This window comes from Erythranthe guttata, chromosome 5, assembly GCF_056151865.1.
Source record: "Erythranthe guttata isolate IM_541 chromosome 5, IM_541, whole genome shotgun sequence".
Taxonomy (NCBI): Eukaryota; Viridiplantae; Streptophyta; class Magnoliopsida; order Lamiales; family Phrymaceae; genus Erythranthe; species Erythranthe guttata.
The window spans coordinates 5,919,369-5,991,065 of record NC_142537.1 but is presented as its reverse complement, the minus strand read 5'-3'; the positions used below and the strand labels follow the sequence as shown (position 1 = coordinate 5,991,065).

At 35.7% G+C, this 71,697-nt stretch overlaps 2 protein-coding genes and 1 pseudogene across 2 annotated transcripts; all 3 read left to right on the top strand.

Annotated features, from left to right (window-relative positions):
* The first annotated feature begins 33,032 nt into the window (after nt 1–33,032).
* LOC105953717 (uncharacterized) lies at nt 33,033–34,422 on the top strand. Its single transcript, XM_088818731.1, has 4 exons — nt 33,033–33,261; nt 33,424–33,516; nt 33,591–33,749; nt 34,000–34,422. Exons 3-4 carry the CDS (start codon nt 33,645–33,647, stop codon nt 34,333–34,335), a joined length of 441 nt encoding a protein of 146 aa, XP_088674857.1. The 5' UTR covers nt 33,033–33,261; nt 33,424–33,516; nt 33,591–33,644; the 3' UTR covers nt 34,336–34,422.
* Nucleotides 34,423–50,534: 16,112 nt separating this feature from the next.
* On the top strand, nt 50,535–60,671 carry LOC105976599 (Clathrin adaptor complexes medium subunit family protein). Its single transcript, XM_013001844.2, has 13 exons — nt 50,535–50,854; nt 53,242–53,419; nt 53,835–53,925; nt 54,468–54,562; nt 54,708–54,797; nt 54,879–54,927; nt 55,054–55,192; nt 56,554–56,670; nt 57,176–57,266; nt 57,344–57,486; nt 59,207–59,321; nt 59,982–60,026; nt 60,114–60,671. The coding sequence occupies exons 1-13, from the start codon at nt 50,772–50,774 to the stop codon at nt 60,192–60,194; spliced, it is 1,317 nt and encodes a 438-aa protein (XP_012857298.1). The 5' UTR covers nt 50,535–50,771; the 3' UTR covers nt 60,195–60,671.
* Nucleotides 60,672–69,942: 9,271 nt separating this feature from the next.
* Nucleotides 69,943–71,697, top strand: part of LOC105966483 (uncharacterized) — a 1,809-nt pseudogene continuing 54 nt past the window's right edge.

Below are 71,697 nucleotides of genomic sequence, written 5' to 3'. Positions count from 1 at the left end.
CAAACTAGATCGCGTGTCATGAACGAAGGTGATCAAAGCGATCCCAACCAACCCCCTTAAGGTCGCAACGAAGTCTTAGAATTGCCTCGAAGGAAAAGAGCTACGAGAGCGACCAACAGAGATGGCGAGGGCGAACTCAACCAGCTGCCTCAAGGTAGCGACGGAGTCCTGAAGTCGCCTCGAAGGATAAGAACTACGGAGCGGCTAACGTAGAGGGTCAAGGCGATCCCAACCAACCACTTCAAGGTAGCGGTGGAGTCTCAGAGCCGCCTCGAAGGAAAAGAACTATGAGAGCGGCCCACGAAGGTGGTCAAGGCAATTTCTGTTAGAGTAGGTGACCAACAAGCCAACTTGTGGCTGTGGTCTTTCTCTTTTTTCTTGTAATAAAACAATCGTTTTTCGTTCGTAATAATAAAATATTTCATTTGGCATTCTATATCTCTTATCCCATGCAAGTAGCATAGATATAGTCCTAACAATTTACTCTATTACTGTGAGTTGATCTAGTAGAATCATGAGATAACTCATCAATGTAATGTAACTGTTAAACCTTGTTCCTAGTCGATGGGTTACGCCAATAATGAGGATACCGGCCTTTCCCTTTTGAGACTAGCACTTAGTGTATGTGTACTGCGTCTCATCAGTCCTCGGTGTTGTGACATCGGCATACTTGAGTGGGTGCTCATACTAGATGAGTTCACTGAACTCCCTCGCCCTAGAAATCTATAAGTGGTTCTCATTCATCGAGTAATAGGTTTCTAAGATATAGTTGTACACCATTAGTCCTTAAGACCCAGACATCACCGTGACTTCACTAGAGGACCGATTGTATCGTGACCTGTCCCTGAGTCCCACAGCGGACCACTCCAAGGGCCAACGTTCGTGCAATCCGAAATCTAGTGTGAATTTTGTGCATTGTAGTAGGGGATTCGAGCGCTTGCGTAGTCATGGATGTCCTGTGTGTTCTAACGGTTTATAATCCAAGGAATCTCTGGCCTGAGTTGATAGTGGGGTGATTAGGGAAATGTGTTTCCCTAAGTCACACATGAACGGATTTATAATACCTAGAACGTTCGCACAGTTATTGAACTTTATAAGAGGTCTCGGTGAACCAATGCCCCTAATTCAATCGGGACATGTGCTGCGAAGGGATCGTACTGTACGCTAACTATATCATAAGGTTCTTGCAGGCACTTCACTTGTATCTAGGGAATCATGATGCGTAGTTGCTAGACGCCAATCTTGATTCGTTGGGCACCGATTTGATCGGCGATTAAGTAAAATGAGTTTTACTCTAATCGGGACTCTTGGGAGGAGTTCGTATAAGAACAATGTGTTGTTCGAATCACAAAGAGTTATGAGCCCACGGCTAGCATACACCTGAACCATTGAGGGTCACACTTCTCGTGTAATACGGATCCTTGATAACAATGAGCATAGGTTAATACGTTAATCTTTGCAAAGTTGGAGGTCAATATGATTGAGTCCAAGATTCGTGAATAAACGTAGAGAAAGAGACATGCGGAATTTAGTGAACTTTCTAAATTGGGAAGTTTCCTGATTTAACAGGTCCACTGAAGTGGAAGTTTCCACTTTTGGAAATTGGAAATTTCGAAGAGGCACTCGTATCGACGAGGAATTTAAGCTCGTCACAAATATAATTTTGTTATAATTTTGTGAACGATCGTTTGCTAGAAACGAGGCCGACGAGGGAATGGGCTTAATGGATCAGTGGGTCAAGCCCAAAGACTTAAGCCCACAAGGGTTGAGAACCCTAGTATAAATAGACCTCAAACAAGAGTTTGAGTTCAGATTTTTTACTCCCACAACCCTAGCCGTCCAGCCCTAGCTGCCCAAGCCTCTCGGCCACCGCTGCCCCGCCGCACCGGCGCCGTTCGCCACCGAAAACCGCCGGTTTTCTCTTCTCTTTTCTCTCGTCTTTTCCTTGTTATTTAACCCCTTTGTATCTAGTGCTACAGTAGGGGGAGATCGGTTTATTCGAGGTGAAACCTGATTGGAGAGGACCTGCAGCCCCGTAGACATCGCTGCACCGCCGCTGCACCGCCCCACGCGCCGCTGCATCGCTCACGCACCGCCGCCGCTGATTCGCACGCGCCGCCGTCGCCTCACCGTCGGACCAGCTGCTGTTTGGTGGTATTCCTGCAGCCTCTAGGAGTGGTATAACGCAGCTTGTACGGGTTTGAGTTCGGTTTTCGATTCGTCGAAATCTCACGCTACAAGAGGTAATTAAATCGGAACTTTCGTAAATTTGATTCGAACATGTTTGTGTGAATTTTAATTTACGAGCATGAGTAATATGTGATTACGTGTTTCGATTTTTGCAATATGATGAACAAGCATGTTTTATGTTTTTTCGGTTTTACATGTTTTAATAAAATCGAAAATTACCATGTGTATGGCGGAAGCGTTAAGATACGTTGACTATGTGATTAGTTCATGCATGTAATCGAAACTAGTTCGATCTTAAAAATTTAAATTCCGCTGCGTATACATGCACGATCCCCAACAGTGGTATCAGAGCCACGGGATAATCATTTATTTGTCAACGTGTTTATCGCTTTCGAAAGCATGCTTCGATTTGTTGAATTGTTGAATTTTTTGTGTTATCAAATTGGGTTGTTTAATATTAATTGAATATTTTGAATATTTTCAGAAGATATAAATTTTTTTAGTTTGAAAAATTCGGATTTTTCCTGCATTTTTAATGCTGATTTTTTCTGCTGGTTTTATCGGCCTTCAGCTGACCGAACCGGTCTGGTCGGACCGGTCTGACCGGTCCAGTCAGCACACAAAAAAAAAAATTATTGATTTTCTGATATTAATATTAAAATTAATTGATTTTTAATTTTTGAAATTATTTATCAATTAAACCCAATTAGATAATTGATCCATTAATTTAATTTGAATTCAAAGAATAGTGTTGGATTAATTATTTAATTTAATCGTTAAATTAGTTTAATTAATGGAACACAAATTAAATGGCAAATAATTAATGGACTTCATTCTTATTTGATTGATTTATGAATGAAGGGAGTCCGTTAATTATATTTGCAATTAATCGTATTAATTAATTAATTCATGAGATGAATGATTGTAATTAAGTACGATGATGATCGTATGTCTCTCTTAGGATCAATATGTGTTTCCACATACCTAGAGAACATAGTTGTAGGAATCACAAACGATCATAACCTAATACTTCCGATGAGCTAATAAGATTTAATAAATAAAATCCCTCATTCTTAATCAAGAATAATTATCAAGCTATAAAGAAAAACCAAATTGTTGAATTTTTCTTTCCTTCTACCAACAATTAAATTATGTGTAGCCTCTCATAATAGTGCAGTAAGCCGTGTTAGCGGGGAGTGCTATTATGGGATAAACTGTAATTTAATTGACATTAGATGGAGATACGGTCATAGATAAAATTCTATTGGATTAATGTGGTCGGCTAGATTAACTAGGGATTGCATTAGTTTGATATAGTTGGATCTATGACATCTCATATTGGTAGGCTAGACTTGACACACAAAGATTTTGATATTCGCTAGATTAACTTAGGTCATTATCAAGTGTGAGGTAAATCAAACTTTAGGGTCACATAGTGATATGATTGATAGTACTCTATCTTTAGTCTTATGTAATCGGGATAGATTAACTACGGGTTACATTAGCGCTATTGGACCTAAAGCCCATTAAAGAAAAATAAGTTTTCTCAATTGTCTGCTAGAGGGTGGTGGAATTCGATAAAATTAGTGGGAGAACAATTAAAATATAAAAGTCCAAAATTTTAATTGTAACGATTATTACGAAATAAACTCTAATTATTGTCTTCTTAAAATTTTCTCAGCAACAATGACCAAACATCCCCTTTCCTCTATCCTCGACCAAAACAAACTCACCGGTCCAAACTATCTGGATTGGCTTCGCAATCTGAAACTTGTGCTCCAAGTCGAGGAGCGTCTCTATGTGCTCAATGAACGCCCCCCCCCGCTATTCTCCCTGCGACTGCTACTGCTGACGAGACTGCCACTTTCGAGGCATGGAAGAAGGACGACCTCCATGCGAGGTGCTACATGCTAGCATCCATGGTGCCAGAGCTCGCGAGGAAGTATGAGTCTCACGTGCATGCTTATGATATCAAGCATCATCTTGAAAGCATGTACAGTGAGAATACTAGGGCATCGAGGTACTCAGCTACCAAGGAGTTGATCACCATGAGGCTGCGTGAAGGGGCTTCGGTCCACGAGCACGGTCTCAAGATGATCACTCTCCTTGAGAAGTTGGTGAGCCTTGATGTCACCCTCCCGGCCGAGCTCTCGGTGGATTTGATCCTACTGTCCCTTCCTAGTTCTTATGAATCGTTCATAGTGAACTTCAACATGAACAAGCTCAATCCACCATTGGATGAGTTGTTGAACATGTTGGTCAGCTATGAGTCCACGATCAAGAAGGAGAAATCTGTTCTCCTAGTTGCTCCTTCTACGAAGAAAGGTTCTTTCCAGAAGAAAATGAAGGAAAGGAGTTTCGGCCCGAGCAAGAAACTTGAGAAGGGCGAGTCGAGCGAAGTGAAGAAGGACAAGGTCACCAAGCAAGTTGATGAGGCTTGCCATCATTGTGGAAAGAAGGGCCATTGGCGACGCAACTGCAAGGCTTACCTCGATCAGAAACGTTCTGAAAAGGGTACGTATTTAATTGAAGTTAATTTGTCCGTTAAATCTTCTTTTTGGGTATTGGATACTGGTTGTGGCTCACATCTTTGTAATGATTTGCAGCTCATGACAAGAAGTAGGAGGCTTAATGTGGGTGAAACCTACCTAAGAATGTGCAACAGAGCAAGGGTTGATGCTGAAGCCATTGGGACGATTTATCTTTCTGTTTTGGATTCTAGTTTTTCCATTGTTTTGAACAATTGTTTATTTGTTCCGTCACTTATTCGAAACCTTATTTCTATTCCTGTTTTGGATAATGAAGGTTTTACTTTTGTTTTTGGAAATTCGATTTGCATTATACAAAAGGATCAAAATATGATTTGTAAGGGACAACTTATAAACAACTTATATGAACTAAAACCAAGTGAAATACCAATTAACGTTATATCAGCAAAACGAAAAGATATAAGTGTTAACCCCGCACAACTTTGGCACGCTCGACTGGGTCATATTTCCTTGAGAAGGATGAACGAATTTGTAAGTGAAGGATTGTTCTCTTTGGAGGACGTGAAATCACTTCAAACTTGTGTATCCTGTCTTAAAGGAAACATGACCAAAACTCCCTTCAAAAGGAAGATGGAACGAGCCGAGGGTCTTTTGGATTTGATCCATTCAAACGTGTGTGGTCCACTAAGCGTTAGTGCTAGGGGTGGTTTTAACTACTTCGTTACATTTACCGACGATTATTCTAGGTATGGTTTCGTGTACTTAATGAAGTATAAGTCTGAAACTTTTGAAAAGTTTAAAGATTTTAGACACCAAGTAGAAAACCAACTCGGTAGACGTATTAAGAAACTACGATCCGATCGTGGTGGCGAATACTTAAATACTGAGTTTATAGACTATCTTAAAGAGAATGGGATTCTGTCTCAATGGACTCCTCCTGGAACTCCTCAACTTAATGGAGTTTGCGAACGTCGGAATCGAACACTGTTAGACATGGTTTGATCTATGATGGGGTTCACCGAGCTACCGGCATACCTGTGGGGTCATGCACTCCTAACTGCCGTGTATTTGCTGAATAGGGTTAACACCAAAGCAGTTAACTCCACACCTTATGAACTTTGGCACTCCAGGAAACCCACGTTTAAACATATTAGGATATGGGGTTGTCCCGCTTACGTGAAGCGGCTAGTGGGAGATAAGTTGGATAGAAAATCCGACTTATGCTATTTTGTGGGGTATCCCGAGGATTCCATGGGATACGAATTCTACTATGTTTCCGAGGCAAAGGTGTTCGTCTCGAGAAATGTCGTGTTCCTTGAGAAGGAATTTCTATCGGATAGAAAGGGCAGTGTAGTTGATCTCGAAGTAGTTCGAGAACCACAATCCGAAGTTCAAGCACAACAATCAGATAATGAACCAATTCAACAAACCACTAATATACCTCCTAAACCGTCGCTGCGTAGATCCGAAAGAGTTCGGAGAGCGCCCGATAAGTTATTCCTCGTTGATGAAGTTGACCAAGGATGTGATCCTAGAACTTTCAACGAAGCTGTATCGGATACAGACAAGGGACATTGGCTTAATGCCATGAAATCCGAAATGGACTCTATGTACTCCAACAAGGTATGGACCTTGGTAGATCCACCCGAGGGAATCGTTCCCATAGGCTGCAAGTGGATCTATAAGAATAAAATTGGAGTAGATGGAAAGGTATCGACCTACAAGGCTAGATTGGTAGCGAAGAGTTATACTCAAAAGCAAGGAGTTGACTATGAGGAAACCTTCTCTCCAGTTGCTATGCTTAAGTCAATTAGGATTTTGCTGGCCATCTCTGCAAATGGATGTGAAGACCGCTTTCCTTAATGGAGACATTGAGGAAGAAATTTACATGGCGCAGTCGGAAGGCTTCATATCTTCTGGAGATGAGCAAAAGGTTTGCAAACTCCAGCGATCCATTTATGGATTGAAACAAGCATCCCGTAGTTGGAACACAAGGTTCGACACAACTATCAAAGAGTTTGAATTTGTGAAAAACCCGAAGGAACCTTGTGTCTACAAGAAGGTTAGCGGGAGTGCAGTGACTTTCCTTGTACTTTATGTTGATGACATACTACTCATTGGGAATGATGTAGGGATGTTACAGTTAACTAAAGTATGGTTATCCACACGTTTCTCGATGAAGGATTTGGGAGAAGCATCCTACGTATTGGGAATACGGATCTATAGAGATAGAACGAGGAGATTACTTGGCTTGTCCCAATCCATGTACATAGACACCGTTCTTAAAGGGTTTAGTATGGAAGAATCCAAGAAGGGATTCTTGCCAATGTCCCATGGGGTTCGTCTCTCGAAATCCATGCGTCCTCAAACGCAAAAGGAAATCGAGGAGATGAAAAGGACACCTTATGCATCCGCTATAGGAAGCATAATGTATGGCATGCTATGTACACGACCAGATATTGCGTATGCTGTGAGCGTCACAAGCAGATATCAGTCCGACCCCGGCCCAGCCCATTAGAAGGCTGTGAAGGACATTCTCAAGTACTTGCGAAGAACTCGAGATTTGTTTTTGGTATATGGGGATACCGAGTTGAAATTAGAAGGCTTCACGGATTCTAGTTTTCAATCGGACGTGGATGACTCGAAGTCAAACTCGGGGTATATATTCAAAGTCAACGGGGGTGCCGTGTGTTGGAAGAGTTCCAAACAAGGCACGACGGCTGATTCCACCACCGAGGCTGAATATATTGCAGCATCAGATGCTTCAAAGGAAGGGTCATGGATTAGGAAATTCATCCAAGATTTGGGTGTATTTCCGAACGCTAGCGATCCAGTACAACTGTACTGCGATAACAACGGAGTCGTAGCGCAAGCTAAGGAACCAAGAGCTCATCATAAGTCGAAGCACGTGTTGAGAAAATACAATGTGATCCGAGAGATCATAGAGAGAGGTGAAGTCAAGCTAGACAGAGTCACCTCGGAGGACAATATTGCAGATCCCTTCACCAAGCCATTGTCAGGATCAGTCCACGAGAAACATCGAGAGTCGATGGGACTTAGATTTATGAGTAGTTGGCTTTAGGTCAAGTGGGAGATTGTTAGAGTAGGTGACCAACAAGCCAACTTGTGGCTGTGGTCTTTCTCTTTTTTCTTGTAATAAAACAATCGTTTTTCGTTCGTAATAATAAAATATTTCATTTGGCATTCTATATCTCTTATCCCATGCAAGTAGCATAAATATAGTCCTAACGAGTTACTCTATTACTGTGAGTTGATCTAGTAGAATCATGAGATAACTCAGCAATGTAATGTAACTGTTAAATCTTGTTCCTAGTCGATGGGTTACGCCAATAATGAGGATACCGGCCTTTCCCTTTTGAGACTAGCACTTAGTGTATGTGTATTGCGTCTCATCAGTCCTCGGTGTTGTGACATCGGCATACTTGAGTGGGTGCTCATACTAGATGAGTTCACGGAACTCCCTCGCCCTAGAAATCTATAAGTGGTTCTCATTCATCGAGTAATAGGTTTCTAAGATATAGTTGTACACCATTAGTCCTTAAGACCCAGACATCACCGTGACTTCACTAGAGGACCGATTGTATCGTGACCTGTCCCTGAGTCCCACAGCGGACCACTCCAAGGGCCAACGTTCGTGCAATCCGAAATCTAGTGTGAATTTTGTGCATTGTAGTAGGGGATTCGAGCGCTTGCGTAGTCATGGATGTCCTGTGTGTTCTAACGTTTTATAATCCAAGGAATCTCTGGCCAGAGTTGATAGTGGGGTGATTAGGGAAATGTGTTTCCCTAAGTCACACATGAACGGATTTATAATACCTAGAACGTTCGCACAGTTATTGAACTTTATAAGAGGTCTCGGTGAACCAATGCCCCTAATTCAATCGGGACATGTGCTGCGAAGGGATCGTACCGTACGCTAACTATATCATAACATTCTTGCAGGCACTTCATTTGTATCTAGGGAATCATGATGCGTAGTTGCTAGACGCCAATCTTGATTCGTTGGGCACCGATTTGATCGGCGATTAAGTAAAATGAGTTTTACTCTAATCGGGACTCTTGGGAGGAGTTCGTATAAGAACAATGTGTTGTTCGAATCACAAAGAGTTGTGAGCCCACGGCTAGCATACACCTGAACCATTGAGGGTCACACTTCTCGTGTAATACGGATCCTTGATAACAATGAGCATAGGTTAATACGTTAATCTTTGCAAAGTTGGAGGTCAATATGATTGAGTCCAAGATTCGTGATTGTGGATTACGAGTCGGAATAAACGTAGAGAAAGAGACATGCGTAATTTAGTGAACTTTCTAAATTGGGAAGTTTCCCGATTTAACAGGTCCACTGAAGTGGAAGTTTCCACTTTTGGAAATTGGAAATTTCGAAGAGGCACTCGTATCGACGAGGACTTTAAGCTCGTCACAAATATAATTTTGTTATAATTTTTTGAACGATCGTTTGCTAGAAACGAGGCCGACGAGGGAATGGGCTTAATGGATCAGTGGGTCAAGCCCAATGACTTGAGCCCACAAGGGTTGAGAACCGTAGTATAAATAGACCTCAAACAAGAGTTTGAGTTCAGATTTTTTACTCCCACAACCCTAGCCGTCCAGCCCTAGCTGCCCAAGTCTCTCGGCCGCCGCTGCCCCGCCGCACCGGCGCCGTTCGCCGCCGAAAACCGCCGGTTTTCTCTTCTCTTTTCTCTCGTCTTTCCCTTGTTATCTAAACCCTTTGTATCTAGTGCTACAGTAGGGGGAGATCGGTTTATTCGAGGTGAAACCTGATTGGAGAGGAGCTGCAGCCCCGAAGACATCGCTGCACCGCCGCTGCACCGCCCCACGCGCCGCTGCATCGCCCACGCGCCGCCGCCGCTGATTCGCACGCGCCACCGTCGCCTCACCGTCGGACCAGCTGTTGTTTGGTGGTATTCCTGCAGCCCCTAGGAGTGGTATAACGCAGCTTGTACTGGTTTGAGTTCGGATTTCGATTCGTCGAAATCTCACGCTACAAGAGGTAATTAAATCGGAACTTTCGTAAATTTGATTCGAACATGTTTGTGTGAATTTTAATTTACAAGCATGAGTAATATGTGATTACGTGTTTCGATTTTTGCAATATGATGAACAAGCATGTTTTATATTTTTTTGATTTTACATGTTTTAATAAAATCGAAAATTACCATGTGTATGGCGGAAGCGTTAAGGTACGTTGACTATGTGATTAGTTCATGCATGTAATCGAAACTAGTTCGATCTAAAAAATTTAAATTCCGCTGCGTATACATGCACGATCCCCAACAATTTCAACCAGCCGCCTCGAGATAGCAGCAGAGTCTTCGAGCCACCTCGAAAGAAAATAACTACGGGAGAGGCTAACGAAGGTGGTTAAGGCGATCTCAGCCAACCGCTTCAAGGTAGCGCTGGAGTCATAGAGCTGCCTCGGAGGAAGAGAACGACAACGGCCAACCTTGCGGGATCTTCAACGCCGGTCATCTAGATGACTGCAGAGGAATTACAAGCCTTAATGGAGAAGACGGTGGCCCTTAGTAGCTTGGGCAGCGACGGACGTTGTAGGCCAGTATATCAATTCTCAAAGCACAACTGACTTTGAAGAAACTATTCATATGGGAAGCGATCCTACGGATTTCGTGCATGTCCGTACCACTCCGCCAATCATGGAGCTCCGTGTCTCAGAGGAAAGAGTATCACTCAACGGCCAAAGTTATTCCTCCGGACGGGTTTCTCGAAGATACGCTCACCACCACCCGCCTCAGCGTAGCACATCCTCAGACCGAGCGCCTTGAAGATACACTCACCACCACTCGCCTCACCGTAGCACATCCTTAGACTGAGCGCCTTGAAGATACGCTCACCACCACTCGCCTCAGCGTAGCACATCCTTAGACTGAGCGCCTGGAAGATACGCTCACCACCACTCGCCTCAGCGTAGCACATCCTCAGACGGCGCGCCTCGAAGAAACGCTCACCGCCACTCGCCTCTGCGTAACACATCCTCAGACCCCGCGCCTCGAAGGAAAACTCGTCGTCAATCACAACGTTCACTAAGGAAAAGAGCATGAGTCCCTTCAAGGGAGAGAACGACGCAAAGCCGTCGGACGAGAAGCGGTTATTCCCGGTCGTATGACTATCGTCAAAGGCCTCGAGGCGGGGGACACCGCGAACATGCGCACCACCGTGAAAACTCCCCTCGAAACCAACTCGAAACTAGAGCTTCCCGACACCAGGAAACAAGAAGGCATCGAGCAGGCTCCGACGACTGCAACTCAACGAGTCCTCGATGAGAAGTCTCGAGGTCAACGGCCGCTCACTTTGGGGCATTGTCCACCCAAATTACCCATTTGTTCCTGCTATTATGGAAGAAGTGTTGCCTCTCGGATTCAGGATCCCAATCTCTCCCAATTCGACAAAATCGGGATCCCCAAGATCACTTAAATAATTTTTACACCAAGATTGACCTCTACGGTCTTAGTAACACAGCTCACTTTTGGACCACGCTAGCTGATCAGGTACAAATTTGGTTCAACGGCTTGCCCGGATCGTCCATAGACAATCTGGACCAACTAGTTTTCCGTCACCAATACTCTATAAGCAAGAAATACGCCAAAACTGGTAGTATCTCCTCAAGGTCATACAGCGGGACGGAGAGTCACTCATGAATTACCTGCAACGATTTTTCAAAGCAGTACATGAAGTGCCCCACCTTAATCACAAAATGTTAACCGACATACTGCAACACAATTTGAAGCATGTTCGTTTTCAAGAGTACATCGCAGGCCGACCCCCTATGACCCTGGAGGAGCTTCTGAATCGCACTGAGAAGTACATTCGGATTGAGGAGACTGCAGAGATGAGGGTACCCCTTAAGCGAAAGCACGATGAGGCCACAACTATAATAGAAATGAAGAGAGGCGTCGCGCCAAAAATCGCACCTTCGAGAAGTTCTCAGCTCTCAAGGATAAGCTTGTTGACATAATAATCATCGTAGAGCAGAATTGAATTCTACAACCACCGACATGGATGAAGGAGAATCCAGAACGACAAAATTTGGATGATTACTGTGAATACCACAAAGATCGATGTCATACTACTGAGGAGTGTTTTCAGCTTATGCGAGCGCTCGGAAGACTTATCCACAACGGGCACTTGAGAGAATTCCTAGAACAATCGCAATCCTGAAGAAATACTTGACTTAGTATTTACTATTGCCCCACGCGGGCCCCACGTAATTTTTTTCAGCAATAAGTCGGTGGCATACCGCCCCCACAATATTTTCAAGGCATACCGCCAGCATAATTCTTAATAAACTATTTTAGTCGGTGGGTCGGTGGGATACCGCCACCGTAATTTCTACATCAACCATTTGTCTTCTCTACGCGTTTTCGTTCGAGGCATCTACAATCGATTTAACAAAAAATCAATTGACTCAAAAAATAGCTAAAGGGGAAGATATCAAGAATCACAAAGGGTCTGGCCAACCGAACATTGGTTTCTCGCTCCACAAAGCTCCAAAAAATAGAGCAACTAAAGCTCAGGGGAGTCTTACCCGCCACAAAAAACTTAGGTAAACGGGCAGACTTCCTGCATAAAAAACTTGAGGGTCTGATCAACCACCAAGTGCAAAAATACGGACTTCCCACTAGGCGTTAAAGCCAAGAGAGTCGAGCCTCCCACTAGGCGATATAGCCACGGGATACCGTCTCAGCGAAAAAGATGAAGCATAACTCATTCTTTACAAAAATACGGACTTCCCACTAGGCGTTAAAGCAAGGGATACCTTCTTACCTAAATAGATAAAGTAAAAACTTATTCTTTACGAGAGCCGAGCCTCCCACTAGGCGATATAGCCAAGGGATACCGTCTCACCGAAAAAGATGAAGCATAACTCATTCTTTACGAAATGCGTGCTTCCCACTAGGCAATAAAGCCAAGGGATTTTGCCCCGGTAAAAACATAAAGTAAAGCTCATTCTTTACGAGAGACGGACCCCCCATTAGGTGATATAGCCATGGGATACCGTCTCGCCGGATAAGTTGAAACATAACTCATTCTTTAGGAAATGCGCGATTCTCACTAGGCAACAAAGCCAAGGGAGATCACAACTTCCTCCAATAATTTTGGCGACTGATCGCTGCCGTACAACAAATGGGACTCCCTTAAAAAAATATCATCGCCTAACTGCAGCGCCCGCCTCTACAAGATCCCTGTAGCCGACTTCGAAATTTCCTACCACCTTGAAACTCAAGAAAAACAAGAAAATTATTTCGTCTTCGAGCGACTATTCCTAATTACTTCCAGGCACACCCACGGGCCTGTGGCTTAACCTGGGAGTGGGGGCTTAATGATGTGCCTAATTGGGCTTTAACCTAAAAATACCATGAGGCTCATTCAAAGGAAAAACCCAACACAAGGGCCCTTAATTAAGAACTTCATAAGAAGCTTATGGGAAGAAATCTAATGTTTTTTGTTCCACATTGGTTTTCTACTAGAAAACCATACCAAACTCCACCTATAAATATGTGTTATCAATCACATAACAACGTAAGCACTATTTAGGCAATTAATTAATATTATTTGCTTATATTGTGATAGTTTTCTGACTTGAGCGTCGGAGGACAATCGCCGGGCCACCCCCGGCGTGTCACCTAGTGTTTTCAAATGTTTTGTAGGTTAACGAATGGAGCGGTCCCTTTGACTACCTCGGACGCGTGGCAATGACTCTTGGCATTTCTGATATTGGGCTTGCAGATTCTCGGACTTAGGAGACCTGTGGGCTTCAAGACCATTGGGCTGACCCAACATTTTGGAGCAGCATCAGATACCTAAATTCTTCAAGTTGCTCAATAAATGGCTCGATTAAGGGTGAAAGTCGGATGGATCAGATTGGATTAAAAAAATAAACCACATCATAATATCTAATAAAACTTCTAACAATAATTCAATATGTCAAAATTCTAAAACAAAACTTAAATCAAATTACTATTTCGAAAAAAAAAACTTAGGGTCCATTTGGATGGAGGGATTTGGGGAGGGATTTGATTTGGGGAATGGATTTGAAATGACTCCAATTTTGGAGTCATTTGAAATCCATCACTATTGCTCCAAAATCGACTTAAAAGGAGGGGTGGGGATTTGAAATCCATCTCCAAATCCTTCAATCCAAACAAGTCCGAGGGATTTGTTATTATGGATTTGAAATCCCTCCCCAAAATCCCTCCATCCAAATGCACCCTTAAAGTAGTATTATATATATATATATATATATATATATATATATATATATATATATATATATATATATATATATATATATATATATATATATATATATTATTTATAGGTGTATTTTTCATAAAAATATCGAAATTTTTTCGGGATAAATTTTGGAAAATAAATCGGATCGGAAATCAGAAATTCCAATTCCAGTACCAAAAATTCAGAAAACTTCGGAAATCGGAATTTCGGAAGTCGGAATGATTTTGATTCTCCCGAAATCGAAACTTTTCGAATCGGAACCGGTGAAAATTTGGGATTTTCGTTCCAACTTGCACCTCTAGGGTCGATAGATATTAAACATTCATTTTATAATCATTGACTTCAATTTTGTGAGCAAATATCAACATAGAGTCCTCATAGCCTGCTTGGAAATCATTTAGTTTAATTGTAATTGTATATTATTGTATCTAGCTTTGGATGCTTAAAAATTGAAGATATTATGATTATGATGGAACAAGAAATACATTTACTTGAAGAGGTTTGTCAACTGTTGTCTGTCCCATAATAGAATTGTTATCAATGTAGCATCAAGTGGTATATTTTCGCTATTATTTTTTGGTGGCCGCGCTATTCACTCTAGATTTGGACTCCCAATAATTGTACAATAGAACTCTATTTGCAATATTAAACAACAAATTCTCCAAGTGCAGTTATTTTTTAAAGTAAATGTGTTGTATTTTTGAATATCGCATATTTCACATCACAATGTTTTTTTTTTTTATAACAATTGAAAGAATTTATGGTCCCGAATTCGTTTAATACAGAGGTGTTATCTTAAGTGTTATGACACTTGAACAAACATGCAGCGGAAATATAAAGATAAATGAACAGTACTCAGAATTAAAAATGTTCACAAGTAAAGACTTGTGAACTTGCCCTTTACAGGACGAAAAATATATTGAAATCAGTATTCCAAGAATACAAACAGAAGAGGTGCGAAAACTTCTTCCTTATGAATGAATCTTATTCAAGATCATTCTTACAATCAAATCTAGATACTAAAAGAAAAATATTAAAAATTCTAGATTTCAAAGATGTACTCGTGAGGAGTACGTAAAGAACTTATGAATGAATCACTATCTTGATCATTCTTACAACCAAGTCTAGAAACATATATACTAAACAATCTAGACTACAAAGAATGTACTTATGAGAAGTACGTAAAGAATGTACTCATAAGGAGTACGTAAAGAATGTACTCATGAGGAGTACAAACGACCGATTCTAAAACCACTCTAAAACACTCGTGAATATTCTTCAGCCCTCGGTTTTTATCTCGTCGAATCGATGATCTTCCTTGAGTATTGAAGTCGGTATTTATAGGCATTCCAAGCATCCACTCCTCAGCCCATGATCTGCAAGAAAACCAACTACAAGAGCACTCAAGAACATGGGTTAGTGGGTTAGTTGGGTAGTTAAAATAATATTCACAATTTAACCCACTAAGCACTACTTAGCCCACTAAGCCATATACTGAACCCACTAAGCACTATACTTAACCCACTAAGCACTACTTATTCCATAACTAAAATTTAGTTTAAAAAAAATAAGAAAGTTAAAAACACAATGTGGAGATAATCCACGCTCACGTGTTTCAAACTCCCCCTTTTTAACTTTCTGATCAAAACTAAATTTTAGCTTAACTCCCCCTGAGTCATTGCTTGAACTCCCCCTGAATATGATAACCAATATAGCAAATAACAATAATAGTGCAATCCTAGCATAAAAGATCAGAGGGAACATAACAAACTGAACAAAAACAAATATTGTTCATAAAAATAACTTTAGAGCAGAATATCCAAAGTGTCCTCAGTATCAGCTGCTGCTGCTCCATCATTAGCGCTGGATCCACTGCTTTCCTCTGCTCCTTGAACTTCACCCTCATTCCTTGCTCCCTCTTTATTGACTCCTTGCTCCCTGCCTCTGGCATCCAAAGGATGAGAAGTCCCTGCTTCAATCTTCATAACTAGCTTTTTCTCCCCCTTTTTGATCAGAAAGATCTCTCTGAAGTATTTCCACCATGCACTCATGATAGGTGATCTGAACTAGGGAGTGAGTAAGCTGTTTTAACAAAATAAATCTCGAGAAACAGAAATAAGGATGTCAGGAGTGTTGTCAACATGAGGAGCAACACCTTCAGTACCAAGATTATTTTGACCTGATTCAGTTGAGAGGGAATTATCTCCATTCCAGGGAAGATCTTAAAATTTTGAGAAATCAGAATGGAGTGGATGAGAGAGGGATTTAAAACGATTGCCAGAAAGAGTCTTACAAACTTCAGTAAAATCACCATAATTATCATCATCAATCACAGTAGAAGTTTGTAAATGAGAGTTGATAATTTTGAAAAAAATAGAATTTCACACAAAAACTTTTTTTCAAAGTTTGGAGAATTTTTCTTTAAAAAAGAAGTTTTTAAATTGGCATAAAAATTCCTTCACAACAGAAAGATCATAAGGACAGGCAACCTCAACTTTGATCAAGAAAAACAGTGATCCTATGCCTATCAAACTCATCATTTGAAAATTTTCTTTTCCTCAATTTGAATCAGATTCAAAATAAAATATATAACTGAAAGCATTGTTTTACCTCAAAAGGAGTTGACAGTTCCTTCCCATCCAAGTCTAGCTCTTCTTCTTCTGAAGATTCCTCTTCTTCTGAGTCTTCAAGTTCATCTGGTATGCATGCTGGCTCAGGTGATGCAACAGGTGGAGCAGCATCTTCTTCTTCTTCACTTTTCTCTTCTTCTTCAGTCTGGGAAGGTGGTGCATCCACTTGAACAGCTGCCTTTGCTAGAATTTCCAGAAGATCTTCATGAGGAGCTGAGGGTGTTTCTTCAGTAGTGGTAAAGTCCTGAGCATTAACAGTGGGAATGTCAACATGCTCTGCAGATGACATCCCAGAAAAGTCAGGTATTTCCTCATCGTGGTAGGAAGCAGCATCCTCAGCAGCACTCTGAGGAACATTGTCTGAGGCAGTAGGTGCAGCAACATTTTCAGGAACATGTGCAGCAACATCTTCAGAAACAGGATGTTGAGAAGAGTTATGCTGAAGTGCCTCCCCCTGAGTTGATACTCGTGAAGTCGAGTCTTTGGAGGATGACTCAGTAAAGCTTGAGGAGAGAGCTAGGGCTTCCGGTTCTGCAAAGGTTGGATCTCCTTCTTCATCATCGGTTTCTTCAACAACCAAGTGAAGGCCTCTTGGTGGGTTTGGCCTAACTGGAGTGCGACCGACTGTGCTGCCTCTTCTTCTACCTCTGCCGCCTCTGCTTAGAGAATGTCTTCCCCTTCGGCGTTGTGATCCAGTAGCATTCAGATCTGGGAAGAGATTCATACGCTTGGACCGACGAGTTGGAATCCTTCCTGCATTGGAAGAGGGACCCACGTTCTGGAAGTTGTCTGGGTCAATCGGATTCATCTCGTCTCCGGGCTCAATAAAGCTGATCGGCATAGCTTCAAGGTTGACAGGATGAACGATGATGACCAGATTTGGGTCTGCTGGTTCAGGTGCTGCAGCATCGTTGTGGACATCACCAGCTGCGGCTGGAAGAGGATTTATAGGAGGAGATGCCATGATACAGTAGATAAAAAATTGCTCCTTGTGCTTTTGATTTTTGAGTGTGAATTTTCGAAAAAGAAGCACGAAATTTAGAAGCCCTAATTTGCAGAAAAAAATTGAAGTGGAGAAGGTGAATAAGTGTTGTGCGTTTTTCTTGGAGAAAGTGTGATTAAGGAGAATAAAAGTTTATTTGGCAGTTTAAAGCAAAACGTGACACATGGCACAATAAGGAGTGGACTTAGTGGAAGATAAAAGACTAACCCATGTACCCCATGACCCATATAAATAGTGATAATTCAATAATAAATAAAATAATAATAAAAATAGTAGCACTCACGAAATTTTCACAAAAATAAGAAACACATTTATTAATGATTAATAGTGTGAAAAAAAATAAATTGGCTGACAAGCATAGATTTTATTATATATATATATATATATATATATATATATATATATATCTAATAATTTTTTTTATTTTTTTTTTTTTTTTTTTTTTTTTTTTTTTTTTTTTTTTTTTATAAACTCTTATTTTCAAGTCAAACAATTCACATGGAACATGATCAAGTGTTCAGTTTGAAGGTTCCTCAGTTACTAAGATATGACTATCAAAATAGAGGAGTTTGACTTATGTGAGTGGAATTATTTCCTAAATGTTTACATGAAGCATGATCACGTTTCAAGGTGAAAGACTTCCAGTTACTTATTTAGAAAAATAATTCATCACAGTGAAGTCATTATTTAAAGAAGCTAAGCTTCAATAAATTGTGTTGCAGCTTAAGATATTGGATGAGGTGCTGCAACATATTTTAGGACATGTTTATTGAGTACACATCCCGAGAGATTTTCTGAGTTTAGAAAACCTCTCATAATCTAATGCCTTTGTAAAGATGTCAGCCAGCTGATCTTCTGTAGGAATGTACTTTAAGCACAATATATTTTTCTCAACTATATCACGAATAAAATGATGTTTAATATCTATGTGTTTAGTACGTGAGTGTTGAACATGATTTTTTGAAATATCAATAGCACTTGAATTATCACAATATATGGCCAGGGTGCCACTGGTTAACCCATAATCCCCCAACATTTGTTTCATCCAAATTAGTTGACCACAACATCCTCCAGCAGCTACATATTCTGATTCAGCTGTTGAAAATGATACACAATTTTGTTTTCTACTAAACCAAGAAACCAAATTATTCCCCAAAAAGAAACATGCACCTGATGTGCTTTTTCTGTCACTAATATCCCCAGCCCAATCAGAATCACTAAAACCTATCAAATTTGTATTAGTGTTTTTGAAAAACTGAATCCCTAAGTCTACTGTACCTGCAACATACCTAATAATCCTCTTCACAGCTTTAAGATGGGTGACCTTGGGATTTGCTTGATATCTGGCACACACACAAACACTAAACATAATGTCAGGCCTGCTTGCTGTTAGATACAGAAGGCTTCCAATCATGCTTCTGTAGAGAGTGCTGTCGACATCTTCTGCAACATCATCCTTAGACAGTTTTTGGCTGGAACCCATTGGAGTTTTCATGTGCTTGGCAGATTCCAACTCAAACCTTTTGACCAGGTTGAGAGCATACTTCTTCTGATTCACAAACATTCCTTCACCTGTCTGTTTGATTTGGAGTCCTAAGAAGTAATTCAACTCCCCTACCATACTCATTTCAAAAGTGTGAGACATTGAATCTTTTTCATCAGTTTTGTTTTTGAAGATCCACTTAGTCCCTATCACATTTACATGGCTTGGTCTGGGAACTAAGTACCACACATCATTTCTGATGAATTGATTCAACTCTTCATGCATTGCATTTACCCAGAATTCATCCTTCAGAGCTTCTGCAATATTTCTTGGTTCCACTGAAGACACAAAACAAGTGGTTCCAGTTAGTGCACATTCAGAAGATAAATTAGCAAATCTTACCATATCTCTGTAGTTCACTCTCTCTTTTCTTCTGGTTCTTATTCCACCAAAGATATCACCCACTACTTGAGTTGATGGGTGATTTTTCTGGATTCTGCTTGATGGTTCCTTTCTGCAGACATCTAGGGTTGGTTGCAACTCAGTCTCTGTAGGATGTGTTGAGTCAGATGTGGTGACACTTGGCTCAGCACCTTCTTCTCTTAAGATTGGACTGTTTGTGTCTGGGCTTCTGTGGCAGAAGTGTCTTCTTCTGTTGTTTCCCTTTCAGCAATCAAGTCATCAACTTCATCTTCAGCTGTTTTACTGCGGAGATCAGCAAAGTCATCAAATACCACATTTACAGATTCAATAATGGTTCGAGTTCTTAGATTGTATACTCTATAAGCATGACTGTTATTAGAGTATCCCATAAATAAGCTCAAATCACTTTTTGAATCAAATTTAGCTAGATGATCTCTATCATTTAGAACATAGCAGACACATCCAAACACATGCATGTATTCTAGATTAGGTTTCTTACCATAAAGAATTTCATATGAAGTCATCATAGATCCTAATCTTAGATACACACGGTCTGAGATGTGACAGGCTGTGTTGACAGCCTCAGCCCAAAACCTTTTAGACAAAATTTTTTGCACTCATCATCACCCTAGCCATTTCCTGAATAGTTCTGTTTTTCCTTTCAGCAATGCCATTTTGCTGAGGAGTTTTTGGAGCAGAAAATTCATGCTTTATTCCCTTTTTATTACAAAAAGCAAAAAATAAAGCATTCTCAAATTCTTTTCCATGATCAGATCTTATCCTACGAACAGAAACTTGAAATTGAGTTCTAACAAACCTGTACAAATTTTTGAATACTTCAAAGGTGTCTGATTTTTCTCTCAAAAAATACACCCAAGTATATCTTGAAAAATCATCAACACATACAAAGACATATTTTTTACCACCTAGACTTTCTACCTCTATAGGACCCATAAGATCCATATGTACAAGTTCAAAACAAATAGTGGTACCAACGTGTTGCAACACTTTGTGTGGTACTCTGGTTTGCTTTCCCTTCTAGCACATTCCACATATAGGAATATCCTTGATCTTGAGATCTGGTACTCCTCTTATGGCATTGTACTTGTTGAGCAGCTTCAGATTCTTGAAGTTTGTATGTCCTAGTTTCTGGTGCCACAACTCTACTTCACTTACTCTTGAACTCTTGCATGAGATGGTGTCACCTGTTTGATAGCAATTATCCATTGATCTGGAACCTGTAAGTACACAATGATTTTGATTATCAAACACAGAACAACAGTATTTATCAAATTCTACACGTAGATCATCATCACACAATTGACTGATACTAATGAGATTTGACCCCAATCCTTCAACATGTAGGACATTTGAAAGTTTTGGAAGTCCCTCAATGCTGAGATTTCCACGTCCAACCACTTTGCCTTTAGCTCCTCCTCCATAGGTTACACGTCCTCCACTAAGTGTGTGGTAGTTTGATAGAAATTCCTTTGTTCCAGTCATGTGTCTAGAACATCCACTATCAAAGTACCAAGAACCTGAAATGTTAGCATTCAAAGAGGTATATACTGCTTTGCACAAAAGTTTACCTTTGGGAGTCCATATTTTACACTCCTTTTTGGTAAATTCTACCTTTTTCTTTGAGGTGTTCCTTGGAGTGATGTGACTTATTTTATACAACATTTTGTCATTACTGAGTTTCTCACAAAATGGACGAATGTGTCCTGGTGAGAAACAGTAATGGCAAACATAACCTCTTATTCTGGAGTCTGAAGGGGTGGCTGTGGACTTCCTACATTCCTTTCTGGTTGCACCCTTTTCTTTTACAAAGACAATTTTTTTCTTCTCGACTGGCTTCATTTGTTTTTTGAACCCTAGCCCTTCATGTTTGTAGTGCTTATCCATTGACACAATCTCTTCGAGTTTAGTTGTGCCAGTGTTCATCCTCTTGATTGCTAGAGTTGCCTTCTTAAGTTCATCCTTCACCTTTGCCAGTTCAAGATCCTTCCTGCTGAGTCCAACCTCCAAATGTGTGATTGTTTCTTTGAGGGAGGAATTTTCCTTGTTGGCTGCATCCAGAGCTTGAGTCTTCTTCTCCAGGTCAAGAGCCAGTTTCCTACATATTTCTCCCTCATCACTAGCTGCTTCAATGCTGGATTCTGCTGCATTTACAGAAATAGAGTTTAAACATGTATAATGATCAGTATTTAACTCAGATATTTCAGTTACTGAAAGTGTTTCAGAAAGTGTTGCAGCATCTAGAGAAACTCTTTGTGATTCTGTTTCAGAATCATTTCCAGTGATATATCTGACAGATAGAGCTTGTTTAGTGGATTGCTGTTCCTCTGTCTGTTCAGGTTGTTCTTCCTCCTCATCACTGACTGCACAAATCAAACTCATTCCTCTTCTTCTCAAGGTATTTGCACATTCATTAGCATAATGTCCAAATCCAGAACAAGCCCTGCATTTAATGTGATCCAAGTTAGGTGGTTCAGAATTTGAACGAACAAATGAAGAATTTTTAGAAGTGTTCTGAGAGGGTGTTTGAGGAAATGTTCTCTGTGAAGTAGGTCTGCTCCGGGGCTGAGTTTGTCGGTTTTGTGAAGAGCCATCTGGAAATAGTTGTCTGGGCTTGATTCCACCTCGCCTGTATGCCCTATTGAATTTCTGAATTTGGAATGCAACATTGTTGAGGCATTCCTCTGCATCATCATCAAACTCCTGAGCAACATCTTCTTTCTCCAATTCCGCCTGAAGTGCATTTGAGATAGCCTTTCCTTTCTCCTTTCTTTGATCTTCAAAGTTCATTTCTCTAGACTTTAGACTTCCAATTAAGTCGTCCAGCCGTAGAGATGATGTGTCTTTGGCCTCCTCAATAGCAGTAACCGTCATGCTGAATCTTTCTGGGAGAGTTCTTAACACCTTATTCACCAGTGTCTCATTGCTTAAAGGACCACCTAGGGATTGAAATTCATTGGCTAGATCAATCAATTTCTCATTGTACTGAGAAATAGTTTCAGTTTCTTCCATTCTCAGTCTCTCAAATTTGGAAGAGAGTAATCTGAGCTTGGTTCTTCTGACACTATCTGATCCTTCACAATGTAGCTGTAGAACCTCCCATGCATCCTTTGCAGAAGTGCATACTGAGATCAATTTAAACATTGTTAAATCTACTGAGTTGAAGATTGCATTCAATGCCTTTGAGTTTTGATTGGCATTTGATAGATCATCTGCTGTCCATCGTAGCTCTGGTGTTGGAAATACATCCCCATCTGCATCTGTGATTGTTGGTGCCTTCCATCCAGTGAGAATGGATCTCCAGGCTCTCTCATCAATGGCTTTGATGTATGCCCTCATCTTGACTTTCCAGTAGGTGTAGTTTGTGCCGTCGAGTACAGGAGGTCGCATAGAAGCAGTCATCTGAGTATCTATCACGAATTCGTTTCTGAAAAAATAGGAACAAACACTTAGTATACGTCAAGTGTTGGCTCTGATACCAATTGAAAGAATTTATGGTCCCGAATTCGTTTAATACAGAGGTGTTATCTTAAGTGTTATGACACTTGAACAAACATGCAGCGGAAATATAAAGATAAATGAACAGTACTCAGAATTAAAAATGTTCACAAGTAAAGACTTGTGAACTTGCCCTTTACAGGACGAAAAATATATTGAAATCAGTATTCCAAGAATACAAACAGAAGAGGTGCGAAAACTTCTTCCTTATGAATGAATCTTATTCAAGATCATTCTTACAATCAAATCTAGATACTAAAAGAAAAATATTAAAAATTCTAGATTTCAAAGATGTACTCGTGAGGAGTACGTAAAGAACTTATGAATGAATCACTATCTTGATCATTCTTACAACCAAGTCTAGAAACATATATACTAAACAATCTAGACTACAAAGAATGTACTTATGAGAAGTACGTAAAGAATGTACTCATAAGGAGTACGTAAAGAATGTACTCATGAGGAGTACAAACGACCGATTCTAAAACCACTCTAAAACACTCGTGAATATTCTTCAGCCCTCGGTTTTTATCTCGTCGAATCGATGATCTTCCTTGAGTATTGAAATCGGTATTTATAGGCATTCCAAGCATCCACTCCTCAGCCCATGATCTGCAAGAAAACCAACTACAAGAGCACTCAAGAACATGGGTTAGTGGGTTAGTTGGGTAGTTAAAATAATATTCACAATTTAACCCACTAAGCACTACTTAGCCCACTAAGCCATATACTGAACCCACTAAGCACTATACTTAACCCACTAAGCACTACTTATTCCATAACTAAAATTTAGTTTAAAAAAAATAAGAAAGTTAAAAACACAATGTGGAGATAATCCACGCTCACGTGTTTCAACAATAATTGACTTTCAAACGTTACAACATTGTAAACAAAAAATCTAAGGTTATTTGAGTTAGATATCTTTTTATTTATATCACTAGAACATGGTAAAGTTTATTTTATCCAGGCAATTGTATAATACTATATTTTAATTTTCAAAATGTATCCCGTGCATCGATCGGGCAAAAATCTAGTTATTATAATTTTGGTCCCACCTAGTTGGAAGACACCATAAATCACTGTTGTTCATCGATGAATGTACTTTTTCCTTGACGAATCTTATTCTTATGTTTCTTTTTCTTTATTGCGCTTAAATTGCCGAGAAAAACACCGTACTATAAATCATGTTGTACTACATTCACAGCCGTGCACGACATTCTATTCTACATTGTGATCAAAGTACCATCCAAGATAATCGTTAGACGATCTATTAAATCGGTGGAAATAAGATGAACATAGGAGTTGCCAGAAATTATGCATGCCTTCAAGCATTGAGACTCCTAAATGCTCCGCGCTTCATCTGAAGAGACGCCATTGGTTAACAATCGGTTTATCACCCATCTTGAGTTCGGAGGGACTGTCAGTAGGGCTGGGCATTGGTGGGTTTTATCGGCCACCTGACCATCCGACACATTTTTCGATAATAGATAATTAACAGATCCATATAGTCGGACAGATAATTTTAACCGACCCATGTATAAATGGATCAGTCGGTGATTTTCAGTTTACTCTTAAGTCAGTTGGCCGATAATTACCCAACCAACTACCTTTGAAAAAAATTGAAATTTTAATTATAAATCTTATTTTAAAATTTTAAAATAACATATAAAATAAACCAAAACTCAAAAAATTAAAAGACAAATTGATAGGCCTCTACGTGCTATTTTTATTTTATAATTTTTATTTCCTATTCTTCTATATATATTTATTGGGATAGTTAGCATTTAGCAAGAACCCTCTTATCTAGGAAAATGAGTTAAGGAAACACCCCCTTCCAAAAATAATTAGAGAAAACCCCCTTAGCTAATATTTCACCCATGTGATATTTTCATAAAATTACCCTTAATTGTTTATTATACACTTTCAAAACCCTAATCTTATTTTTATTTTTTCATCCGCCGTTTTCATGCTCCAGCGTTTCTCTTCTTCTCTCTTTTCTCTTTTTCTCTGTTTTCTCTTCTTCTTTGTTTTTTTTTCCTCTGTTTTCTCCAGCAATCTTCTCCGCCACTGTCGCCGCCGCCGCCGGGAGATGGAGAAAGATAGAAGAGGAAGCACCCATCAAACATTATAAATGATTTTGATAGCGATTCTGAATTCGAATGCCAGGATTGCTATATCGGAGACGAATAGGGATAAGATTGTCGATTTGTCGCCGGAATCGGATTTTGATGGGTGGTGGTTCTGCTTTGGTTGGTGGTACGATTTGTGATTTTATTTATTTGTAATAAAAAACCGTCATAATGTCGAAGTCAGGTGGTGATGGTGTGTTGTGGCGGCGGTGTGGTAACGATGGGGAGACAAATTTAGGGTTTTTTGGGGGATCAGGCGGAGGACGGTGCCTGTAGAGAATCTCGCGCAGGCTGAAACCTTAATCGACTATTTACATGTTCATAGTCGATTAAGCTAATCGACTATGCTCTGGCAGTCGGTTAAGGTTGATCGACTCCAATTTTTTTATTTGTTATTTTGATTTTTTTGTTTATTGATTCCAATTGTATAAATCATTTATAATAATTGAATATTTTTTTGTTTTTGTAATATATAGTTGATTTTGTATTTTTTTCGCAGTTGTGATTTGTTATTTTTAGTAACAGATTCTTAATCGACTGTGCTTCACATCATAGTCGATTAATATGCTTCATTAACTCCAATTTTTACTTTTATTTTGGATTTTTTGTTTATTGATTCCAATTGTATAACTCAATTATAATGTTTGTATATTGTTTGTTTTTGTAAAATATAGTTGAGTTTGCATTTTTGTAGTTGTGATTTGTTATTTTAGTAGTCGGTTTCTTAATCGACTATAGTTCATCATAGTCGATTTAATATACTTCATAGTCGATTAAACAAAAAAAAAATTAAAAAAATTAAAAAAAAAATTAAAAAAAAATAATAATTATAAATTAATTAATTAATAATAAAATAATAATAATATATTAAAAGAGAGAGAGAGAGAGAGAGAGAGAGAGAGAGAGAGAGAGAGAGAGAGAGAGAGAGAGAGAGAAAGGCACGGTCATGACTCATGGGACTAGTGGGTTGATGGGTCATGGAGATAGTGGGTTAATGGGTCATGGGATGTAAGGTGGAGGGACATAAATGGAAAAATGAGTGGTTGAAATTTGGAGTGAGTTTTTCTCAGACGGTGCAAAATAGTTTGAGCCTTCCTCTATTAAAAGAAGTATTAATGGGTTATATCAAAGAGCCCCATATTTATTTTGTTGCAGACATTTAGTAAATAGAACTCTTAATTTTAAGGTTAGAAGTTTTAAAACATAAGTTTTTTCAAAATTTTAAATATTTTTTGAAAAAAAACTTGATAGAAATTAAACATATTATTATAGTAAAAAAACCTTAAAAAAATAAATAAATAGAAGGCCGATAATACCAACCTATGAGAGATATTAATATTTAATGATACATTTTACTAACAGTTTAAGCTTTTGGTTGAGATAATAATTCATCAGGTCAAATGAAAGGTCCTGAGTTCGAATCCCACCGCCACCAATTTCAAATATTTCAAGTGCAATGCTTCAAATGTAATCCCCTGCAGCACTTGAGGGGGCGTATTTAAAATGGTCATTGAACTCAGTTGCCAACCATTATATTATCCGACCCGATCGAGCCAATAATATGGTTTTTAATTTCTTCCAAAATTGGTTGGTTGGATCGTATAAATAATTGGCCGATATTTCCCCGACCCGACATGTGCCCAGCCTTGTAAGTATAATTATGATTCTGTTCTTTATAAGATATTTTTAAAGAGGAGTACGTAGTAGGTAGACGGTAAGATATATATGGTGATGGGGTTCCTTCGACCCTACACCCGGTGAAAAACACCGGGTGAGTCTTCTGCTGCCACGTGTTCTTTTTTTTTATTTTTTTAAAGCTCCTAAAGGTAAACCCTAGCGGGGAATTTATTATAAAATACAAAAAAGAGACACGTGGCAGCAGAAGACCCACCCAGTGTTTTTCACCGGGTGTAGGGTCGAACAAATCACGGTGATGGTGCAGTAGATTGCGTCGGAGCAAAGTGCTCTCCCAACTGGCGTACTTAAAAAATATGGGACCATTTACAGCACTATATATAAGTGGAGGTTAGTCTTTTGCTCATCTCAATCCGTTTTACATAACTTTTTTATTTCTACTTGAACACTAAAAACAAACAAACAAACAAACAAACAAAAACTTGTGTTCATGATTGAAATTTCAGTGTGGGATTTTGACTGTTTTGCGAAGTTGATCTCCAGTTCAGACCAAACTTGTATATATATATATATGATGGATATATGATCTAAGATCTTTATATATAGTAGGGCTAACTATTATTATTTTATATATATATATATATATATATATATATATATATATATATATATATATATATATATATATATATATATATATATATATAGTAGGGTTGAAAAAAAAGAATATTATGGGTATCACTTTCTAACAAGTCATGAAATCAAGAAAGTGATGGAAGGGAAGAAGAGAAGTTCTGTTTGGACATTGCAATTTGAATTTCTGTACTACATGCGTACAAATATATATTGTCCCTAGGAAGACACAACACAACACCGCCTACGGTGATTTTTATTTATTTATTTATTATTATTGATGTGACCGATATATGGCCGGTATGAAGAGAGAGGGTTTTTTTTATGAACCGCGAATAGCAAAAACGCAACCGCGAATAGCATTTCCGTAAGAAAGGGATAATATAATAGATCATATAAAGAGTTCTAAGGGCATCTTCGACCGGACGCCATAACACATTTTTTCATTTAATTTAGGTGTTTTTAGTCTCTCACTCGAAATTCCTATATCATTATTACACTTAAAATTATAGAGATTTGGTTTTAGCCCACCACCGTGGTCAACCCCATATCACCAAATACTCAAATCCTATTTTTCCACCAAATTTTTTGGTGAAGGAATTTTCATCTCCCACCGGTCAACTATTTTCCTATTTTTTCCATCAAATCCTATTTTTCGTACCAAATAGATAAGTGAAAATAGGATTTGCCGTAATTAACACCATTTTATTAAGTACCATATAAAATAACGATTTTAACTAATTGCACCCGATTACCAACTTATTAGCATATTTATCGTACATACATTGGTATTAATTATTAAATTAGTTTTTAAAATTTAAATACATTTGTTATTATTAACAAAACATTAATTCTAATAATATAAATATGCTTATTTTTAATTAATTTTTATATTTTGTTGGTATCAATGTTTATTAGTTCATTTTTTTACTTAACTAATACGTTAATTGCTATTAATAAAATATAATAAGTAACAATTGAATAATTAACGAAACATACTTTAATTGATGAAATACAGGACGAGACATTTAAATTGAAAACATAATTTTTAAAATTGATAACATAATTGTTAAATTATATAGTTAAAAAAATTTATTACTTAACATTGGATCTTTAATTAATATTTATGAAATAAAATATAATAAAATTACGATTAACATTAGATTTATAATTTTGGGGCTATACGGTGAGCTGCCATGGGAGACCAAACCAAATCCCATTTCCTATAAGTGGTGAAATGGTGAAATATTATTATTTTAATATTTGGTCTAAATTCTGGTGAAACCCATTGGAGACCAAAAACACTATTTTTCCACCAAAAATGGTGGAAGGGTAAAATGGTGTGCTACCGGTGGGAGATGAACCCATTTTTTCACCACAAAAAATGGGATTTGGTGAGAAAATGGTGAAACCGGTCGGAGATGCTCTAAGAAGAAGCCGAAATGCAAGTCCAAGAGCCGGAGCTCAAGTGACCTACAAAAAAGAAGTACTGAAGATAGTTTCCTGACGTTAGCACTCCGACGATCAAATTAGTCGGAATCGAAATTGGAAAAATAAGTGTATTTTCACCAACTGCATTTAGCATATTGGACCTGCATTTAGTATCTTTTGTACTGTATATATCATGTCTTTTTTAATATTTTTTTATTCATGTATATATGTTGTACTATTTGTTCATTACTATTATATTTTTTTATAAATTTTTTTTTTTTATATTTTGATTTTTTTAATTTGTTTAATTTTTTTTTAATTTTTAATTTTTAATTTTTAATTTTTTTTAATAATTTGAATTTTGGTAAAGTTATTGTACTGAAAGTATACTACACATACAAGTTCAATAGCCATGTATAATTAGTTATATGTAGTAATGTACTGTCTTTTTACCCCAAAATTCATCTACACCAACAACAAAGTTCACAATTTGAATCTTCATATTATAAATCAACCACCAAACAAAAATTAAAAAAACACAATTACATGCATATCAAACATGAACAAGCATTACTGTACATTAAAAAACCTATACATGTGACTTATAGTTATATATAGTCACATAAAGTCTAGACTACTGTAGCATGAATCTAACTTCACAAGGCTCTTCACCGCATCTTATTATCTGCATCTCATAAAATTATAATAAAAGCAAATTCTGCTACAACAAAATACGAGTTAAAGAGAAAAATGGAACATGCGAGTTAGATTACATGAAAAATACAAAAAAAAATGATTTTTTGTTTTTTCTTTTAATAAATTTATTGTACTTAAATAGACTACAAATGACTATAGTATACTATAAATTCTATAGCCATGTATAGTTTTATGTAGCCATGACTATATATGCATGTATATGACTACATATAGCTGTATATTTACCTGATTCAAATTACCCATCTAAGTAACCGCTACTGATTAAGTTTCTACTATAGACAAACATAGCTCTCACACTTGAGGAATTTCAGATCATCTTCAAATAAATAAATAAATAAATAACATATGATTTATAACAAAAATAAACAATATAAGAGAGCAACTTTGAAAACCTTACATAGAAAAAAACATCTACTACATTATCAAAAACACATGGACATTTTATAAGAGAGCAAAATTCACCAAGACATGCAAAAAAAAAAAGAGTTAAACAAACAACGAATTTTGCTTCAAATTTGAATATGCACACACACACTATCACCTACTAATATGCATACACATCACCAACATATACTCCTCACATAACTCATACATGACTACATGGTACTACATAAGTTATATATAACTATATATTACGACATAGTACTACATAGATTATATATAACTATATATTACTACATATTACTATGCGTGACTATATATGATTATAAAAAAAATCATATCATAATAGAGCTTCAGGAATTAATATCAAGGATAATAAATAATTTTGGAGTTGTTATAAACCTTCGTTCAAAAGCAGCAAACTCGACTGAAATAATGTTCAGTCAACTAACCAACAACCTGTAATTTGAGACATCATTAAATCATTCATTACCCAAGAGAAACTACAATTTTGTGCCAGCATGAGATACATAAAATAAAATAAAAGGTGAAGAAAAAAAACCTTTCTAGTTGATAGATTAACAACATGAACAGAACCATCAATTAATTAATTAAAATTAATTAATTAATTCTTCAAATCCTTAAACAATTGCAGCACCGAATAGAGAAAGGGAAAGCTGAAAATCCGGCTTCAAAAAGCAGCACACAAAATCGATAAAATCAAATCATTCAATCAGCACTCATAAGATATTCTCCTCTGCAAATTCGCATTAATTTTGTAGTAAATTTGCTCGTTGATTAATTACCTCGATGGAACCGACTTACTATAGGGCATTCTTAGCGACAAAGATGCCTTCGGAGCCGATGCCATCGCCAGGGAGAGGGTGTAGCTTTTCGACGGCGATGCGGCGGCACAGCGGATGGTGGAGAGTTTGGGTTGCACTTCTTCTTCCTCTTCTTTGTCGGTGCGAGATCTGGCGAGAGAAGGAAAGAGGGAGAGATGAAGAGAGAGGGATAAGCCAGATCTGACGAAAGAGGAAGAGAACGGCGGTGTGGGAACATGTGAGTGATGAGAGATAAGATTAGGAGATTAGGGAATATATTGAATTAAAACTAAAAGGGTAAAACAAGTACTTTAAGTTGTCCAGGGGGATCTCACTAATTAGGATCCGAATTTGGGTTTTTGAATAGGGCGGAAAAATTTATTAGGCCTCCTCATATATATTTGTAGACATATAAAAAAAAAATTAAATGATGACATGTATATGTATAATGTGTCAAGATGTATTGATTTAATCTTAAGGAGTTAATTAACTCCTAATTAAATTTATATTTCTATGTTTTATTTCTTTTGGTAACCAAAATCATATCTAGGTTATTATAGAAGGAAATAAATATATATTTTGTATTAATAACCATATCTTTATTGATGGAATTAATACTAATCAAATCATGAAGGGTCAATCATAATTTGCCACCTCGTCAAGTAATTATGGAAAAGTCTTCACCCTACAAGTATAAATAGGGGTCATTTGTAGAAGCTTATGAGACGAATCACTAGGAGTTCAAGAATTACAAGAGAGAATATACAAATGATCTCTACGAATTCATAAAAGTTCTACGATGTTCTAGGCAACATTCAAGGCGTTTGTCGTGGAAATATACGAATCATAACGCTTAATTCGGGATTACGGTATAAAACCCTCGAATTAACGTTATTGAAATCCGAAAGTACACATTCGGAGGATCAAGTATTAAAATCCACCGGAGCACACTAAGGAGTTTGTTACACGTTCTTCAATAAATACACTTTTAATTCGAGATTATACGCAAAATTCTTGAATTAACGTTATTGAAGTACAAACCCCTGACGGAAGAAATCGAAATCATTAATTCCATCAAATCTTACAAAGGTGTTCGTTGCACGTTGTTTAAAGCTTTAACATTTGATTCGAGGATAAGTTACGAAACCCTCAAATTAACGTTATTAATTTACTAATTAATATTTGGAGGATATCAAACGGCGATTACACCTTGGATATTAAAAATTTCCAAGATTACCACTCTCGAGGAGAAGAATTAGGGGACTTTAAATAGAGATTGTAACCCAATTTTTTAGTTAAATCAATAAAACTCTATTTTGTACCTTATTTCCGGTTTATTTATTTATAAGCTCGAAATACGTGTTTACAAATTGGCATGCCCAGTGGGACATCTCTACCTCTCATCTCTTTCTCCCGCGTCAAGTTGAATTTACGTTTTATCCGATGGCTCCAAAGAGGAATCAAAATCATTTGCTTCAAAAGATTACTGACATTGAGGTCAATGTTAATCAATCATCTGCCGGAGGCAAAATCTTGGGTTCTTCGTCCGATGGGTCTAATTCATCAAGTCCGACAGAGATTGATTCCAAGTCTCATGCCTTTACCACTCTACCTGCTATGGTGGTCGATGCGACTACAATGGATGGACAATTGGCTCAAATGTCCCAAACAGTAGCTAATCTTCAAAATAGTTGAGGACAAGGACTTGCATATTGCTCAATTAATGGACAAGTTAGAGCAAACGAATGTTGGGGAATATAGCCCTCATAATGAGTCTTTTTCCCGTCACATTGAAAAGGAAAAAGAAACAGAAGCCGTCCACGATCTCATGAAAAAAACCTCTCACTCCGCAACGTCTGTTGCTACACTCTTTGTCCAACAATTGCAAGAAATGATTGCTAACACAATATGGCGGAACATCTCAAGGTTCGCTCATGTATTCAAAGCCATACACCAAGAGGGTTGATGCATTGAGAATACCGATGGGATATCAACCCCCAAAACTCCATCAGTTCGACGGGAAGGGCAATCCGAAGAAACATATTGCCCATTTCATAGAAACCTGCAACAATGCAGGAACATACGGGGATCTCTTGGTGAAGCAATTCGTGAGATCACTTAAAGGCAATGCTTTTGATTGGTACGTTGACTTAGAGCCTGAATCCATTGATAGTTGGGATCAGATGGAATATTTATTTTATTTAAGTTATTTAATTTTTTGTTTCATTTCAATTGAATATTTTTTATATTTTATTTAGGGAACTTGGAAACTTCCTGAAAATGAGGCTACAAAGAAATGGTTCAATGAGACTGCTAACGGTCGTTGGAAAGATGGAAAAACTAAACGATTGAAGGCAGTCTTTGATAGAGCTCCAGACCTTGCCACGGCTAAGGCAAATTGTCCAAATAGGATTAGTGTTCAAACTTGGGAGAAACTATGTGATCAATTTCATTCTATTTCCACTCCTGGTGTTGATGGGAAGGTAATATATATATATATATATATATATATATATATATATATATATATATATATATATATATATATATATATATATATATATATATATATATATATATATTTAATTTATGGATCATGTTTAAATATATTAAAGTGTTTTAATTTTTTGTGCTATTGTTCACAGTCCAAATCAACCAAATTCAAGGACTCGCGAAAGAAAGTTTCGATAGACCACCATTGGGGTCGAACAAATATCAATAGTTGGTCCCACAATCATGTAAGTAATTTGATCTATAATTTTAATTTATTTAAGTTTAAAATAGATACTTACTTTATAATATTTTATTATAGTTTAAAAAATTTGGCAAAAATCCTACGGTGTTTGATACGTATAAGAAAGCATATATGGGTGTTGATGCACTGAGGGAAACCGGGCCAACTATTAGTGAGGAAGGAGATACAGAAGAATCATATAATGGGATAGCAACTCCTGAACAACTTCGCATTTCGGTAAGTGTAATGCAATTTTATTCTTCAATTGGTTGTATGTTAATTATTTATGTTTATTGTTGTCGCATGTTTATCATATGTAAATTATTTGATATGTTAAATTAGTACGTAGTTGAGATATGTGGATATGAGTATTTGTTTTAAATAATGTTAAGTTGTTGTATACATGGATGGTTTTTTTGGGATGTTCATTTATTAGTTGTTATGCTGTCGGAATTTTTGCTAAACAAGTGTACTTAATCATTTTCAGGCTGATTTGGAACGAGTGTACGATGAGACAATGCGTGATGGAAGTGACGAAAGCACGGCCAACTCAACTGTGATAGAAAAAGTGCTCGGAAAAAGCAAAGGGCTTGGAATTAAGATTGCAACCACAACAAAGAGTTCAAAGTCGAGATTTTCTTCAATTCCGCCGGAAGTGCAAATGGAAATGAATTCAATGAAAGAGCAAATGCAACTTAAAGATGAAAAAATGGAAAGATTGGAAGCGGAATTGAAAGAAACCCGAGAAATTGTGAACACCTTGGTCGGCTGTTTTGGACTACAAGCCTCGACATCGACTCCTTCCAATGATGGTGGAGTATAAAAAGGGATGAACTTTGTTTGGTTTTTGAATTAAAGTTTGAAACACTACATTATATGCTTTTAAGTTTGTATGTACTTTTTTAATTTATGTTTTGTGCTACCTTGATATTTAATCTGTATAATTGGTTTTAATATTTTTAATATAAGTGTTTTTTTTTTTTTTTTGTACACCTGCTGAATACAGGTTGAATTTGTTAATTGAAAAAATAAATAAACCAGAATTTATATATATAAAAAAAAACTTGCGACTAAAATACAAAATAGTCGCAAACAGAAACTGTAGTAACTAGCGACGAATAAATAAAACAAATCGTCGCAAATAACTCGTGGGTTTTGCGACGAAATCATCACAAAACGTCGCTTAATCTAGCGACGAACATATAATTCGTCGCACAATGTTGCGACTTACTACTTGTTCGTCGCAATTGGTAAGCGACGAACGTATAGGATCCGCCGCGAAAATTAAAAAAAAAACATTTTTTTTCAGAAAATACGAATGTTGCGACGATTTATTAAATTCGTCGCCAAACTTGGCGTCGCAAATGACTTTCTCGCAGACCTTGCGACGGGGCGTTTGCCGACGTTTTGTGGATTTGGTGACGAAACAAATTCGTCGCAAACAGTAAAAAATTGTCGCCAAATATACATTTTCGTCAAATAATAAATAAATACATTAATAATAACAACAACAATAATAATAATAATAATAATAATAATAATAATAATAATAATAATAATAATAATAATAATAATAATAATAATAATAATAATAATAATAATAATAATAATAATAATAATAATAATAATAATAAAAATAATAATAATAATAATAATAATAATAATAATAATAATAATAATAATAATAATAATAATAATAATAATAATAATAATAATAATAATAATAATAATAATAATAATAATAATAATAATAATAATAATAATAATAATAATAATAATAATAATAATAATAATAATAATAATAATAATAATAATAATAATAATAATAATAATAATAATAATAATAATAGTAATAATAGTAATAATAGTAATAATAATAATAATAATAATAATAATAATAATAATAATAATAATAATAATAATAATAATAATAATAATAATAATAATAATAATAATAATAATAATAATAATAATAATAATAATAATAATAATAATAATAATAATAATAATAATAATAATAATAATAATAATAATAATAATAATAATAATAATAATAATAATAATAATAATAATAATAATAATAATAATAATAATAATAATAATAATAATAATAATAATAATAATAATTAATTCATGAAATATTATATATAAATATTTGGTAATTATTAAATGACTGTGAAAATGTGAAATATGAAAGAACTTAAAAACATACCTAAATAAAAATATCAACTAATCAATTGATAAATCCACATTATCAATTGAACTCCAACTAAGCAATTTGAAGATATGACATAAGAATTTGTCGCATGTCATTCAAAGAGGGCATATATCCTCTTTTTATATTATAGAATAAAATTCCAAACGGACGTCCTATTAATTTGAGAAAAGCAAATACCATTCAGAGCTTGCCATGTGGAATATTAATTTATTTTAAAACTTAATTAATTAATCAAGTTCCATTTTCCTTTGTAGATGGGCAATATTTTGATGCTTTTATTTTCAAAATCCAGTAGGCAAATTACGTTTTACAAGTTATAAACTATTTAGTTTTAATTATTTTTTGAATATTTCTCTACTGATAAGGGTGTGTAAAATAAAGGTGAAGCTCAAGGTGCACCTGTGATTCTATATGTTTGAGGATTTTTTTTAATTAACACAACCCTCAATGATAAATCTTTTCCCGCCTTTCCACGAGTCCGTATCATCCTCTCAAAATATGGATCTGATAATGTAAGTTAGGGCTGGGCAAAAATTACCAAATACCGATTACCACGGTATACCTACCATAAATTACCGAATAAATACCGAACTATCGGTTACCACTACATTTGGTACGGTATCGGTACCGTACCATTGCCTTACGGTACGGTAGCGGTATTGTATCTTCAATACCATGGTAATACCGTACCGTACCGCAACTTTGTATTTTTAAAATATATTCAACAAATATTCAACTTTATACTTTATATTCAACTTTAGATAAAAAAAAATATAGTCAACAAATATTATAAAGAAAATAAAAAACAAGAATAACGATATGATACATCATATATATATTATATATACATAATTATAATTTTTTTATTATCTTCATATATTTATGCAAACTCAATATTAGCTCTCGTTAAAGTTGTTTATGTCACGTACTTCTTTAGTTTCAAAGTCCAATTAATCACTTATTGGTGGAATACTTTTTGCCATATTTTCTTCTCCCTTTCTTTCCCCCTGAGTTCTCAGTCTTCTGTTTCATTTGCATTATTGCAATTTTTTTTTTTATTTCTCTTACTTAAACCATCAAACTTTTTTGCTCATTACAAGTTTCTACAATTTTTCTATAGATATCTTAGTAAGCATTAGTTAATTAAAGCAACATATGCTACTACGGTTGTATAATGTATATTCATGTAGATTGCTTGATCGATCACCATATTCATTTGCTTAATTTGTTGTATTTATGCATTTATTTAGTATTCATCTTAATTATGGTATCATCCGAGTTCATCAAAAAAATGATGTACGGTAGATTACCACGTACCGATCATACCGTACCGAAACTTACGGTATACCGAATAACGGTATACCGCAATTATTGGTACGGTAACGGTATAGAAATTTTCAATACCGAAAGATACGGTAGGTACACGGTATTGAACAAAATGTTCGGTAACCGTACCGAAACCACCCCTAATGTAAGTGTTTCCCCTTCTTTTTATTGTTTTGCAAATTTACTTTTGAGAAACATGGTTATTGTTTTGAAAGTTATAGATTTGAGAGACATAGAACAAAATGGTTATAGTTTTGTGATCTTTTTTGTGAGATACATTTGAAAGTTTATTTCGTATTTTCAATAAAGTGAATTACAACTTTCAATCCCACTGCAAAGTTCATAGTTCATATTAGTATTTTTGGTTATGTCATATACATTAGAACCAAATTTTGGGAGTCAATTAAGATTTTCACATATATGGGTTTGATTTTAATTCATGTTTTTACAAATGTTTGACATTTGAAAAGCTATAATATGCAATTAGTAATTTTATCTTACAATTTGTTATTTTAATTTTTTTTAAGGTTGAGCAAGTAATTGCATTAGAATATATTTGTTTCTATTTAGTGTTATTCAAGTCATGCGTTAAATCTTATTATGACTTAGAATCTTGATAAACTTATAAAGCCTAACTCACCCGTTGAACACTTTGTCAGGGCTTCCCCGGATGTCAATCTTGATTTTGTTGCGGGTGCATTGCCAAGAGGGAAAAAGAGCAAGAGGCAACAAGTGTCCAAATTTTGACTTCGACAAGCGACTCCAGAGGCCAAGCATCAGTGCTCAAATTTGTAAACTCTTAAAATGGTAGGACATGATAATATAAATTTTCTTACGATTACTGAAGTCTTTTTACTACAATCACGACAATGTTAGTTTATAATTGTTGTATCTTATGATTACAACTACAGGTATACAACTGTAAACATTGATTTATGGATGTTCGTATTTAGGCAATTTTATATTGCTACAAAATGTATATAAATGAAATATATTTTTCAGTATTGATATTTTATATATGTATATATTAGTCATTTTTGTTAAAGAACGAAATAATGATGTCGTCAATTACTGGAGTTGTAGAATACATGTATGGCAAGTTTATTAATTTTTGCTTTATTCAATATACTTCATTTCTTTAACGATCAATTCATATTATGAAGATTTAAATTCATACATCCCTTTGTCAATTTAATTTTCCTAATAAATTTTATTTTATATTTTTTATTACTACTTTTATTGATGACATATTTAAATCTTTTATTAATTACCTTTAGAAATGCTACTCCGTGCATCGCACGGGTGTAGTACTAGTTTATTTTAAAACTTAATTAATTAATCAAGTTATGTGGTTAATCTAGGTTAAGACTCCTTCGGAAATTAAACGGCATAAAAAGCAAAAGAAAACAAAACGTCAAACACGTTCTGGACCAGAAAAGCGAACGAGAACAAAGATCACGAACGGGAACGCAACTTCATCGATTTTAGAAGAAAAGTTGTGGATAGACGGACAATATATTCTACAACATTTAGAAACACCATATACAACTTTCTTTAAGGTATGTTCTATAATAATTTTTTTAGGGAATTATATATGTTTGTTTAAATTTTTGAATAAAATATTTAGTAAAATCTTGAACTATTTTGAGTTCAATTACTCGATCGTATTATTGAATCAATCCAAATTCTAATGTTTTTAGATTGAATTAATCTAATCAATCATCAGGTGGTAGCAAACAAGCAAAAAACAAAGCCAAATAGGATTCATAAACAAATTAAAGTGACACGGTGGGTGGGTAATTTGATGTATCTTCTTTCTCTCCCAATTTTTTTTCTATTTTTGTTTGAGTATTAGTTCATTTGATTTTGTAGTGTACTCACCTAATAAAATTATGATTGAAACTTATGATGTATTAATCTTCTTTTTCACATGTACACGTCCCTTTGAAAATTAGTAAATGGGCGTTACGTTACTGGCACTATAAGTAGTAGATCAGATCATATGCTGCAAATTATTATTGTTCATACAATATAATACATAACCTGTGGATTTTTTGGGATCATTAATTATGTTAATTTGCATTTTTTACCAACATTTTTATTTCATTCAAAACATATGATCTAAATTTTTTATTTGTTTGTCTGGTCAATTATGAATTTGTTAATGAATAGTAATGGAAAGTTGAAGAAGTAGATAATAGTAAATTTGGCGTTTCTTGTCTTGTTGAACCATGCCAAGACATGATATTTGATAGTGTAGAAGATGCTAAGACTTGTTATACAACATATGCAAGACGTGTCGGATTTGATATAAAAGTCAACCACACTCGGTTGTCAAAGTCAATAAGTCACGGATTGGTGTAAGCTTTGCATGCTCAAGAGAAGGAGAAACTAAACAAACATATCAAGAAAAAAATAAAAAATCAAAATGTTAGAGACAAAAATAGGATGTAAAGCAATGATGAGCGTGAGTTTAAGACATGATATCGGAAAATGGGTTGTAACTAGGTTCATTATTGATCATAACCATGAGCTATATACTCCAAGGACTACAAGCTTGCTTCGAGGACGTAGAAAGATCACACCAGCTCAAAAAGATCTTATAAATGTTCTTAACGAGGCTGGAATTCCTGCAACAAAGATAATGTCAGTGTTGAGTCACGGATCAGGTGATAAAAGTAATGTTGGTTGTGTTTTAGTAAATATTCAGAATTATATAGGAAATAAAAAGAGAGGGCTTCTCAAAGAAGGTGATGCACAAAGAATGTATAATTATTTCACTAAGTCTCAATCAAAAAATCCAGGGTTTATTTATTTAATCCAGACAGATGATAATAATTGTATGGAAAAAAATTTCTGGGCAGATACAAGGTCAAGACTAGCATATCAATACTTTGGTGATGTGGTTACCTTTTATGCTACATATTTGACTAATCGCTATAGCATGCATTTTGTTCCTTTTACTGGGGTTAATCACCATCACCAATCAGTTATGTTTGGGTGTGCTTTACTTGTCAATGAGACAACAAGTTCTTATGTGTGGTTGTTAAGAACGTGGCTCGAAGCAATGAATGGTCGTGCTCCCTCTGTGATTATTACTGATGAAGACAAATCTAAGCGAGCAGCAATTTTAGAGATACTACCAAGTACAACTCATCATTTGTGTATGTGACATATTTTGCAAAAATTTCTAGAACATTTATCTCATGTTTTCAATAAACATACTTCTTTTCAATGAGCATTTCACCATCGTATTCACGAAACAATGGCAATTGAAGAGTTTGAACATGAATGGGCGGAATTGATTCAAAAGTATGAGTTGCAAGAGAATAACTGGCTAACAAAGTTATATGGGCAGCGAGAGCAGTGGATTCTAGCATATTTACGAGGTACATTTTGTGCTGGCATGTCAACAACCCAACGAAGTGAGAGTATGAATAAAATTTTCAAGGGGTTCGTGCGTTCAAGTGCATTAGTGAGTGACTTTGTCCATCAATATGAAAAATCATTAATTAAGATATATTAAAGAGAAAGAGAAAGATTTGAAAACAAAGAACACTAAACCAGTTTTGAAGACATGCTATAAAATTGAGCAGAGGCAGCTGAGATCTATACGAGAAAATTATTTTTGATGTTTCAGGAAGAACTATTTTCAAGTCAAAAATACATGTCATCTAAACATAGACAAGATGGGTCGAAAAATATTACTTTGTGATGCCAATTAAAGAGGAGAAGCTAGTTTACGAAGTAGTCTTTGACATATTTGAAAAGAATGTTGTATGCTCGTGTCACATGTTTGAATTTGTTGGAATTCTTTGTAGACATATTCTAGCAATTTTCGTAAAAAAAAAGTCTCATCAATTCTTTGCCGCACCAATATGTTCTACAAAGATGGACAATAAATGCCACGTCATGTGCCTTATAAGATAATGTTGGTGGGTTGATACAAGAAGATCCTCAAGTTTCTTCTACATTGAGAAGAAATAATCTTATGATACGTTGTTTAGAAGTTGTTGAAGAAGGACAAAAATCACAAAAAAACACGATTATCTTGCACTTGCCTTACAGAAGACTTATTCTGAACTTTTGGAGCTGGATAATGAGATTGATGAAAGTCGACTTCAAGGTGACTCGGCTTATGAAAAACAACTTGGTAATTACGAACAATTATCGAATATATCTGTCACTTTGCTAGACCTGCCACATGTTTCTTTTAATGGACGACCTAAGTCTTTGAGGCAAAAACATCCCACGGAGACTCAAGTAAGCAAAAAAAAGAAAATGCAGCATTTGTAAGCAAACTGGATATATCAAGACCAGTTGTTCATCACATAAACAAGTATCGTAAGTCTTTATTATTGTAACTTTTTTCCTATTTTGAAATTATATTTGTCAGATTTTTATTATTTTCTATATTTTCTCATTTTAGGCAGAATGCTACAACAACTCATTCACTTACTGTAGCTGATTCCTTTAATTCACATAATTCTCATGAGGTATAATGTAATAATCATTCATTTACCTACAACTTACTTGAATAGTATTAATTTGTGTATTTGCTAAAAGAGTTGCAAACAATGCGATATTCTACGTCTTCTCTACTTTTGATGTCTAATAATCAAGAACCTTCAAGTTTTACAGTACACGTTTAAATGTATTATGGGTTATAATTTTGTTTAGTTTTTATCAGTTTGTTTAGTTTAATTTGACAACATACTTGTTTTTTCTACATGAATTGATGATGGCCGCCACAAAGAAATAGTTCGTGGCCGATGTTGAATGTTGAAAATTTGTTGCACGTGCTAAGATCGAAGTCATAGAAGAAGCTCTAGAGTTTTTGCTCGTTTAATTTTGATTGTTAAGTGACATTTTTTTATTCACCAATGCCCAAGTAGGAAGGAATTATTTGAACTTTAATGGTTGCTTCATAGTGTTACTCTCCTTTATTCTTTAAGGTTTATCTATGGAAAATTCTTAGTTCTTACAGGGTTTTTTTTTCTTTTTACATGCTTCAAATCTGTGTGCACAAAATATTTTTTATTTTTTCTTTTTGCTCAAATATAAATATATTGATCAAAGAAGTTACAAAATATTATTGACGACATAATTAAAGTCACTACAATGGGTACAGGGTTAGCCTATGAAGACGAAAAAATCAAAATATTGCTAAGAACTTCAACAGAGATACATGTAAGAAAATCGAAACAAGTAGAAAGATGAATGACGTTGTGAATTGATGAGTAAGTCATGTAACCCGTCTCACTACTCTCAATCAGGTTGAAAACCTTCGAGCTTTATTCCATGAGACTCACTTCGATTATCTTTCAACAAATTAATTTATGATGCATTTGTTTCTTCAACCCAACTAGTTTAGAACTTCTAGCAAACACCTTATGTGTAGTTTCAGTAAATGAGTGTTTAAAAGAAAAATATTTTCTTAAATTTTCAGCAATGTACATTTAGTATTTTAATTCATATTAAAGAAAAAAAAAGTTAAATGAAAAATATGGTAAAACAAAAGGAGAAAAATTACAGGTGATGATCTAATAGGTAGTAGAAGATGAGATGTTTGTGGCAACAGAAAAAAAATAGTTGACTTTATCCTACCCACCCACCGTGTTCAACCATAATTTAAGGAGGTTTCTTTCTTTTAAAAGTGGTCCCACAAAGAAAGAATAATAAATCCAATATTTCATTACTCCTAATATTTTCCACGTGGCGAGTTGCAATTGGTGTCTGTTTTTTGGGCATAAATGGGGTGTCAGCTGCAAATTTGCTCCCTTATATTATATATAGATAGGGGTCATTAGCGATAAGCCCCTCATCTCGCTAATAAATGGTGATATGTCCAGCCCTTAAATATTTCTTTGTGATAAACCCTTAGAAATTTTATTCCCAATACTACCCTTATATCAATTAGCACATTTTGTTCCAATTATTCATTTTTTTGTTTTTTTTTCCTAATTCCTAAAAATCTGCAACCAAATAAAAAAAAAATTATATATTATTTCGGATATAAGCATTTTTTTTTTTTTTTAATATTTTAATAAAAATATTTTTTTTTAAAACAAAAAATTGAATTTTTTTTCTCAACAGATTTATTAGGCCGAATGTGACTATATGTAACTATTTCAATTGTAGTCATATTCTTTTTTTATATTGCAGTTTTTTACATTTTTAACTTAAAAAATCCGATTATATTGTGTGGTACAATCCAATCAACATCCACACAAAAAATCACAATTCAATCTTGTTATTATAAGTCAACTTGAAAGGATAAGATAAAACATATTCGAATATGACTACAGCCATATTCAACAATAGTCATATTCGAATATGACTATAGTCATGTTATAGTCATGTTACTGCTGCTGTTCTATCTGGAAAAAAAAAAGACGACAACGAAGATTGTCTATTATTTACGAAAACAATCCAATCAACATCCACACAAAAAATCACAATTTGAATCTTGTTATTACAAGTCAACATGAAACGATAAAATGGAACATATTCGAATATGACTACAGTCATATTCAACAATAGTCATATTCGAATATAACTATAGTCATATTACTACCGTTGTTCAAATCTAAAACTGTAATACAGATCCTAAAAAGAAAAAAAAATCAAAAAATACAGAAGTAAAACACACGCACAAAACAATATTTCACACACATATATAGAACACACACACACATATATTTCACGCACACATATACAGAACACACACACATATACAGAACACACACACACACACACACACACACACACACACACACACACACACACACACACATACAATATTTCACACACACATATACAGAACACACACACGCATATACAAAACACACACACACACACACATACATTTCACACATATACACACAAACCCACATACAAAGTCGCAAGAGATCCAAAAATCTAAAAATCACAAGAGACATATGCAAAGAAAAACAAATCACAATATACAGATCTACTGACCCACATACAAAATCACAAGAGACAGATCTCAAGAAAAAAAAACATAACAGAGAAAGAGAGAGACAATATTTCACACACACATACAAAACACACACACACACACAGACCTACATATCCATACATATACGATAAAGTGATCGTTTTCCGCCGGCAAGGGGTGGTGTGGTGTGTAGGAGGCGACAACATGAGTTTTTTGGGAGGCTTGACGGCGGAACCCTAGGCGGCGGCTGTGATCGGCGGTTGGGTAAGTGGATAATGGCGGTGGTGTGAAACGAAGAAGGAGGGCGGCGACGCTGGTGTAAATCTCGAAGGAGAACGGCGGCACCGGTGTAAATCTCGATGGATAGCGGCGGCGGTAATACAGATCTGCAAAGAATAAAAAAAAAAAGAGAACGGAGAGAGTGAACGTGAGAGAAAGAGTGTGTGAACGTGTGAGGAATAAAATTAAAACCCTAACACATAGGGGCATTTTAGTCTTATCATATCTGATAAGGGGGGTCTCACTAATTTAGATTAGAATTTGGGTTATGGAAAAAGTCTTTAAAGTCAATTGGGTTTAATTCAAAATATTTTTCAAATGAGGGGGTATTGCATATTTCCCCATATAGATATATATTTTATTTTATTAATATAATCGATTTAATAAATCCGTTAAGTATCGAGACTTTTTGGCCCCAAATCTACGTATGTTTTCCCACTAAAATTGTCATTTGACTTAATATTAACTTTATGAAAAATTTATTTAATTGTTTAGAAAAATAATTGGTTCTTATTTTATTAAAAAATGTAAGTATGTTCCTGATAAACTTTTGAGATTTAGTGGCATCATTGATTTATAGTAAATTTGTTGGGGCATGTTATGGGTGATAAAAGAAGAAAATTCGTCAAACTTTTACCCTAATTGAGATAATATAAATATACAACCATATGACATAAAAAAAACAAAAAAAGGAAAAAAAGAAAATGTTCACAAATAAATATTTTCTCTCTCCATGAGAGGCTTGGGACTTGCTATTGCATATACAGGTGATATAGAGATCTCTTGGAACATGTTTTTGTTTTAGTAACGTTGTGCTTCTTTGGTTTAATCGTTAGTATTACAATTCTGGTTTTTTTGTTTCATTACAGCTCGCCGCCTAGGGTTTGCTATTAATGCTTTGTGATTTTTTTTTTCTTTCCTTTCTCGTCTCTGGCATGTGTTGTTTTTGCTTTCGTCCAAACCCAAATATTTTGTTGCCTTGCTTCTCTTCCCAGCCGTCACTTTCTCCACGCACTCGAGCGTCTTCTATCGAGGCTCGGCCCTTATCTCATCACACTCTTTCTCTTATGGACGACCTGGCGAAAAACATGGGCCGGGCTCTTGTGCTTATTGAGGAGGAATAGGCATAAATATTAGTGGCGGAGGAACCTAGGGTTAGGGCAAATAGGGTCTCTGACAAACCCTTCAGGCTGGTCGGCAGAATTGTCACGAACAAAGAAATCTCTCACCACACGATCAAAGCCAATGTTTTGCGCCTTCTACAACCGATGAAGTGCTGCAAAATTGTTCCCGCATGAGTGAATAGATTCGTGATAAGCTTTCAACACCATCTTGACCACAAGTAGGCCCAAGAAGGCTGCCAATGGGTTTTTGATCGACATGCTCTCCTTTTCCGAGATCTGCAGGAGGATGAGAACGCCATGGATGCCCCGGTGAACCTAATGAACATTGGGATCCAACTCCACAAAATCCCTTCGAGCCAACGCACGGTGGAAACGACGACGACCATAGGGAACAATATTGTCACGTTTATACATGTGGTCAACCCTAAACTGATAGATCTATCACAGTTCATGAAAATCAAAGTATGCATCGACGTCACTCGGAAGTTATGACGGGGAATATTCATTAACTCTGCTAATGGAGGCCGTTCATGGATCGATTTTCGATATGAAAGGCTTCATCAGTTCTGTTTTATTTGTGGGATACTTGAACACGGGGAAACTAAATGCCCACTTCGTTATGAAACTGATTTTGTAGACCCCCGAAGACCAACTTTCGTATGGTTTGTGGTTGAAAGCGCCGACTGGAAGAGAGATGGATGTGACTGGACCGCCGCTTCAACCCTCCTACATGATGATGAATCAGAAAGGAAAAGGACCATCTGGACCGATAATTAGGGGAGCCAACATCTACCAATTCTCGGCGTAGACCAATAATTCCGGTGGAAAGGAAACTATGAATACTAATCAAGGCAGCGATCTGAATTTAGGAGACCACAATGGAATTTTATTCAACAATCCCATACAACTGTACTTAGAAGGGCATAGTGGGCATGTGGGTATAATAACAAACTCCTCATAAAAAATGGGACGCAAAAAAAAAAGGCGGGGGAGGCCAATACTTTGGAACACAATCGTGGGGGGAAAAAGACTGCAACTGTGCTTACGAGATGAGGATACCAGCTCAACGGTGGAGACTCCGGAGCAGTCCCACCGACAATAATGAGTTGTCTTTTCTGGAATTGTCAGGGGTTGGGGGTCCCCTTGACAATTCACACTTTCGGAGACATTCTCCGTCGCTATACCCCCATCTTGATGTTTCTCTCGGAAACGAAATCAACATCCATGTTAGTGGACATATTGAAAAGAAAGTGGAATCTTAATGGAGTAGTGGTAGACAAAATCGGCAAATCGGGGGGTTGGCTTTGCTTTGGAGAAAAGAATTGCAAGTGGATCTTATTAGTCTTTCCAAAAACCATGTGGACATTAAAGTTATGGAAGAATACCAATCGAATCATTGGAGGGTGACGGGTATTTATGGTTTCTCGGAGAAACAACAAAAAGAGAAAACATGGGCATTGTTACGACAATTACATCTCTAGAGACTTACCGTGGGTTGTGTGAGGGGACTTTAATGAGACTCTTTGCAATTCAGAGAAGAGAGGCGGATTACAGAAGAGCCCGGGACAACTGGCGGCGTTCCGGGACGCTCTTACGGACTGCAACCTGACATGGGCTTTATCGACCACCCTTTTACATGGTCGAACAACCGCCAATCACCTTTTTACCGTCCATAGCTGTCTGGACCGAGTTTGTGCTAATGATGGCTGAATTTCATTATCCCCCAATGCAGAAGTTCACCACCTGGATAAGATAGGGTCAGACCATTTACACATCTAGCTGGTTTTCAGCCAAGGACCAACAATTTGAACTCATCGGGAAGCCGACCCTTCGGGTTTCAAGCAATGTGGATTAGAAAAGACGAGTGTGAGAGAATAGTTAAAGAGAGCTGGTTGCACCACATCAACTGCACCACATCAACTCTGACCCAACAGACGATCTAATCCAAAAAACGACGGGGTGTCGAATGGCTCTTATGAGGGGGAAATCCGATAACAACAACAACCCTAGGAGAAGAGCAGACGAACTACATACAAAAATAGGACTACTAAAGATGAGTACACAAACGGAGGAGGTGAGGGCAGAGATAGGTAGATTACATAATGAGCTTGAATATATCTATGAAGATTTGGACACCTACTGGCGGCAGAGAAGCAGGGTTAGTTGATTGCGGGAGGACGATCGAAACACAAGGTTTTTTCATACTAGAGAATCTATGAGGAAATAAGTGAACATAGTACATAGGATTTGAGATAATACATGTGAATGGAAAGACAACAAAAGGGATATCGAAAGGGTGATCTATAGCTACTTTGAGGATATGTTCCAGTCGTCGTTCCCCGAGGAAAGTGTGATGAATGAGGTGATTGAGAATATCGATCCTAGAATCTCGAGTGAGGCGTTTCAATTGCTGCCCCTCATTTTTACTGCGGACGAGGTAACACGTGCTATATCTAATATGCCCCTCTTAAAATCACCTGGACCCGGCGACCTCCCTGTTTTATTTTATAAAAAATATTGGCATATCTTGGGTAGTAGTGTAGTCAATTGTATACTCGATTTTCTCAATATTCGTAAACTCCTATCTGCCCTTAACTTTACTTTTGTCGTTCTCATCCCTAAAATTATGTTACGTCTCTCGTTTGTTGCTTACTCTTTTTTATTCAATGGATCTCAGTTTGGATTTGTTCGGCCATCCAGGGGCCTTCGCCAATGGGACCCCCTCTCGCCGTACTTATTTATCTATTGCACAGAGGCTTTGATAGCCATGGTTCAAAAAAAGAGGAAAGGGGAGAAATTCGAGCTATTCAGATCGCTCCACAAGCCTCGAGTGTCTCTATGCTTTGCTTCGCCGATGACACACTGTTATTTAGCAGAGCCTCAATGGACGATGCTAATACGCTCAAACAGATTCTGGCCAAATATGCGGCGGCCTGGGGTCAAATTATCAACGTGGAAAAATCCACTATGGTTTTATGTCCCAAGACGTCTCAGACGACCAAGGACTCTATTCAAAATAGCTTGGGCTTTCAGATTGTGGAACGTCACGACAAATACTTGGGGATGCAGATGGCTATGGGTAAATCAAGAAATGAAGTTTTTAGGTACCTTCGAGACCGGGTTTGGGGTCGGATTAAAGGATGGAGTGAGAAAATTCTCTCAAGAGGCGGTAAAGAAACCTTGATTAAAGTTGTTTTGCAGGCCATCCCATCGTACATTATGAGCTGCTTCCTTCTCCCAAAAGGATTAATCAGCGACTTAGAATCGACTATTCAAAGGTTTTGGTGGGATAAAGGAGATAAGAAGGCGATGGCTTGGCTCGCGTGGACCAAAATGTGAATGGCAAAGGAACATGGTGGCATGGGATTTCGAAATTTGTATTGTTTCAATTTGGCATTACTTGCTAAACTAATGTGGCGAGTGATAACTAATCCTGCAATCCTCCTCTTGAAGATTCTCAAAGCACGTTACTTCCCGAAAGAAAATGTGTGGTCGGCGATTCCAGGGTTTCGACCCTCTGCGACATGGCAAAGCCTATTGAAGCACGGGATCATCTTCTTATTGGGGCGAGGATGAGGATTGGCAACGGCCAAGAGACAGCCATTTGGGGGGATGCTTGGTTGGTCGATGAGGGAAATCCTAGGGTCTTCACTCGCCGCCCGGTTAACTCGGCTTTCCCCAACAAGGTTGAGGATATTATGGACTCCACCCGACGAAAATGGAATGCGGCGCTTGTCAAAGAAGTCTTCTGGCCAGTTGACTACGAGAGAATTATGACGGTGCAGATTGGGGGATCCAATGCTCAGGATAAGTTGATTTGGAGCCTTACTAAAGTGGGCATATTCACGGTAAAGTCATGTTATACCACTCCATTCTCACACAACTTCACGCTACGATTCGCCGGAATAACGATACAATTAAAGGCTCGGGTAGCGGAATCGTTATCGGAAAATGGAAACACTTGTGGAAGCTAGGACTCTCGCCGAAAGTCAAAATATTTCTTTGGAGAGCCTATGCATAATGCCTGCCAACGAACGTAGAGCTTTGCCGACGCAAGATTATTTCATCACCTCTATGCCCGCATTGCCGCACCATTGATGAAACCCTCATACATTTTCTGACCCGATGCAAGGCCACACATACCATCTGGATTGGTAGCCCCTTCTTCTTGGCGGAACATGAGGTCACCGAAATTTCATCACTTCGCTGGTGGGTAGAGTTTCTCACTCATTCTCTAGATAAAGATAAGTACTTGCTAGCTTTTGTTTTTTGTTGATATTCATGGGAAGGAGAAATAGGGAACTCCATGCAAACAATGAAGATAGAAAGTATGATGGACTTGGCTGGTGTGCCCATTATCTCAAGGCATTCGCAAGTGCAAACAGGTGTTCGGACGAAGTTGGACGGGGTAAGGAAAATAACAGCGGGATTCTTCCCCCGGAAGGCACGATCGAAATCAATGTGGATGCGGCTTTTCCCCCAGGCAAAGATTTCTACATCACTACTATGGTGGACCGAGACTCTACAGGTCAGTGCCTACTGTGGAAAGTGGAGGAACTCCTTGGCCGGCCAACGGTGGAGGCTGAAGAAGCTAGGGCAATTCAAACGGCTATGGTATGATCAATAAAGGTTGGCCAGTGGTCATTCTGGAAAGCGATTGTGATTGAAGTATTTCAAGAGGGCGAGCCTTCTTTGTTTTACGTTAATTTTTTTTGTCTTGTTCGTTTTCGTTTGTCTTGAGACAAGGCAATCGCCTAACACATTCTTTAACTTTTTCTTCGAACTTTGAATCGGCGGAATGCGTCATCCTTCCACCCACTTTGGCATCGATTGCCCAATAAATCATTTCGTCCCTCTAAAAAAAAACATAAACTTAAATTAATAAATATGGCTTATGGATGAGGGATAATCATCAATACATATAGCAAAACATAAAAATAAACTGAAACTTCAATTTTGTGTTTAAATTGAACTTTACGTTTTTTATTAATTTTACTTCTATCCCGTGCATCGCACGGACCAAAAATCTAGTAATAATAATACGATAAATGTAAATTTTTGAAAAAAAAAAAGAATTTGTGGAATTATTTCAAAAATTAAAAGTCACCTATGAATTTAATTTATAAAATTAGAAAATTGGAAAAAGATGAAGTACGTTTTATAAGTGGACGCACGCTTTTTCCACCACCCCTGACAGAATACCCAACCGAAGAAGCAGTAGGTGAAAACCCATTTCGCTGACTGAAGACTACATTTGAATTCGTTTAGATCGCAATAATCAATCGATTTAGGGAAGCAGCAGATCTCGTTCTAATCTGATTCGATCGGAGCTCCGGTGAGATTCTGCAGCCATGCCGGTGGCAGCTTCCGCTATTTACTTCCTCAATCTTCGTGGCGATGTCCTCATTAATCGCCTCTACCGCGACGACGTCGGGTCAGTACCTCCTCTTCTTTCCCTCACTTATTTTGTAATTTTCTTTGCTTGAAAGTTTCTTAATTTTTGCTGTTAATACTTGTTTTGAGATAGAATTGAATGGTCGATGTTGTGTTTATATGAAATTTGTTTAGTGCGTGATTGAATTTTGCAGTTTCTCCTTTTTTTTTTTTTTTTTTTTCTTTTTTGGGGGTTTTGAAAAATTATTTGAAGATGTGAGAGAAATGTGTAAGGAAATCGGTGTAAGGGCAGAAAGTAAGCTAAGTTGTAGTTATTGTGTCATTAATCATTGGGTGGGAAATAAATGGGTTTTGAATCTGTAGTTGTATCATTGAGGAAAAAATCATGGGGCGGAAATGATTTGGAGTTTAAGGCTTCCTTCAGCTGTTAGAGACATAAATTAAGAGAAAGAAATTACCATTTGCTTTTGTGAGATGACTCTGTGAATTTGGGTATAAGATGTCAGGAAGTCACAGAACTGAAGTTTCTTTTGTCTGAGGCTACGAGCATGTTAGTGGCAGGATTAGATTTTAGAAGAATTTGCATTTTCCATAGTTCTTTGGCTAGTCGATTATTGAGCTTTTGATTCCTCGCATAAACTGGTTCCTATCCATTAAAGACGACCCCTTTTGGGTGGTTAGTGCTGCAAATTTGATGCACGGAGCAGCTCGTGTTTCCGTCCTGGTGAATAAGTCCATCAAGTAATTAACAATGAAAATAGTCCCTCGACTCATCCCATAAACTATTCTTTGCATTGGTCCAATTGTCATATGGTCGATTCACACGAAATATAACTCATGGATTCTGTTCCATCTCATATGGTTTCTTAATCTTAATGTACATACACAATTTAGAGATCTTTAGATTGTAATTCGAATATAGATGGACATGTAACATAAGTAGGCCCAAAGACCAACCAGGCCCTTTACTTTCTGTAACATATCTTAAGGCATGTCGAAAGAAATCTCGAACTTGGGCTAAATGAATCACCCTCTCACCAAATATTCATATTTCATTTTGGACATGGACAAAAAATATGAAAAGAGTTAAGCCTTTATGTTTGTTTTAATCATGCCCCGTACAGTTTATCAGAACAAAATCTCATATAGGTGTAACAAGTTATTTTTCACTAACAGTATTGTTCAATAACAAAATTGAGTACCCTTTAGGTACGTCGGAAAAGTCTATTTACTTTTAATAAGGAAACCAGTATACTCGAGACAATATTTTATATTTTGTAGTCCTCCTTCACTTAATCTTTTGCCTTCTTCCAGCTTCCAGTTAACTTGTGTAAACGATGGAGTTAAATAAATAACAGAAGAGTCTATATGTTGCACTTAACAAATCGGCTCTTTCTGCCAATGTTCAATAATAGGTTACAAAAATCTGATTCAAAATTATGGACAATTTTGTATCAGATACTAGCTACTCTTACATGCTAAAATATACCTTCAGGCAAATTAGCCAGGAGTAAGAAGTCAGAACTCTGAACATTGTTGTTGAATAGTAGTAAGAAGGTAGCTGAAATGATATGCATATGACTTCATTTGTTTATGATTAGGACGGGAACTATGAACTCATATTCGCCCATGGAACGATTAAAATAAGTAAGTACAGCCTAATGAGCTGTTTCTTTAAATATTTGTCTTTTACGCACCAAGTGTTCCTTCCTTGGTTACTATACTCTATTTTACTATTCTTCGTATGACATATGTTCAGCATTAACAATACTGTATTTCTACAAGTATAAGATAGTTTACCTTACCATGTATTACCCATGCTAATACATCACTATCTCATTGGTGTAAATTTTGCATAGAGGACTCATCACCCAAAAGGCACCATAATTTTCAATACAATGTCCAGAGTCGCCTTCATCCGCATCGATCCCTTATACTCGTCAAATCCAGAGATCCTAAAAAACTGACTGGCCTGAACTCTTAGTATTCACTCATTTTTTCTTGAATTTAAAGACTATGAAAGGTTGAATTTGAGCTGGTTTCAACTTCAAATGTAAAATTGATATGTAACTGGGAAAAAAATATTCTCACCATCTTTCAGTCTCTAACAACTTTTAGGCTTCTGAAGCTTAATTTTTGTCCATCCATGTAACTGCTATTATATAACTACTTGACAGAGGTTTTGCTTCAAGGTTCTTTGAAGGGTGAAGTCGTATATCTTAGTTTGAAAACTTAATTGTTGTGTAATTCATTTCTAATGTCATTGCTACCATTTTCTTAAGATTACTGTTTAATTTATTCCTTATTATTTGTTGATTGTCGTATTTTGGTTGATCTCAGAACTGCTAATTACATTTACTGCTGAAAAGTAACTTTAGATGACATAAAACTGTAAATTCTTATTCATTTCTATGTTAAAACGATCAGAGGCAACATGGTGGATGCTTTCCGAGTGCATATAATGCAAACAAAGGAACTTGGCACTTGTCCTGTACGGCAGATTGGTGGATGCTCCTTCTTTTACATGAGGATTAGCAATGTTTACATCGTGATTGTTGTAAGCAGCAATGCCAATGTTGCTTGTGCATTCAAGTTTGTTGTTGAGGTACATTTGTTTACTCATTACTGTATTTTTAAAATGTACACTTCCGTTTTAGAACTACACCGCCTCACGAGGCTTCTGGATATTTTTTATTTCACAGACATAGGGGTTGTTGGTGAAACTAGTCTGTTTGTCCTTAGTAAGCTCTGATTGCAAAGAACATCTGCTTGTTTATAGCATCATTATTTTCATACTATTCTCATTTTTCTAGTTTGAAGTTCTATAAATGAAGTCGTTTCTACCTCCTACCGTTTGTCCTTTAAGATAGATAATCAATCCATAATGAACTTTATGGCCGTGTATCTTAACTTACCTTCATATCTCTCAGCGAGCTGTCAACAAAGTCAACTGTCAATAAAATTCAACTTCTATACATTTCTTTTAGTTTGGTTGATGCGTTCATCTGCTCTATTTGCAGGCGGTCACACTATTTAAATCTTATTTTGGAGGAGCTTTTGACGAGGATGCTATCCGCAATAACTTTGTTTTGATATATGAACTGTTGGATGGTATGTCAAATGGAGAATGTTTTCTAGATATTTTCCATCTTTATAATATTTTCAGTCACGTAATTTTTTTTTTCTGTAAAATTACTGCAGCTGGCAAGTTTGGATTCTAATTTAAACTCTTACTCATGATGTTATAAAGTTTACTTTTCTGCACTCTCTTCTTTTAGGAAAAAAAATGTGGAAAAAGCCCAAAGTATTGATTCTGTAAATCAAAACATAGGATAGATAAGGATTTTCTTAGTGAAAGAATATCTACAATTTTCATATTTCTTGAAGCTCTTTGATGTGGCTACTTAGCTGTTTCTCCTTCTCCTATTAAGTAACCAAAACCCTCAACTGTCATATTATAGTAGCCCAATGTTACTGTGTGTGAAGGAGGCTATTTGCCTGTCTAAGTTTTTTGACAAGTATTTGCAGGCACTTGTGCCATATTTACAGTACTTTATGAACAAAATAGTAGAAAATGATAATATAACATCTTTGTGGACCCAAACTGACTGAATGCCTGGACGAAATTTCTAATTTTTGCATTTCAATTGCAGAAATAATGGACTTTGGTTACCCTCAAAATCTTTCGCCAGAAATCTTGAAGCTTTACATAACTCAGGAAGGTGTACGGTCTCCATTTTCATCCAAGGTTAGAGATTTGCTTAAAAGTTTCTTAAATATGCAGTAAAATTGAGGTTATAGAGTTCAAGAGGTCAATAAGTAAGTTATTCTGTATATTTGTATGGTGGATTTTCCTGACTCGTCACCCTTGGCATATCTGAATAATCAAACAGGCCTCTGACAAACCAGTTCCAAATGCAACACTGCAAGTTACTGGTGCTGTTGGCTGGCGCAGGGAAGGTCTTGTCTATAAGAAAAATGAGGTAGTCAGTCTCTTCAAGTTACTCTACTGCAATCTAATAATTTTTGCTATTAGGCTGGACTAACTTCCGTTTTGTTAACAGGTGTTCCTTGATATTGTGGAAAGTGTTAATCTTCTTATGTCTTCAAAAGGTAACTAGTCCATTTATTCTGAAAATATTTAATTGATGCAATCTCCTTATTTTCCTGTTACCTTTTAAAGAGCAACTTATTGGGTTAATGATTCCTTGTTGGTCATTGTTCATTCTGATTTTAAAGGTAGCGTTCTGCGGTGCGATGTAACTGGGAAGATTCTCATGAAATGTTTCCTTTCTGGAATGCCTGATTTGAAGTTGGGATTAAATGATAAAATTGGACTTGAGAAAGAATCACAGCTTAAATCCCGTCCTGCTAAGAGGTAGCTTCGTATCCATATATTAAACCCATCGTATTACAACTAATCAACTGGATGCATAAAATGCAAGTTCCATTGTAATGATTTGCTAATGACAGCGAACATATTGACCTTCACTTTTAATTTTTTATTTACTTTAAACCAGATCAATGATTGGTTAAGCAATTGTACATTATTCATGATACGAAGTTTTTTGGACAAATTTCAAGTAATATCTTTCTTTTATGTGAACTATCAAGTGCTCGGCGCACGGGTATATTCATGGTTAATGTCCTAAGCAATTAATGAATTGAAGAGAACTAGGCTAAAATTGTATCATCACATTTTCTTTAGTTTCCTCTTGTTAGCCCTCTGGTATGTACTATAACCAGTAGTTAGATGATGATTTGCCTTATAGGGAGTTTGTACTTTTAAGGTTGGGTAGAGCTTTTCTTCCAGTTCTTTTTTGTAAGTGAAATCTGTGGTGGTTCACCTGGAAACACTGTGTTAGTATCTAATGCAACATACACGGTAACAATTTAAAGATATATGTTCAATGTACTTGTTTCATTCATTTTCATCCTTGCTTTTCCCATTGCATCAGTAGTTTAAATAATTAAGTTAGTATGTCTGGCTGTAGTGCTAAATTGTTAGATATCTTTGAAAGGCAGGTATTGCTTTCAGTTAGTTCACCTTACAACTGATGAATGTTTTTACCACAATTTTTAAGGTTAATTTTGGACTTGCAAATTCTAGGAGATGTTGACATTAAAATTGTCAATATTTGTTTATCATAGTGGACTTAAATTCAAGTTAGTGATTTGCAAACAAAATAATTTGTATTTGATTCGTAAGCCGGGACAATAAAGAGTGTATTCTGTGTAGGAAGTTGAATGGCTAAATTTTATTTGAAATTGTCAAACGTCTTTTTTTTTTTTCTGGAATACCTGGAACGGATCAAATTGGTGGTGGTGAGAGTAACTATTCAACATAGAGTGCTAAGAGAAACAGATCAAATTGTCGAACATCTTTTTTTGGGGGCTTGCATTTTACTCTATGATTAGTTCCATCAATATTGTGTTTATGCAACAGTCGGGATTGATATATTCACCCATCTTAATAGACAAAAACTTGTTGCCATGTTACCCTTCATCCATCCTAAAAATTTCCTACAATATTATTAATTTCTTTATATCTGCTTTCTGAAATTATGCAGCATTTAAATTAATCAGAAAATTATGTTCCCTGCTGGTGTTGCAATATTTTTCAGTTGCAGTTCTAGTTCTCTTTCTTGAGATTGTTATCGACATGTAGTATGTTATTTTCAGCCCCTAAGATCATTCTGTGTTTCCTTCATAACCTTGTTTTCTCTTGTTGCTTTGCAGTGGGAAAACTATTGAGCTTGATGATGTCACTTTCCATCAATGTGTAAACCTTACAAGATTCAATTCGGAGAAGACCGTTAGTTTTGTTCCTCCGGATGGTGAATTTGAATTGATGAAGTAAGTTGACCTTTCAAATTTAATTTGTGATCCTCAATTCTGGACTTTATGCTTGTGCAGCAAAATTAGCTGCATTAGTCTTATTGTGTAAGTTTTGAAAGTCTTTCATGAACTAACTCCTCTTTCATGAACATAAAAAAAGCATCTATCTAATCCTTTTCTTCTAGTTCCCACATGCCATAAGTAGGAAACTCTTGGCTTATAAAATTTCAAGTGTATTCCTAGGATTTTAAATATGCTTAAAAGATAAGTTGAAATGAAACCTCTTCTTTGTGCAAGCGTTACACATCTCTAAACAGCTTTACTTGTCTGTGTCTACTCCACATTTTACTTTATCACCATTTCATGTGGTTCTTTCAGTTACATTTTTACTGTTCGCCTTTAAAATTCGAATTATCTTCAAAGATTCAAATTTTATTGCTTAAATATCATCTTTATAGAGAACAAAATAGGTTTTCCCTTGGATTTCAGTTTCCTCATTATAAGTGTAATGCCTTTGCTGTAGGTATCGTATTACGGAGGGGGTTAATCTTCCATTTCGGGTTTTGCCAACTATCAAGGAATTGGGTCGAACACGTATGGAGGTGAACGTAAAGGTTAGTCATCTAACTTTAATTTGCAATGATTGGCAATAACTACCCCACATTTTTTACACACTTGCTCTTCATTTTAGGTGAAGAGTGTTTTTGGGGCAAAAATGTTTGCACTTGGAGTGGTTATTAAGATTCCAGTACCAAAGCAAACAGCAAAAACAAGTTTTCAGGTGACATCAGGCCGAGCAAAATACAGTCCTTCTACTGACTGTTTGATTTGGAAGTAAGTTGTTAATTTCTGGCATTACATCATCTGAGTGTTTTCACTTTTATTTCGGTAGAATAGCTTTCATTCTCTTGCACCGTTCATTTTCAGTTTCACTTTAAAGAGAAATTTTAAGGAAATGTGCAATCATGTGATTGTACAATGTTCTTAGCCTCATAAGACATATTCTTAATCTCGTGAGCAATCTGGGAGCTCCTATCTGGAAGTAATTTTATTTAAAACCAAACTACTAGTAAAATTCGGCAATTACTTCTTTTTACTTGCTAAAAAAATATAAAATATAGAAAGTAAGAGAAGATACAGTACCAAAAATACTGGGTAAAATTCGGCAATTACCATATAAAACCAATTCATTTAGTTGTACGATGTTAATATTTAATATGAAATTTACAAAATCAGCAATATATGTTATTCTTAAAATTGGACAACAAAAATATTTTTCTATAAATGAAAAGACAATATTTTGTGGAAACTACAGAAACTGTTTGTGCAGCTGCATAAAATACTTTTTTGTTGTCACTCGAGTAAATAATTAAATATTTTGTACGGTTCTGTAAATCCATATATGATGAAAACCTAACCGAATACCAAATTGATTTTTTCGGTTCAATTTTGAGACAGCAATTTTTTGGTTTTAGTTCGGTTCAGTAGATTTACCGAACTATCAACACCCTCTTTCTTTGCAAGATGTTGCATAATTTATTTATGCACATGACTATCATGAGCATATTAAGAATCTGGATATCACTGTCACAGATTACTCTGTGTCAACATTATAACTATAACTCTCACTGAACACGTTCAATGAGTAATTTAGAATGTTGAAAAGAAAACAAAATAAATGGCTAACAAATGAATTGATTCAACCCACACCTTCACCTTTATATATATAAAAAATGTAAGTGGGATTGCATGGGCGCAGTCCATTTTTTATATAATTTTTTTGTAATCGGTTATCGTATAATTTCCTCAAAATCATACTGAACTATCCAAAAGTCCAAAAGCTGGCATTATTTGGCTTAGTTAGCACTTTCTGTTTTGTTGAATCTTATATTGTGTACCAATGACACTAAATTCCTACTAGTACACGGAGTCGTTGGGTATGACCAACCTGATCTTGTGCATAAAAATTGACAAAAGAGTAGAAATCGGAGTTGTAAGACATTCCTGACTAAATATTTAGTGGAATCATGTGGGATGAACTGTTCCAGTTGGATACATTTAGATTTTGAAATGTAAGTTGATAGTTGTAGATTTATTGAGAATGTAAATGATAAATAATGTTTGATGCCTACATTACTGGCAGCTATTGCCGATATTTAATTTGTAGCATCACTCATCTGAAAGGGAAATCATTATCTTTAGATTAAAGTTGTACCTTAAATCAGGGTGAAATGACCTTTGACATGAGTGGATACAATCTGCAATTTCACCATCACTTTAGCTACCACAGACACTGCACATGAGAACCACTCATGGCCAAATATTGACTGTGTGGATGGTAAAGGTCATCTAATGTTTTCGAGGGAGTTTCCAATTGAGTTCAAATAAAATGCTTTATTTAGCATTTTCTGGTGGTCTTTTTCCCTTATCAAGGGCCGAGGTTGTGTGTTAAAGTTATTTTATATTTTCGCATCAGTGTGAAATAGCCTAAAAGCATTTTACTTTGTCATATTTGTTATTAATCGTGATTGTGGTCATGTTGGATTGTTTGCAGGATAAGAAAATTTCCAGGACAAACTGAGCCAACCTTGAGTGCAGAAGTAGAGCTGATATCAACAATGACAGAAAAGAAGTCCTGGACCCGCCCTCCAATTCAGATGGAATTTCAGGTGCCTAAGCAAGTACTTACTATTAAATTATAATAGTTCAGTCAATCCCCCTAACAAAGTCAATTTTTTTGACGAGAAGTCTCTTTTAAAAGAAAAATATATAATGTACTGACCGACTAGGAGCTGTTAAGACATGTTCGATTAATGCATGGCCATATGACCGTCAACAGAAAATCAACTTTTGCTTGCAAAAGTTTCATTTTCAAGAAAGAGATATAGTGTCTATACCAGAGTGATCCATAAAAATACAAGGTTGGTATTGGTAGATGAAATCTTCTCTGGTTGTGTTTGTTGGGCTGGTTATGTATACACTAGTGTTGTTCTTGTGAATATTTTGCATATACGTTACTATTCCCTCTCCCGTTTTCCCCTTTTCTACTCTCTCCTAACTGTCATCTCCTTCAATTTCTCCTCTATGGGTAACATTTTCCGAATGTTAATCTAGTCATAGGAAGATAATCGTTTCCTTCTGACCTTTATTTTGAATCTTAATAAATCAAGTGAGCGTTAAAATCATAGCTTCAGGAAATAATGATTCTCTTTTACTTGAAGAAGACACTCATCAGCTAAGTAGCACATTAAGGGGAGAGGCAGTCTTATAGTCGGGGGTTATGAGATTCGATACTTGTAAAAATAATTTCTACTCTATTCATGTGACAGGTTCCTATGTTCACAGCTTCTGGATTGCGTGTTCGTTTCCTCAAGGTATTTTGGCAGTTTCCATTTAATAATATACTACGACATTTGACAAAGTATTGTAAAACTGCAATAATTACGATCAACTTTCTGTAGGTGTGGGAAAAGAGCGGATACAACACCGTGGAATGGGTTCGTTACATTACGAAAGCTGGTTCGTATGAAATTAGGTGCTAAAATAAAGAGAGGAGTTGTGAGATGTTATTGCTCATGGCCTATTTAGGGAGAACACCACTGTCTGTATCAATCTTCCAACCGCACGATCATGCGTGGACCCCACTTTTGATGCAGTTTCTCCTTCTGCGCATTATGTATTCTTCAGGGTAATTTGCTGAAACAAGAAAGTTACAAAGAGATAATTTGAGATCAATGTTTTATGGCAGGCTGTGGATTGACAATTTGAATATATATATTTTTTCCTTTACCAGATTTGTTTTTGTATAGTGTATCCTTAATTAGGACCGCAGAGCGGGCACGACCAATTTTTTTTTATTATATTTTCATTTTCTTCCCTATCCATCTGATTTACGATTGTGGCGAAACCACTATGTTTTCTGGGACAGATTTTCTTTTAGATTATTCGAGTGTGATCTGTATGTGTTATCGACTATCGTCTTTGGTTCAATTGTTTGTGGCCAAAATGTGGTTTGCTTATCTATTTGTGTATTCGTATTCGATATTTTTTTTATGCTACGGTTGATTGGATACATAGTCTAGACATGCAGTATGCTGGTTTTGTTATTTCGGCTTTTGTATCCGCACATGTTGGTTTCATAATTTTGTGAACGACTGGCATATTTATAGTCAATGGGACTAGAAAATAGTTAGTATGATGAAGGCAAGTGAATTTGTGAATCGAATGTGAAATCCTGGACTAAACTAAACCTGAAGCAAATTACAGTTGCAAATGAATAAAACATATTGTAGAGTATGAAATTATGGTTTCGTACTAGGAATGGAGATGCATACTTGCAGCTTCGTGAATAATGAACGATATTTCGAAAGTGAAGTATTGGTCGTGTTGAAACCCAAGTTGGTTTATGAGTTTCTTGATTTGCATAAGGTAAATTACTACCAGCCTTGAGGTAATGTTAAATTACGAAAAATCCCTTCATGTTTGTGTAATTACAACCATCCATCGACTATGAATATTCTTACACGTACACCCTTATGATGTTAAATTCAATATAATCTTCTAGATTCCGAGAAATGTTCTCTTGTTTGTACCAAAAAAATTAAACAATTTATGATGCACCACAATCTGATATTTACAAGCCAAAAGATACATTTGATGATCATCTTGTTTCAAAATGTGGAGCTCGAATAGGGTAAAACAAATACAATATGGAGACTATTTAACACAATCTAGAAGATTCCACTAAATTTTAAGAATTTATGTGTCTAATATTATAAAATTTTCTCTCTACCTCTATTCTCTATCACTGCTTCTCTTTAATCTTTATGGCATTCTCTCAAAATCATTCAAAAACAAAAATCAGTTCAACATTTTCGTACTACGATTCTCTTTAACATCTTTTAAATATTTTTTTATTATTAACATATTTAGTATTGTTTATTAAATATTCCTACAACATTTATTAAAAAAAAGTTGAAACAGTACTTTTGATATGAAGTATTTTTAATATTAAAATTTTTGAAACAGTAATTACCATTCGTTTTGACATTATTAAATGACTATTAACATTAATTAAACAAATAATTAAAAGAAAAAAAACCCTAACATCGATTATAGTGTTGGACATGTATATAATTTCAGAATTATTTCATCAGAATAATAATAAATTGTATTTATGTTTTATATTTATTCGAACAATTTATTGTAAATATTGAACCATGCATGTAGGTTTTTTAATTGTAAATGGCAAATAAATTCCATGACAAGTATTAAAAAATGGACATTCAACTTTTTTGTGTTGCAAATAAATCCATCTTATACAAAATTAGGGCAAATTACAGCCACTTCCCCTGAGGAATAGCCAAATTACAAAACCCCCCTCTTATTTGGATAATTACAACCACCCCTCATTTTAAATACTTTTACATAAAATTTATATAATTTGGTTATTTACTGAACCAAATCCTATATTTAGTTCGGTAAAATGTATGAAATATTAGCGTACCGAAATTTCGGTTCAATTTTACCGAATTAACATCCTTAAATTTACCTTTGGAGGGGTCTTTTCGTAAGATAATACATAATTGAAGGAGTGGCTGTAATTACCCAAACAGGAGGGGGGTTTTCGTAATTAGATCATAACTCAGGAGGGTGGCTATAATTATTCCAAAATTACCCCCACCTCCTTGAAACCCCAATTCAACTCCAATTTCATGATTTACACCCCAATTTAGCCCAATTTCACCAATTAACCAATTTTGACCCTTATTCCAATTTTGACCGCCACCGCCGGAGACCGACGGTCAGCGGCGTTGAACTTTTTTTTTTTTTTGAAAACTTTTTTTTTTGTCTGAATTTTTTTCCAGCAGGTCAACCCCCGGTGTCCGGCGTTGACTTTTTTTTCTTAAAAAAAATATTTTCATTAATATTAGGGTAAATTACAACCACCTCCTAAGGTATGGACAATTTACGAAAAAACCCCTCTTGTTTGATAATTACATCTACCCCATTCAACTATGATTTTTTCTTACACCTCCACCCTTATGGTGTCATATTCAACATAATCATCTGGATTTCGTGAAATGTGCTCTACTTTGTACCCGTTTTGTGTAAAAATACAATTTCTGATGCACCACAATCTGATATATACAAGCAAAAAAAATACATATTATGATCATCTTGCTTCAAAATGTGGAGTTCGAAGGGGATAAAACGGGTACAAAAGTGATAATATTCCATATAATCTCGAACATTCCACTAAATTTGAAACCGCAAGGGTAGACGTGTAAGAAGATTTATAGTTGAGGGGTGGTTGTAATTACCCAAACAGGAGGGGGATTTTTGTAATTTGACCATACCTCAAGGGGGTGGTTGTAATTTACCCTTAATGTTATTGTCTTGGCCTGCATATTATTATCTCGGAGACAGTAAGTAATATTACTGTCGGAGACAGTAAATTAACTGTTTAAGACATTTATTTTACTGTTTGAGATAGTAATTTTACTGTATTAAATAATTTTATCTTCTTGGCTTGTAATTTTGCTGTCTTTGACCGTAATATTACTATGTCATGCAGTAATATTACAGTTTGGGATAGTAATATTAGTAATATTAATGTTTGGGATAGTAATATTACTGTTTTGGCATTCAATATTACTGTCTTAGACAATAATTGTGTTGTTAACACAGTCATTTAGAGAGAAAAAAAGTTTCATAAAAAAGGAAAAGAAAAAAGAAGTCAACGCCGGAGATCGACGGTCAATGGCGGTTGACCGGCCGAAAACATATTTCAGAATTTTTTTTTTTCAAAAAATAAAATAAAAAAAAAATAAATAAAAGTCAACGCCGGAATCTGGCGGGAAAAAAAATCCAGAAAAAAGATTATTGTCTAAAAAAATATTTTTTCAAAAAATTAAGAAAATGGGAGTTAATGTGATTTATTTGTACAAATCAGGGGTCAATGTACAATATCGATGAATTTAGAGTATAATTGATGGAATTGATGAAAAATATATTACGAAGGGGTATTTTAGACAAAATACATGATGATGGATTAATTTGAGAGACTGTTTTTTTGTCTTGACCTACGTGCATTTAAATCCCTTGTCATGAGCTATTTGCCATTTTAAATAGTTGTTTAACACATTAAACAACTATTACAAAACTTACATGGATGAATATTTACAATAAATTGAAAACAAACAACTATAAGCAAAAGGATGCTTGGAATCTATGGTATTGTTTTTCTTGTTTCAAATTTCCATGGATTCGAAAAATATTTGAAATTTTTATACATGTCCTATTAGTTAAGAGTCATATCTTGAATTAAACTCTTGCATAATCATAACTTTCTAGGCGTATGATTGATACCTGAGGTAATATTTTATAGGCTCATAAGGACCGATTTACTTCATGCATATTTGCGCCAGTGTCATGGCCACATTTCCTACAACCTCAATGGGTGCGAGGGACTCTCTGGGCAACTCCGAAGGGTCCATCCCCATCACCCCTCGCATCTCTTAAAACTTTTCACCCAATTTTCAGAAACCGAAGTCTCGCAAAAGATTGTTATGATATTAAATAAGCGTCGATAATTGTTTTTCAAGTTCCTTATTTGATAGGCCAACCATTAGTTGTCAGCATTGAAGTAAACATACTTTGATAGGCACTATCGCTTACGTTAATCATTTGTTGCAGATGATAAATCTCGTTATTTTGAGATCGCCTGTTGCCTTTTAAAATGTTGCACCCGCTGATGCACACCATCAATCATTCCAGCATAATCGTTAATATCAACTCTATACCCATCTCTTTTTGTCATCTTATAGCCTTATTACCAACACTTAAACTACAATCAATGATACTCGTGAGCATTTACGAATAAGTAACATATACAATTAGTTACATAAAATGAGGTACACCTCAATCACCCAAAGGCATCTAGAATTCTTTAATTCACAATGTGCGTCATACAACCTAAACTCTGATACCTGTGACGTTCGCCCTCTATGTAAAGCTTTTGTCAAACTAGAATATTTGAAATAACCTAATTTTTTTTTAATTAATACCAACTGAATTATATCTCACAAAATACATACCTTTTAGTTATTAACAAACCTCACATCCAACAAGATAACATACATAATTTCTAAACCATTACAACGGTAGATTCTAGCAAGGGTTTGGTCCCAGAGTCCTCGAGGCCTAAGCTAAAAATAAAGACAGACGAAAAATGAGGGTCCTAAAGTAATTAAATAAAAATATTATATATATATATATATATATATATATATATATATATATATATATATATATAATGAAAAAAAAACACAGAATATATTTAAATCCACAATTCATACATAATTAAAATATTATATTTCTTGCTTTCTGAGCTGCAAATTATCAGTCAGGCTCGTAAAATGATGCTTCTCGGTAATATATTTTTCAATGGACAAAAATATCAGTGAGATTTATTCTATAAGCAATCCATGTATTCGGGATACAAATATTCATTTATTTCAAATAATCCAATACTTCAATTGCATTTTCAATCTCTTTTGGTAATTTCCTCAACATTCTCTATTCTAAAAACAATTATATCTATTTAATATCAGAGCATGCATCACATTTCAAGTGTTATTCAAGTTTCATACAACTACTCTTCAACCTTTCATCATTCACAAGTTTCTACTTTTTTAAATTCCAAGAAAAAAAAACAAATATGTGACTTTTGAAAATCTTGAAAATCTATCCTTAATGAAGTAAGAGCTTGATCAATCACAATGAAGATAAAGTTTATTCTAAAGGATTTTTCGGATGTTAGGTTAACATCTTCATTGTTGTTCTCATCAAAGTATTTTTCTTTGCGGTTAAATCGTTTCTCACAAAATATTGGATGGATAACTTTTTTTTTTTGGCTATAACTTCAACTTCATTTTTAGCCTTCTCATATCCAGTTTGTCTTTACTTTTCAAAGAGAATAACGAGTCATTTTAACAAATCCAAAGCAACATACATATGCATTTCTTCTTTTATTCCATCCCGCTTGAATAATTTACAACAAAAGCAAAATGCCTTACTTCCAAGTTTTGAGTACACTAACTATTTTCTCTCTTGTTTTTTATCCATTTATTAATTGTTATATATAATGCATATAAGATATGTGTTATTCTTTGAATGATGAAGATATTCAAAATGAACTTGGTGTACCTGCCATCGGTCAAAGTATTGTAGTGCATGAAATAAATGCATTGATGTAGTGCAAAATTATGAAATTTATTCATAGTCATCGATGGATCGATAGACATGAAAAGTGTGACCTGAAGTTTTACATACTATAATAGCACTGGTGATGAATTTAAGCTTATGTACATGGCTCTGTTGTTTGGCACAATGTTGTTTCCGAGTTGCCATCAAAATTTACCAGTACATTATTTGAATCCTTTATCGAGTTAGACAATACTAGAGAGCTTAACTGAGCGGATTTTATTTTGGCGATTCTAAATGATGAAATTAGATAGTGGACAATTAAATAACAAACATATATATATATATATATATAAATATGTGGATCTTTTTTATTTCTTCATGTATAAATTTAATCAAATCTCATACCATACGATAATAACATATGACACGTTATCTGGTTGAAATAATATTTTATTTGTCGCTTAAAGGTGTTTTATTTTACAACTATGCGACCAAAATAGTCACAATGTGTTATGAACTTAACATCCCAACGACCCTTCTTGAACTTTTTAACGAGGCAAATGGTCGTTTCTTTCAACTATGATATATCAAAAAGTGGAGACTAGTGGAGTAAAAATGTACGTTATTCAACCTACATTGTTCCATGACCCATAATTCTCACATTCGGACTATAATTTTGGCTTAAACCATTTTTCAATCACACTCATTTGGTTCAATTAAATTCATATGCGTTGTCAGAAAATACATTGTTTAATGATAAGAACCTCACCGGTAAAACATAAGTCAGGTTTGTTGCCAATGCACATAGAGGGAGATTCCTTGAGGGGTGGACAAAAGTTTATGAGCAAACAAAATAAGAATAAAGCTATTGAGATTTTGAAATAGGATATATTTAAGAATTGACATGAGATACATCAAAAAAACAAAAACAAGTGCGCGAAAGTTTCACACCAGAGCACAAGTATCACTCTTAAGTGCACGAATAAGTGGATATGATAAACAAATAATTGGTTATGGATAATTTAGTGAACCGACTTGCAAGTGTAGACCAAAGTGGATATCAAACAGGCATCCATGAATTAGGAAATAAAATCATTGATATGCTTCAGAATTTAAAGACCACTCTTCCACGAATAGTACGAGATGCATAGGATGAAGTCATTCCTAATACAAATAACCCAAAAACAGACATTAAACGACGAAATCAAAATCAAAACATGGTCGATTTTAGTTTGAAAAGGGTAAAGAAACTATTGAGCTATAGATTCTATGATGTTGAACAACTAACATATTACCACAAAAAAAAAAAAAAGCTAATCAGTCCAGAAGTAGAAGAATGTGTCGCAATTGAATACTTATTTGATCAAAACTTGGACCAAAGGTAAATAAGATTGTAACGGGTGTATTCAATATGAATATTTCATTTTCTCATTTACCTTCTAATAATTTATTAATTTACTCAGTATATCATTAGTAGAGTTTGAAGCAATGGATCCAATATGAAGGACCTAATGTACTTGAAGCCTCATGCATTCTTAAATAAGGTTATATATATATATATAACCTCTTATCTTAATGTTTTGATCAATTATTTGATAGTAACTGTATTTTTTATTAGAAGATGATCGATTTGTTGACATTTATGCTCACCTAAATACTAGAGAAGAAAGAGTTGAGGATAAGTTGTTCCTTTCATCAATATTTGTTGTATGTTTCTAAGATTAATTAATCACTGCAAATTGAAGTTTTGCCTTTCGTGGACACTTAATATACTATTGACATTCATTCCTATTTTTTTTTTAACTTTATTTAACTGAAAATACATTTATTAGTGATTACAAGATCATACAGTGTAGTAATATTGTCTTGTTTTGTAATTCACTGGCAACGGCTACACAAAAGGGATGGTAAAGTAATTTACTTGATCCAGTGGTAAGTTTGAAAATAATAATTTAATTTGTTTAAATATAGTGTTGATTAAATTTGAATTATTACTTTAGTATTACTCACTTTGTCTCATATTATATGTCATTTTGGGTTGTCGCACACATATAAAGAAAATTAATCAATGTGCATGGATTTTTGTAAAAAAACAAATACTGAAATATTTAATCAATCGTTGTCATTAATTCCTTCTCAAATAATTATTTTTAAATTAATTAAGAGTGATAGAAAGGCAAAATTCAATAAAATGCAATAAATGCATCATTGGAATTCTAAAGTGATAAATAATTTGGGATAAGAAAAAAAGTTCTCCAAAGACACAAATATTGTGGAATATATGAAATATTTTGTAAATGCAGATGTTCAGATGGAACACTTTTCAATAAATGGATTCCAGACAAACACCATGTAAATAATATACAAGATAAATTTATATACGAGTCCCTATGTTGGGATAGGTAGACTTTATACTAACATTATATAACACATTGAATAGTTTGTATTATATTTTATGTTTATTATTGATGTAGATTAATATTACAATCATGACTGTGGAGTGTATGTTTGCATGATGATGATAATTGAAAGAGGAATGCAACATCAACTATAAGAGGTAATTATTTTTAATTTTTCTTACATTATGTCATTTACTTATTCCTCTTTTAGTTGTATTCTAATGAATGTTTTGTATATTAAGAGTGAATCTGTTGATGTCCGATTGCCATTCATCTCTACAATGGCAGTCCCAACAAGTTTGCTATGATGGGATAAGACGTGTTCTGCACTGTGACGAACTGATGATGATGTTTGAGGTTCAAATAGCTTGATAATGATGTTTTTAGTGGTCTTACTATGCTAATTAAGATAGTTAAAATCGAGATCTAGATCTTAAAATCGTGCGATTTTAAGATTTTACACACTAAGAAGGAGTAAGATCGGACTAAAATCGCAGGTGCCTCAAAATCAAGTGAAATCGCGTTTAAAATCGTTAAAAACGCGATTTTAATGCGATTTTGGTGATTTTATTTTCTATCTCAATTTTGGCTGAAATTTTGAGTTTGGCCTAAAACACCCAATATTTAACTATTAAAATTCAGCCCAGTAGCAAATAAATCAGTAATTTTATAGGCCCAGTTTGATTTTGCCCTAAAACATCAGTATGTCGTGAACGGAAGAAAAAAATTCTCTTCTCTTAAGAGAAAAACAGCCCGCGTCTGTGAGTTACCAAGAAAGGCGGCGAACCGTGAGGGAAGGAGGCAGCAAAGGAGGCGGTGGTACGGCGGCTCAGCGGCGAAGGCGACGATGCTGGTAACTGGTGAGTGTTTTTTTTTTTTCTTTCTTCTGTCTCTATTTATTTGCAAGACAGACTGTTTTTCAAATTAAATTTCGACAATTTCCCATCTTTGTAATCAAATATTTACTTAGACATTATTATTTAATTTTCAGATTCTTATTAAAATGTCGGGGGTTGCTTCTAGTTCTTCAATTATGTCTAAGCAAAAGAAGAGTAATTCAAAGAAGTTTAGTGGAAATTGACCTGATATTGGGTGGGAGCATGGCATTGACATTGACAATAATGCGAAGAGATCTCAATGTAAATCTTGTACTAAATATTTTTTCGGAGGTGTCTATCATTTGAAGAATCCTCTTGCTGGTACAAATAAAAATGTTATTGCATGTTTAAATGTGCCAGATGATGTGAAGACCCATATGATTGAGAATCTAGCAACTCTTGCTGAGATTAAAGAGAAGAAAAAAAAAAGAAATTGTATGACACCTCGGGTTCGATGAATGAAACACACTCGGGATTAATGGATCATGCTTCAAAGGGGAAAGAAAAAGCAGATTCGTGCCAAACAACTATGAATCAACTACTCAAGAAGGATTTGCAAAAAAGTGCATGCAAACGAATAGCAAAATGGTTTTATACAAGTGGGATCCCTTTCAACACAGTGAGAAATCCCGAGTTTGAGAGAGCATGTGATGAGATAGCTCGACATGGTCCAGGTTTTAAGGGTCCCTCTTACCACGAGATTAGAGAGACTTTTTTTACTGAAGAAATCAAGGAAATGGACAATTTTCTTGATGTGAACAAGGACGAATGGCTTCCTATCAAAAAAAAACAAGGACGAATGGAGTAAGATTGGATGCACAATCATGTCGGATCGTTGGACTGAGAGAAAGAGAAGATCGATATGTAATGTCTTGGTTAATAGTCCTAAATAAACTGTTTTTTTGTAGTCAATCGATACATCTTCCTTTTCCAAAACAGCTGGTGTTTGAGATGTTGGATAAAATTGTGGACAAGGTTGGGCAAGAGGATGTGGTGCAAGTGATCACTGATAATGGAGGATTGTTGTTGATGGAAATTTATTTTGGACAACATGTGCAGCCCATTGCATAGACTTGATGTTGGAGGATTTCGAGAAGAAACTTCAAACTCACCGAGCAACAATAAGGAAAGGTAGAAAGATCACTACATTTATTTACAATACATCAAGTCTCAACTCTTCGATAAAAAACTACACCAAAGGAATAGATTTGATTCGGCCAGCTATTACTCGGTATGCAACTGCATATTTGACTTTGGGTTGCCTTAGTGAACTTAAGGGTACTTTAATTACAATGTTTTCTTCATCAAGCTGGAAGGGAACCACACATGCCCGTGCGGAGAAAGGAAAGAAAGTTCAAAATATTGTGTTGGATAATAAATTTTGGAGTAATGTTGTGACATGTCTTAGGACTGCCTTACCACTAATCAAGGTACTACGGCTTGTGGATTCAGATGAGCAACCAGCTACGCCATTCTTGTACGAGGAGATGGATTGCGCAAAATAAAAGACCCAAAATAACTTCAACAATTTGAAAGCAAGGTAAATTAATAATTTCATACAATTCTAATTAATTTTTCTATTAATTTATTCGTGAAGACTTGAGTTTTCTTATTTATCTTTTTTATGCAATTTTATAGATATGAGCCTATATGGAAGATCATTGATGAGAGGTGGAATAATCAACTCCATAGCCCACTATTTAAACCCTAGGATTCATTATTGTCCAACTTTCAATGCTAATGACAGGGAGGTTAAAAATGGACTTTTTGATTCAATTGATAAGTTGGTGATGCATTCCATCACGCACAAGGCATATTTTCTAGGTAAGATGCAAGAGCATTGTTGGAGAAAAAACATCCAGCTGATTGGTGGAATACTTATGGAGATGATGTTCCGGAACTTCAAAAGTTCGCTATAAAGATACTTAGTCTGACTTGTAGTTCTTCGGGATGTGAGCGTAATTGGAGTGCATTTGAGATGGTAAAAATCTTTTTTAATTTTATTATAATTTATAATATTTTTATTAAACATCCTTAATTTTTATATTAACTTGATGACTTATTTATAGGTCCATACGAAGAAAAGAAACAAATTACTTCAAAATAAAATGAATGATTTAGTGCACATCATGTACAACTCAAAGTTGAAAGATAAAAAGTTCCGAAATATTGAGATCGATGTCGAAGAAGTACATTTAGATGATGAATGGATTACAGAAAGAGTTGGAGGTGTTGATCCTGATGGAGATGATGTTGTTGAGATGGATGGAGATGTGGGAGGGGAAGATGACATTCATGGCTTTTTTGATGATGGTGATCCTTTTGATGAGAGTGATGCTAGTGAGCAAGACGTAGATGAAGATGAAGATGAAGAGAGAGAAAGAAGTATGGAGATGGTTGATGAAGATGAAAGTGATGATAATGAGAGTGAGAGTGACGATGGACTTGATCCTAATGTCAACCTTGAAAATTTAAGCTAGTTCATTAGATTTTAATTATGTTCAATTTATATTAAACTATGTTTAATTTATGTTAAAACATGTTTTACTAATGTTTGG

Bases quoted from the DNA above. Each gene is read 5' to 3' on its own strand.
- LOC105953717 (XM_088818731.1), top strand. From the start codon at position 33,645: ATGGGTGTTGATGCACTGAGGGAAACCGGGCCAACTATTAGTGAGGAA. The intron at 33,750-33,999 runs GTAAGTGTAATG...AATCATTTTCAG, and splicing joins CTGAACAACTTCGCATTTCG to GCTGATTTGGAACGAGTGTA.
- LOC105976599 (XM_013001844.2), top strand. From the start codon at position 50,772: ATGCCGGTGGCAGCTTCCGCTATTTACTTCCTCAATCTTCGTGGCGAT. The intron at 53,420-53,834 runs GTACATTTGTTT...CTCTATTTGCAG, and splicing joins CATTCAAGTTTGTTGTTGAG to GCGGTCACACTATTTAAATC. The intron at 57,487-59,206 runs GTAAGTTGTTAA...GATTGTTTGCAG, and splicing joins ACTGACTGTTTGATTTGGAA to GATAAGAAAATTTCCAGGAC.